General features: G+C 43.9%; 2 protein-coding genes across 3 annotated transcripts; both read right to left on the bottom strand.

Annotated features, from left to right (window-relative positions):
• Positions 1-8,094: 8,094 nt before the first annotated feature.
• LOC127321934 (uncharacterized) lies at positions 8,095-10,678 on the bottom strand. The gene is made up of 3 exons (XM_051350889.2): positions 10,248-10,678; positions 9,409-10,115; positions 8,095-8,409 (listed from the first exon to the last, which is right to left on the bottom strand). The coding sequence occupies exon 2, from the start codon at positions 10,108-10,110 to the stop codon at positions 9,409-9,411; it is 702 nt and encodes a 233-aa protein (XP_051206849.1). The 5' UTR covers positions 10,111-10,115; positions 10,248-10,678; the 3' UTR covers positions 8,095-8,409.
• Positions 10,679-22,678: 12,000 nt separating this feature from the next.
• On the bottom strand, positions 22,679-53,129 carry LOC127321891 (uncharacterized). Of its 2 annotated transcripts, XM_051350851.1 has the most exons (4): positions 53,125-53,129; positions 27,885-27,960; positions 27,677-27,790; positions 22,679-23,153 (listed from the first exon to the last, which is right to left on the bottom strand). In XM_051350851.1, exon 4 carries the CDS (start codon positions 23,140-23,142, stop codon positions 22,963-22,965), a length of 180 nt encoding a protein of 59 aa, XP_051206811.1. In that variant the 5' UTR covers positions 23,143-23,153; positions 27,677-27,790; positions 27,885-27,960; positions 53,125-53,129; the 3' UTR covers positions 22,679-22,962. The 2 variants fall into 2 exon arrangements, with proteins under 2 accessions (XP_051206811.1, XP_051206810.1); XM_051350850.2 differs by lacking the exon at positions 53,125-53,129 and having other exon boundaries at positions 27,885-28,029.
• Positions 53,130-72,089: the final 18,960 nt, after the last annotated feature.

The following is a 72,089-nucleotide window of genomic DNA, read 5'->3' as shown; positions in this document are numbered from 1 at the left end:
AACCACGTAAAATATGCAAACCAAATTAGAGAACGTCTAACTTGTTTTTGCAGGGTTTGGTGATGTGATATGGCCATAATGTGATGATGAATATGTATGAGATGATCCTTATTGTATTGTGGCAACCGGCAGGAGCCTTATGGTTGTCTTTAAATTTCATGTTGAGTAGTATTTCAAAGAAGTTGTAATAGTTGCTACATGGGAGAACAATCATGAAGACGGCGCCATTGACCTTGACGCTACGCCGACGATGATGGAGATCATGCCCGTTGATGATGGAGATCATGTCCGTGCTTTGGAGATGAAGATCAAAGGCGCAAAGACAAAGGGGCCATATCATATCACATATGAACTGCATGTGATGTTAATCCTATTATGCATCTTATTTTGCTTAGATCGCGACGGTAGCATTATAAGATGATCCCTCTCACTAAAATATCAAGATAATAAAGTGTTCATCCTTAGTAGCACCGTTGCCAAGACTTGTCGTTTCGAAGCATCTCGTGATGATCGGGTGTGACAGACTCAACAAGTGCATACAATGGGTGCAAGCCAGTTTTGCACATGCGGATACTAAGGTGGCCTTGACGAGCCTAGCATGTACATACATGGTCTCGGAACACGTGATACCGAAAGGTAGAGCATGAATCATATGATTGATATGATGAACACTTTGAGTGTTCGCCATTGAAGTTACATCTTGTCTCGTGATGATCGGACTTGGTGTGGTGGATTTGGTTCGTGTGATCACTAAGACAATTCGAGGGATATTGTTTTGAGTGGGAGTTCACCTAGTTTTTTAATTTTGTTGAATTAAAATTTGAACTCAATTTGTCATAAACTTAGTCTAAACTATTGCAAATATATGTTGTAGATATGGCGTCCCCAATCAATTTTAACCAGTTCCTAGAGAAAGAAAAGCTTAAGAGCAACGGTAGCAACTTCACCGACTGGTTCCGTCATGTGAGGATTTTCCTCGCTGGCGGAAATCTGCAATATGTACTTGATGCACCGTTAGGTGACCCTCCTGCAGAAACTGAAACCGATGAAGTAAAGAATGTTTACGAGACTCGGAAAACTCGGTACTCTCAAGTTCAGTGTGCCATCCTATGCAGTCTGGAAGCCGATCTTCAAAAACGTTTTGAGCACCACGATCCTCATGAGTTGGTCAATGAGCTGAAAGCTATCTTTGAAACTCATGCGGCCGTGGAATGCTATGAAGCATCGAAACACTTCTTCAGCTGCATGATGGAAGAAGGCAGCTCCGTTAGTGAGCACATGCTCGCCATGACTGGGCATGCGAAGAAACTCAGTGACTTGGGAATAGTGATTCCTAACCGACTGGGGATTAATCGTGTCCTTCAATCACTGCCACCTAGTTACAAGAACTTTGTGATGAACTACAATATGCAGAACATGAACAAAGAGTTACCTGAACTCTTCGCCATGCTAAAATCTGCTGAGATTGAGATCAAGAAAGAACACCAAGTGTTGATGGTCAATAAGACCACCAGTTTCAAGAAACAGGGCAAGTCTAAGGGGAAATTCAAGAAGGGTGGCAAGAAAGCTGCCACGCCTCCTGTGAAACCTAAGACTGGCCCTAAGCCTGATGCTGAGTGCTATTACTGCAAGGAGAAGGGACACTGGAAGCGTAATTGCTCCAAGTATTTGGCGGATCTGAAGAGCGGCCTTGTCAAGAAGAAGAAAGAAGGTATATATGATATACATGTTATAGATGTTTATCTTCTTGGTTCTCGTACTAGTACCTGGGTATTTGATCTTTGGTTCGGTTGCTCATATTTGTAACTCGAAACAGGAACTAAAGAATAAACGAAGACTATTGAAGGATGAAGTGACGATGCGCGTTGGAAATGGATCCAAAGTCGATGTGATCGCTGTCGGCACACTTCCTCTACATCTACCTTCGGGATTAGTTTTAAACCTCAATAATTGTTATTTTGTACCCGCGTTGAGCATGAACATTATATCTGGATCTTGTTTAATGCAAGACGGTTATTCATTCAAGTCTGAGAATAATGGTTGTTCTATTTTTATGAATAATATCTTTTATGGTTGAGCACCTGAAAAGAATGGTTTATTTCTGTTAGATCTCGATAGTAGTGATACACATATTCATAACATTGATGCTAAGTGAATTAAATTGAATGATAATTCTACTTATATGTGGCACTGTCCTCTTGGTCATATTGGAGTGAAACGCATGAAGAAACTCCATACCGATGGATTACTTGAATCACTTGACTTTGAGTCACTTGATAGATGCGAAGCATGTCTAATGGGAAAAATGACTAAGACTCCATTCTCTGGTATTATGGAGCGAGCTACAGACTTATTGGAAATCATACATACCGATGTGTGCGGACCAATGAGTGTAGCCTCGCGCGGTGGTTATCGTTATGTTCTAACCTTCACTGATGATTTGAGTAGATATGGGTATATCTATTTCATGAAACATAAATCCGAAACTTTCGAGAAGTTTAAGGAATTCCAAAGTGAAGTAGAAAATCAACGTAACAAGAAGATTAAATTTCTACGATCTGATCGCGGAGGTGAATATCTGAGTTATGAGTTTGGCATGCATTTAAAGAAATGCGGAATACTTTCACAATTGACACCGCCGGGAACACCACAACGAAACGGTGTGTCCGAACATCGTAATCGAACTCTCTTAGATATGGTTCGTTCTATGATGTCTTTTACTGATTTGTCGTTATCATTTTGGAGTTATGCATTAGAGACAGCCGCATTCACTTTAAATAGAGCACCATCAAAATCCGTTGAAACGACGCCGTATGAATTATGGTTTAATAAGAAACCTAAGCTGTCATTCCTTAAAGTTTGGGGTTGCGAAGCCTATGTAAAAAAGTTACAACCGGACAAGCTAGAACCCAAAGCGGAAAAATGCGTCTTCATAGGATACCCTAAGGAAACTATAAGGTACACTTTCTATCACAGATCCGAAAGCAAGATCTTTGTTGCTAAGAACGGAACCTTTCTTGAGAAAGAATTTCTCACTAAAGAAGTGACTGGAAGAAAAGTAGAACTCGATGAGATTGATGAATCTTCACTCGTTGATCAGAGTAGCGCAGTACCGGAAGATGTTCCTGTGCCGCCTACACCGACAATAGAGGAAGCTAATGATAATGATCATGAAACTTCAAACGAGATAGCTACTGAACCTCGCAGATCGACAAGGGAACGTACCACTCCTGATTGGTATGATCCTTGTCTAAATGTCATGATTGTGGACAACAATGATGAAGACCCTGCGACGTATGAAGAAGCGATGATGAGCCCAGATTCCAACAAATGGCAAGAAGCCATGAAATCCGAAATGGGATACATGTATGATAACAAAGTGTGGACTTTGGTAGACTTACCTGATAGCCGCAAGACTGTCGAGAATAAATGGATCTTCAAGAGAAAATCAGATGCTGATGGTAATATTACTGTCTATAAAGCTCAACTTGTCGCAAAGGGTTTCCGACAAATTCAAGGTGTTGACTACGATGAGACTTTCTCACCTGTAGCGAAGCTAAAATCTGTAAGGATTTTGTTAGCAATAGCTGCATTTTTCGATTATGAGATTTGGCAGATGGATGTCAAAACGGCGTTCCTTAATGGAGACATTGAGGAAGAGTTGTATATGGTACAACCCAAAGGTTTTGTCGATCCTAAAAATGCTGACAAAGTATGCAAACTTCAGCGTTCAATTTATGGACTGAAGCAAGCATCGAGAAGTTGGAACCGACGCTTTGATAAGTTGATCAAAGACTTCGGGTTTATACAGTGTCATGGAGAGGCCTGTATTTACAAGAAAGTGAGTGGGAGCTCTGTAGCGTTCCTGATATTATATGTAGATGACATATTATTGATTGGGAATGATATAGAACCATTAAGCAGTGTAAAAGGTTATTTGAATAATAGTTTTTCAATGAAAGACCTTGGTGAAGCATCGTATATATTAGGCATCAAGATTTATAGAGATAGATCAAGACGTCTAATAGGGCTATCACCGAGTACATACCTGGACAAGATTCTAAAGAAGTTTAGAATGGACAAAAGTAAGAAAGGATTCTTACCTATGTTACCAGGCAAGGTCTTGAGTAAGACTCAAGGTCCGGCTACGGCAGAAGAAAGAGAAAGGATGAGTCAGATCCCCTATGCCTCGGCAGTATGCTCTATCATGTATGTCATGCTATGTACTAGACCGGATATAGCACATGCTGTTAGTTTGACTAGCGGATATCAAAGTGATCCAGGAATGGAACACTGGACAGCGGTCAAGAATATCCTGAAGTACTTGAAAAGAACTAAGGATATGTTTCTTTGTTATGGAGGTGACCAAGATCTCGTTGTAACAAGTTACACCGATGCAAGTTGAAACACTGATCCTGATGACTCTAAGTCACAGTCTGGGTACGTATTTATATTGAATGGTGCTGCAGTAAGCTGGGCAAGCTCGAAGCAGTGCACGGTGGTGAAGTCTTCAACAGAATCGGAGTACATAGCGGCTTCAGAGGCTTCATCAGAAGCGGTATGGATGAAGAGGTTCATTGTAGAGTTCGGTGTGGTTCCTAGTGCATTGGACCCACTTGTCATCTACTGTGATAACATGGGTGCCATCGCCAATGCACAAGAACCAAGGTCACACAAGAGGCTGAAGCATATCAAGCTGCGTTATCATTTGATTCGCGAATACATCGAAGATGGATAAGTAAAGATTTGCAAAGTACACACTGATCTGAATGTAGCAGATCCGTTGACTAAAGCTCTCCCTAGGGCAAAACATGACCAACACCAGAATGCCATGGGTGTTAGGTACCTTACAATGTAATCTAGATTATTGACTCTAGTGCAAGTGGGAGACTGTTGGAGATATACCCAAGAGGCAATAATAAAAGTGGTTATTATATATCTTTATGTTTATGATAAAAGTTTATATACCATGCTATAATTGTATTAACCGAAACATTGATACATGTGTGTTATGTAAACAACAATGAGTCCTTAGTAAGCCTCTTAACTAGCTTGTTGATTAATAGATGATTAGTTTCATAATCATGAACATTGGATGTTATTAATAACAAGGTTATATCATTATATGAATGATGTAATGGACACACCCAATTAAGCGTAGCATTAGATCACGTCATTAATTTATTTGCTATAAGCTTTCGATACATAGTTACCTAGTCCTTTCGACCATGAGATCATGTAAATCACTTATACCGGAAAGGTACTTTGATTACATCAAACGCCACTGCGTAAATGGGTGGTTATAAAGGTGGGATTAAGTATCCGGAAAGTATGAGTTGAGGCATATGGATCAACAGTGGGATTTGTCCATCCCGATGACGGATAGATATACTCTGGGCCCTCTCGGTGGAATGTCGTCTAATTAGCTTGCAAGCATATGAATAAGTTCATAAGAGACTACATACCACGGTACGAGTAAAGAGTACTTATCAAGAGACGAGGTTGAACAAGGTATAGAGAGATACCGATGATCAAACCTCGGACAAGTAAAATATCGCGTGACAAAGGGAATTGGTATCGTATGTGAATGGTTCATTCGATCACTAAGTCATCGTTGAATATGTGGGAGCCATTATGGATCTCCAGATCCCGCTATTGGTTATTGGTCGGAGAGAGTTCTCAACCATGTCTACATAGTTCGCGAACCGTAGGGTGACACACTTAAGGTTTGATGTCGTATTAGTAGAACTTGAATATGGAATGGAGTTTGAAGTTTTGTTCGAAGTCTCGGATGGGATCCCGGACATCACGAGGAGTTCCGGAATGGTCCGGAGAATAAGATTCATATATAGGAAGTCATTTTATAAGTTTGAAAATGATCCGGTGCATTTATGGAAGGTTCTAGAAGGTTCTAGAAAAGTCCGGAAGAAATCACTTTGGAAGGCGGAGTCCCGAAGGGACTCCACCACCCATGGCTGGCCAATCCTAGAGGGGTGGAGTCCCAAGTGGACTCCACCAAGGGGGCCGGCCACCCCCCCTCATGGAAGGGTGGGAGTCCCACTTGAGGTGGGAATCCCACCTTGGGTAGGTTTCCCTACACATGGAAGGTTTTGGGTTGGGGTCTTATTCGAAGACTTGTAGTCCAACACTTGGGGGTTCCACCTATATAAAGAGGGGCCAAGGGGAGGGGGCCGACCACCAAAAAGCCATAGCTTGGCCGCACCCATTAGTGGCCGGCCACCCCCTCTCCCAAACCCTAGCCGCCCCACCTCCTCCACCTCTCCCGCAACGCTTAGCGAAGCTCCGCCGGAGATCTCCATCGCCACCGCCACCACGCCGTCGTGCTGCCGGATTCAAGGAGGAGATACTACTTCCGCTGCCCGCTGGAACGGGGAGAAGGACGTCGTCTTCATCAACACCGAACGTGTGACCGAGTACGGAGGTGCTGCCCGATTGTGGCACCGTCAAGATCTTCTACGCGCTTTTGAAAGCGGCAAGTGATCGTCTACCGCAGCAACAAGAGCCTCATCTTGTAGGCTTTGAAATCTTCAAGGGTGAGTCTCGTTCATCCCCTCGTTGCTCCCGTCTTCTAGATTGCATCTTGGCTTGGATTGCGTTCTCACGGTAGGAAATTTTTTGTTTTCTATGCACAACACAAGGCTCCACAAACTTCACTAAGGCATCACTGTGTTATTCTCGAGCCTAGCTTCCCACCAAAAGGGAAGTCCTCGATCCACTATGGAACCTTGAGGGTGGTCACCGAACCTGTGCAAGCTTGGGGCAAACTCCACAACTGAATTGGAGAGTGCCGACAAATTGCCACGGAGGTCTAAAACTTGAGGAATCTTGACAACTTAATTGGAGGTCCCAAGTAATCTCCACGAAGTCCTCACGCTTAAGGAATCTCCTAAACTTAATTGGAGGCCCCAAGTATGCCACTAAGCCAAAAATCCGCCTAGGGTTCCAATAACCCAACATTAATAAGCTTATCACTTTCACTTCCACGAATCACCGTGGAGAACTCACACTGATGCACCTAATGCAATGGCAAGTCCTTCTCTCCTAAATTCCACCAAAGCTACAAAAACTTATGGGGGAATAAGAGATGGATAACAAAGAAGGAGAACACCAAATTTGTCTAAGATATAGATCTCGCGGGGTCCCCTCACAAAAAGAGAGATTTGATTGGTGAAGATGTAGATCTAGATCTCATCGAGTGATCAATCATCTCGATCTCTGATCATATTGTCATCTTGTGCTTCTTTTCGAACCAAGCCCTTGCAATTCAGTCCATGATGCTCAGTTCAGTTGTCATAATTCGAGAGTAGCTTTAGATCTATTTTCTTATGCTTGATTTCTACTTCGTTGGCTTTTGACCGGGCATTGACCTCATCAATTTCAAGTATTGTTTGTACTTAGCGTTTTATGTGTTCATGTTTCTCCTAGATTCCCCTCTCTTTTCTATTCTCACTTGATGGCTACCAACTATTCCATTGTCTCTTGCAAGGCAAGTGTCAAAGAATCACTCTTTGCATCTACTACCTCTGATTGTCTGTAATCGACGTGGAGGGTAGCCAGGCGAGCATGCACTTAGGCATCGTTCTGCGTCGATTAAACATGATATGAGGGAGTAGTTTGGAATTGGTCCTCCTTCTTTGCCAAACTGCATTTTTAAACCTGAATAGTGGGTTTTCCCACTGCATTTTTATTATTTTAATAATAAAGGAGTTTGTACAAAGTTGCTAGAGAGTAGCAACTAGGAAAGAAGAAAACCTATAAAGTTCCAACTATCTCAAGCTTTCCACCCAGTTCCGAAGGCCTGAATAAGATGGAGGGAATATTTCTCTCCCTTCCTGGTCCTATGCGCCCAAAGCTTGCAGGTCTCTATGCATTGTTTGGCTACAATGTGGACTAGAACTTCCAAACCATCAAAGGTATAATTTTCACCTTATTTTAGTTGTCGCCAAGTGGCTCTTTGAAATTACGATTGTTAGCATCGACGGATGTGCATAGATGTTCGCATAGTTCTTGCCAGAGGTATAATTTTTCAGTGGACAGTGGCATCTCTATCCTTAACTGAAGAAAGAAGAACAATGAAACAAGAACAATTCTCAGCACATGACGGGGAGCTGAGCTTAGCATTACTCGAGGTTTTTCTACTACAGCAAAAATAGGGCCAAACCCAGGCTAACTTCGATTGCACCGACCAATAATCGTGCATTCATTTGGATCAAAACAAATCAATGCAATAATGGTCTGAAGACACAATGCAGACTTCTGCCAAAATCAGGCTGAAAATGTTCAGGGTTTCAGTTTTTCGGTGACGTGTCTCTGGTGAGTCGCCGATCTTTCACCCCAATACCACCTCCCGGTAGCTGCATTTGCTGCTGCAGAATGAGTTTCTCGTCTCTGAAACATAAACAAGGATGAATTAGCAAAAATTTGTTGCGGTACAAGGTACAACAAAATTTCAAACCGAGTGTGATAAGATAACCAATATCATCCTGCATATTACCATATCACTTGTAGTAGTAAGACAACATAGGACACAGGAATGTACTGAATGGAGATTACAGTTTCGGTGAAAATTGCTACCCTCCGAGGCACCCTTATACCAAGACACGAGATTTTGTGTAGACAAACATTTAAACAAACCCAATACATCCAGGTCAAGGAGCTCAATAATTAGCACATAGCCGTGGTGGCAATATGCCAATACCTATGGTGCATCTCATTCTTCACCTGGGAGCCTGAATCCAGGGTACGGAAGCGTCACCGTCATGGAAAAAATCCAGGCCGGCAACAAATGACTGACAAAGATTGGGGGACCCCAGATCTAGTATCTGTCTACCATTTCTTGCCTTAGGGCCACACAAAAAAAAAATCAGTATTTCATCGAATTTTGGCAACCTGAAATCAACCGATGTCACCCACAGGCTCATAATGAATTGACAGCAATGCCGCATCAAATACTTTACAGGCTAGTTGCTAGTTGCTAGTACAAGCTGTGCCTAAACTATCCAGAGAGTCCATGTTGCTTTCAGTTTCAGGCAATTGAAAATGAAATCCTATTGGTCTATTGGAGTGGCTGACGGTAGACTGTAAACAATGCGATTGCAGCCAAAGATGTCGCTTTGCGCTAAGTAGGTTCGCAATAAAGTATGACCATGATCTTATCTTGTATGCTTAAAAAGTGCTCCCATTATCTATCTCTGAACAATGGTTAGCTGGAACTAATCGGGACACCGAAACCGCTAGTCGGAAACGGCGACTTACTATGTGCTGACGAAGTGAACGAAGTTGATCAAACTGATCATCTGAGCAATGATCTACACTACTCCTAAGTCATGACAAAATATATTAAACATTTGCAATGTCAAGTGAATTCAGAATCTTTTTCATTATTACCTATGCTGCAAGATGAGAGCATGGTTGCCTGGCCCCAATCCCTTTCTTCCACCCATAGCAGGCATGGCTCAGCTGACAGCAATCATCGCCGGCGCAGCTCTCGACGACGCGGTCATCGAATATGTGGGTCATCTTGGGGTTGGGCCCCCGGGCTATGACGCAGGTGTAGTCCTCCTCCGCCAGCTCCTCCACCTCCATCCGCGCCGCCCTCGCTGCCGCCGACGACAGCGGCGACCGCTGCACCGGGGAGAGCAGCGCGAGCTGGGAGTCCCTGTTCTTTACGCCGAACTCGATCGGCGAGCTCGGCAGGTCGCAGCCGATGCCACCGAGCCCCTTCATGGGAGGCAGCTGCACCCTCAGGCGCATCCCGAGCAGCACCCTGCCGCTCGAGCGGTGCTCTCGCTCTGCCTCTCCGGTGACGAGCACGGCGGCGAGGCCGGCGCCGTGAGAATGACCGTTTGGGGGGTTTCTTGGGCTGGACCGGGGCTGGTTCTTGGACTCATGGAGCATGGAGGTGGGGCTCGTGGGGGCGTCCGGGGAGAAGAGGCTTGTGAGTGACCTTGGAGAGAGCGGCAGAAGGGAGGAAGGCCTGCTGCCATTGCTGTGGCTGGCGAGCTCATGCCTCATTAGTCCTGGTCCTGGAGAAGGCGGACTGCTCCCAACTGCTCCTCCTCCTGCCTTACCAGATGTCTTGTTCAACATTGCAGCTGATTAACAATCCAAATGAAACTTAAGAGTATGACTGACACAATCTCTTGCAAATTTATTGCTTGATTCATATATGAGGAGAACTGAAAAAAAATTTGAGGAGAACTGCAGGTTGAAATGAATGGACTCACCAAAATAATGCTACTGCTGCTCCTGCTCTCACGGTGGTCAAAGAACTCGCTAGTAGATAGTCCCGTCAAAAGAGGCAAACAGGGCCGATGGGACAAGAGACTGAATCCTTCTTGCCATCAGAACGATGAGTACTCGGAACACAAGCTAGTCCAAGTTGTTCAAGAAGAAAACACAAGCTAGTTTGATCGCGAGTTTTAAAATTTCGTTTGTCCTTGTTCCGATGGGGAAATTTTTTAGCAAGAGAGATTGCATAAACCAAAAGAGCAAGAACGAGGTAGCGTGATCCAGCGAATCGATGAAAGATATCGCTGTCTGTTCGTCTCTCTCTCCCTGTCTGTCTTCACAGGCGAGCTGAGCTCTGGTGTGAAGTGATGGTACGCAGCGCAGAGCTGGAGCCTATAGGGACACCGCTCCCCGAGGAACGTCAGAATCCGGAGTTTTCTAAAGATGTCCCCTCTAGTTTTAGGCCCTCCACACATCCCTCATTCATATCCATGCCCAAAAAAACAGACTATTTTGCCCTTTGTGCAGAAATATGGCCACACTCACACCACACGGTCGTACCGTCGCACACGCTGCACGCTGACAGTGAGGGTTTTCTTTACTTTAAGAGACAATGGCCAGAATACCACTAGTTAAAACTAAAAGTTTCTAAATACCACTAGTCTCACTTAGTCTCGTAGAGAGCATCAATGTCTTTCTGGTACTCATGTTACTCAGTTAGAGCATCTCCAGCCGCGTCCGCCAAACCGCGCCGGATTGAGCGTTTGGGGGACGTGTTTCATTCGTGTCGCGTTTGGGGGACGGCGCTCCCCAGTCGCGTTTCCCAAACGAAATTTCGGAAATTTTAAACTTAAGCGAGATTCGATTAGATTCGTCCAAACTTGGCATATATTACATAGATTCGAACAAAATTTGACTAAATTTAAACTAAACCTAATCTAGAACCACTTGCGGCGGCCGGAAGCGTCGTAGTACTGCTGGAAGTTGTACATGTCGTCGGTGACGACCTCCTGCTTGACGCGCTCGTCGACGGGCTCGTCCTTCACCAAGCCGCTTGGTCCTGCCTCGCCGTCGTCGGTGAGGTCCACCAGCGGCTTGCTGGAGTCGAGGATGGACATGGCGACCGCCGCGTCCAGGTCGCCCCTCCAGGCGTCCTTGTCGTTCATGGACGCCAAGAACGCCGCCCGCAGCCCTCGGCAGTCCTCGGGGTCGTCGCTGCTGGCGATGAGCCGCTGCTGCCGCTCGTACTCCGCCTGCAGCACCGCCTGCGATGCGTCCTCTGGCTCCTCCTTCCCCTCCGGCTTCGGGATGAGGAGGGCGCCGCCGCGCCTCCCTTGATACCGCCGGCTCCCGCTGCCGCCACGCCACGTGTTGACGGGGGTCGCCGGCTCCTCCTTGACCTCCCGTTTGGGGACGGTGTAGGGCGCCCGGCCGTGCGACGAGGACGGCGTCGATCGCGCCGGTCCCGAGGAAGAAGAGTGCGAGGAGGACGAGTACGTCGTCCTCCTCGGCTGCCATTGAGGAGACGGCGGCGGCGACGACGGCATCTCCAACCTTGGAGCGCCGTTGCGGATGCCGCGGATGACGTTGTCGAGGGTGCGCCCCAGAACAGGGCGCGGCCGTCCTTGTTCCAGCTGTTTGGGCCGCCGACGAGGTTGTCGGTGCTGTACATCTCGACGTCGTACTTCGCCTTGAAGTACGTCGTCCACCAGGCGTCGTTGTTGTCGGCCGCCCACGTCGGATCCAACCGCTCCTCGGCGGTGAGTTGAGCCCGCCGGGCCTTGATGGCGTCCCTCCATTGGTCCGTGCGCGGCTTCGGCGGCGGCGGAACGCCAATGCCGTTCACGGCCATCTTCCAGCCGCCGCTGGCAGCGGCCGCATGTCCGGCGGGGCTGGATACGGGCGTGGTACGGCGCCCACGCCTCCGGCACGGTGAGGCTGCCTTGGCCGGCCGTTCGCCGCGGCGATCTTGCGGGAGGACGCGCTCGACATTTTTGGAGCGGCGAGGAGAAGATCTGGGAGGGGGGAGGCGGCGGCGACGAGAAGGATTGTGAGCGGCGAGAACTGCAGGGCGTCTTAAAACAGCAGCGGCAGCGGGTGGTTGCACGCAATAACTCCGGCGCGGACGGCCATGCGGCCATGCAGGACGAGACGCGTCCCTGCGTCGCCTGGGAAAACAGGGACGCCATTAACGTCGCTTGACCAAAGGTAGGCGACGGGGTTTTAGCCTTCCGTGCCGCTGACGGGTCGGGCCCGCGTCGGTTCGCCTCGCTTTTCGGTGTGTCCGGCGTCCCCGGTGCGTCCCCTGTGGGACGGGGACGGGCTCGGGGCGCCGGACACCGTATCGAGCCGCTCCGGACAAAAATGGGCTTTGGGGGACGCGGCTGGAACGCATTTTTTGTCCGGCGCGCCCCAAATCCCTTTGGGGGACGCGACTGGAGATGCTCTTAGTCTCAGTTTGAACACAATGATATTTGGGAATGAAGTTTTCAAAAAGAATAGTATTTTGACACTTTGGTTTTTACTGGTATGCTGAAACTCTTAGTTTTGACTAGTGATAATTTGAAACGCATATGGATGTTTTTTAGTGTATAGGTTCACTCATTTTGTTTCATATCTAGTCTATAATATCCTTAAAGAGGAGAAGACCTTGGCCGTTCCCCTCTCTCCTTCTACAGTAAAAGAGGGCGATTTCTTGGAACCGCCTGGTCGCCCCACCTTGCTCGTCGGGGATCTGTGGGGTTCCTCCCTCTCCGTCGGTGCCTCGGCGCCGGGAGGGTGGGGAAGCCCCAGATCGTGGCTTGTATATAGAGTAGGGACGTCTAGGGTTCTGGCTGGCGGCGTGGAGGAGGTGGCGATGCTGCGGGTCAGTGTTTTGGTGATGGCGCTTTTCCCCTTCGGCGGCGTGGTTCCTCGGAGCTTTACCGTCCAGCGTTCATCGTCATCGTGCTCGGTGGTCCTCGGATTCGTCGAGTTCGGTAAGTCCCCGCCAGATCTGGGTAGTCGGCAGATCTGGGCTTGTGCTGTAGTTGAAGGTGCTGGCGATGTTGTCCATGGCGTCGGAGTGGACGGAGCAAGGTGGAGGCTCTGCGGAGTTCGAGGATCGATGACTTCCCGTCCGCTGGGGGATGCTTCCGTTCCAAGGTTCAAGGAAGTTGCAGCGGAGGCGCGCCGTCGGCACGTCTTGCTCGCCGTCGACGAAGATGGGATCCATGAGGGCTTTCTTGTATTTTTCCTTTTTGTGTTGGATCTTTCTGTAAGAACCATGGGTTGATATTGCCAGTTCCTTTTCGCAAAAAAATAAATAATATCCTTAAAGAGCACTAAGCTCCCAGGGTTGGACGCGTCTCTGGGCTATCTGCACGTCGTTTTCGCGGGTCCCACCCAGCCTGCTTGGGTGTCGCGTTTCAGCATTTGCGGAGGATATGTGCGACGTGTAAGCGAGGAGAGGCCTGTCGGGGTCGCGTTCTTCGGTCTTTCTCTTCATTTCCTTGGCGGCAGGTGCGGCAGAGCCACCCGCAACCATGGGCGGGGAGGCTGCTCGCAGATGCGGTGGCGCTTCGAATTAGGCACGGCGGCGAGGAGAATCAAGAAGCAGATCCCTATCCACTTTGTCCCTTGATCCCACCGTCGCCACCGCTTGGAGTCGCGCGTCACCACCTGGATTCGCTCTCTAGATCTGCTGCCTGGAGTCGCCTCCGCCACCTCCTGTCGCTGGCAAGGAAACTCTCTCCAACCTTCTCAATGTTTGCAGTCCGCACTTCTCTCATCCTCCAGTCCTCGACCTGTGCTTGTTGCTGGTGCCTTACTGCTGCCTGTCATGGAATCGTTTGGTTTATTTGGGACCGAATCCTAAAGGATTCTAGGATTTGTGGTGCATATGTGGATGGCGGTCGTCTTTCCCCTTTGTTCGCCCACCGGCTGTCACCTCTGCAAGGTTTTCCGCCGCTAACGTCAAACAGCAGTCTGGATACCAACCTGCTGCCGAGTTACCCAAAAAAACCACCTGAGGATCTGTATGGTGCCGGCATCTCTCTCTTTCTTTGATTCTTTTGGACTTCTCCTTCTTCCCTCCTGCGAAGTCCAGTCAAATACGACCTTGATTTTCCTAAAACGAGTCCCTCTATCCAGAAATCCTCCGTCAATTTCTCCCCTCCTTCCTCAAATTCCATCTACTTCTTAAAGGCATGTGGTGGCTGAGGAGGCATGGAAAATCTGTACATGAAAGGATGGCCTGATATTTGGGGGGTATACTACCAGTAATCGAAAGAGAAAAGTATGGAAAATCTGAAAGTTTGTTGCCTTTTTGTGTCCCTTCTGCCGTTATTCAAGAAAATCGTTGCATCGTCAAGGTAAAATACAGTAACCAGTTTCACATATATAGTTTTGCAGATTAAACCATATGATCGTCTAGAGAGCTCTTTGTTCATAGCTAACAATGGTTGTGATGGACTGATTTTTTGTCCATGATGTGTGACCCTGCCTCAGATCTTAGTTAAGACATGTGAAAATATGTGTTGCAGTACTGAAGAGTAAATTAGATCTATAGGGTGCTTGCATTAGATATGTGTGATCAAACATTAGATACCAGTAGGTACTCAACTGGTGTGTTGCCTATAGTAGTATATACTGTCAGGATAGGCTAAATTTTACTTTTTATTGGGTTCTGTATAGTTAATGTTTTTGTTTAACAGAAACTCATACGTCATGATAAAATGGAGTACCTTGTTCACAAGGTAGACGCAATCATGAAGCTGGATGATTCTAGAAAGATATATATTGGCTGTCTTTTATTGTTTAGCCATTCCCTGTTCTAAAGTAAAATATTTAACTAAAAAAAGTAATATGTTGGCGCCATTGGTCAATGATAACGTAGGTTGACTGCAGTTCAGTCCCTTAATCTTTGACAGTATTGAAAATGATGCAACATTTACATCTTCCAGATTGCAACAGATTGGCGGTTATCTGTGGCAAAGATTCAGGGCTGGTTCATTCTTTGCACCTGTAGCTGTTATATTGACATGTTTATTATAGGAACATGATTTAAAACATTGATTCAGTCTTCTTAAGAACTCAATCTTGTTTACCTTCTTACTAAATCAGTTTGTCTTATGTGCTCAGCTGTTGTAATATCGAGTATGTCTCCTCTTAGGCTCTTAGTTTACAACAGCACATCGATTTAGGTTCTTAGAATAGTTCTCCCTATTTACAAGTTTCATTAATGACTCCTAATAGTATAATACTTGAATTAGACTGTCATGTGGGTTAAAAACTTCGTATTTAGTTTTCCCATCCTAAAGGGACAAAATGGAATATTGCATGTTCATTGTCACATTGATCATATCGGCACCAAAGTTCTTTTACTTTTTTTTGTTGTTTTTTCATTGTTAGTGGGGGCCTTCAACCAAAGGAGAAGAAAATGTTACTGTCTTCATTATAAAATTGGTTCTTGACTTGAAGAGATATTAATCCATTGTTTCTTGTACCTGAGCATTAGCAAATATAGAAGATCTGTACTGGGTGTAGTTCTTTGTTCAGTCAACAATATTAGGTTGAATTACCTGAGCATTTTCAAATATTGAAGACACATTTTAGTAGAGAGAAACAAATACATTGGTGAGTAATGGAGGAGAAAACGGATATCAGACGGTTGTCCTGGACTCTTGGACGCAGGCCATGACCACTTATGCAAAATTGTGTGACCAGTGAAAACTTTGTTATGGAGGGGAATGATGAGGAATGCCAGTAATGGACAACGACGCATCTATTACTAGCATTTTGATCCTAAGTAATTCTGAAAGCACGCTCATGATTTATCAAATGTATTTTTTATGGTATTGCTCTTGTTGGTGTGTTCAAAGTGTGGAGATAAAAGCAAACGACTAGACCAGATGTCATTTTCTTCATGAAAAAATAGTACTCCTCATATACTGCAATGATTGATGGTTTGTCAAAAAAAAAAATTAATCTACTATCTGATGTTTGCTTTGCTAGCAACACACGAGAAGTAATCATTTGAGCATTCTACCTTACCTTTCAAAAATGTGTTTTAGCAATCTAGCATAGTCAAATTCCACAAGTACCGTGAACTTTGATTTTTTTTTTTTTTTTGCATTTGTTGTAAGACGTACCATATCCACATATATATATACATGACAGCTGAGAATACTCTACTGTGGCGGTTCACCTTGCATACCACATTCGCTGCAGCTTGACTGATCACCTAAATTGCCATCACTCTGGTGGTCGGTCTTGGTTAAAAAAGAACTTTGCTGGTCGGTGGCTCATATTGTTTCTTGCACATTGGATTCATCCATTTCGAGTGCAGTCGGTCTTCTCCAATTCATGTGGCTTATTGCGGATACTCACCATGTCTTTGTGGTTTTTTCTGTTGCAGTTATGGAGATTTACAATGAGATCTACGACAATGATAAAATGCCCTTCAAATGAGATGCATTAGATATACATAAACTTCATTCTCATATTTGATGCGCCCCATTCCACTGTAGAATCCCTTGTACTTGGTGCAGGTGGTTTTGCTTTGAAGGAAAGGATTATGCATTATTCCGTGGATTCAAAGGAAATAGAGTGATTGTCAGTAGACATGGTGTTTTGGTTTATAGGTCCAGATGCAACTATGAAGAAAAATGCATTTTAAATCTATTTCAAAATGTCAAAATATCTCGCACAAAAAATCCCGGATGTACATCCAGATATTATATGTTTTGATACATCAGATTTGGGGCCGTGGGTGCACCCACTGACCTGTTATCATTTATCTTGCTAAATGGTAGTTCATTGCTGACTAATGGTTTATGCTGAAATTTCCGTAGGAGTATTTGGTTTCATGTACATCACAAGATTGGGTGATTACACGGGGTTTCATAGCATTGACCAAGTTTACCATTTTATCTGATGTACAACCAACAACTTATGCATCTTTTGATATATGGGAATGAGATATTATTTTTGGTGGGAGACATCAGATGAGATGTTAAACAAGCGAAATGGTAACGAATATACTGGACATGACATGTTAGATTCATTTGAGCTACGAACCGGAGCTTGTTGGTCGTAATTACAAGTAATGGAGATAGAACCACTTGACGCCAAGATATACTGAGGCGATCATATTTGCCAACGTTTTCTGAAAACAAAAAATTGCCAACAGGAACCTCTATTAGTTGGGAATGTGAGCAGGGAATATGCCCTAATGCATCCTAATTCTTCCGAGGCATGGTACCACTAGGGCGCTCTGAGTAAGCCCAAATGAACCAAGGTGGGTATAAATGACACAAAAAAAATCAAATGACAGCAGCAAAGAACGGCGCCGCAAGACGCGCTAGGTCCATCTAGTCTATATCTATTTCTTTAGCGATAAAAAAACTAACGTTTTCCACGGTTTAATCCGTCACTCTATGTTTTCATCCATCTTATTTTATGCTAGGTCGTCCGTTTGCTCCGGTTCGCTGGCGATCTGGGGACACCGATAGGTGCGATCAGATTGTAGTTCAGCGCGTCTCCACATACGTGTCCATGTCGGTTTATTACCTACCAGAGACCATTCCCCTCACAAAGCCACCGACACATACGCATGCGGCGAGCCTGACCGAATCTCGTCCTCGTCGCAGCCACCCCTCTACGTATACAGGCACCGGGCCTTGTGGATCTACCTTGCTTTGCCACGATGGCATCCTTCTGTGGCCGCACCTTCAGAAAATGGCAGAATGATTCCGGTGAGGGCACAAAATCGGTGAAGACGAGGTCCCTTCGATTTGGTAGGGGCAAGGTTGATTGCATTAAGAAAAAAAAGCGGCTGCATCGCTAGATCCACGAGGAACGAAGTAGCGGCCGGTCTGCAAGGCATGATCGGCTAGGGCGACGCCCATGCATGATGCTTCGCAGGCGAAGGCCATGGGACGACATCGTCCCATGCCTGATACATCGCAGACGGAGGCCATGGGACGGCTAGCCATGGTGATTCCCGGTCATAGCTCACTCGATTTGAGCGGTAGGGATGAAGAGATGACATATAGCTAGGATATCGAGTTGAGAGACGGATAGGAGAACCGTCTAAGGTCTATAGACGATAACCAGCTCAAGTGTCGGTTCAGTACTAGTGTAAGTGAGGTTGAAAGTGTTCTAAACCCGGCAGTTCAAAATTTGGCGTTGGTCACAAGTCTGATATAATCCAAGTTGGTAGTATGAACTATCATGGTATGAAGTTCTGCACTTTGGAACTTCTAAAAATTATGAGTTGGAATTTCATACATACAAATTTTGACGAAGTTATGACACTTTCGGTAGGGACAGAGGGAGTATATATGAACGTTTAATTCTAACAGACTACTACTACTCCCTCCGGCCCGAATTAATGGGCGTGTCCGTGTTTTAAGTTAAGTTTACAATAACCCCCTCAACAGTTTAAATTTATTTAAAAGTCGGTTCAAACCAAAGGGCCATCTTCTTCCTCGTGCCGGGCGACCGCACGCTGCTGCCGGCAGCTCCGGCGAGACGGAGTCCGCGCGGCGCGGATCCGCTCGTAGTTGGGAGGCTCCCGAGGAAGAAGAAGAACATGTTCCGCAGAGGCACCGTACAAATGTACCAGAGGGTCATAAATTCGTAGCATATATTACGTTGAAAGCTCTCAGCAAATATAAAACAATTGAGAAGGCATATAAAGAACTTGTGGCTCAACTTTTAAAAACAAGTCTTAGAACCGTCGAGAAGGCATGGAAGAAGGCACTCGTTCAAGAGGAAGAAAATGAAGAACCTGATTTTTCAAACAAGCGAAAGGGCAGATGTGGTCGAAAGAGGAAAGCGCTTAATCTCTCTGAAAGGGTGCCTCAGGTTGCACTCAACAAAAGGGGTACATTGAGAGCGTTGGCAAGATCCCTGGATATCCCTTATTCTACACTACAAAGACTGTTAACATGGGGCGAGTTAAGGCGCCACACCAGCAGCCTCAAGCCATTTCAATCTGAGGAAAACAAGATCAAATGGCTCAAGTTCTGCATTTCAATGGTTGATGAAACAACGACAACAACAACAACAACAACAAATGCAATGCCTTTGTTCAAAAAGATGGAGAACATAATTCACATAGACGAAAAATGGTTTGATATGACCAAAAGAAATCGAACGTACTACCTCCTTCCAGAAGAAGAAGATCATGTGCGCACTATTCAAAACAAGAACAGTATTGGCAAAGTCATGTTCTTAACTGCGGTTGCGAAACCCAGACATGATGGGCAAAGAAATGTAACCTTTGATGGAAAGGTAGGAATATGGGCCTTTGTCACTGAAAGTGCAGCTAAATACAACTCCAAGAATAGGAAAAAAGGCACCATGGAACTAAAGACAATCAATGTTACTAGAGATGTCATGCGGGAATATCTATGTGAAAAATTAATTCCAGCAATCGCAGAACTATGGCCCGGCGATGGTCATGGGGAAACAATCTGGATACAACAAGACAATGCTAGAATGCATGTTCTGCCAGATGATCCCGCTTTTTTGGCTGCCGTTAAAGAATCAGGACTGGATATCAAGTTGACTTACCAACCTCCAAATTCACCTGACTTGAATGTCCTAGATCTTTGCTTTTTCAGTTCAATTCAGTCCCTAGCATTTGAGAGTGCACCTAACACTCTGATAGAATCTGTTGAACAAGCTTACGATGCTTACAAGGTGGATACATTTGAGAAAGTGTTTATAACCTTGCAAACTGTCTTGCTGGAGGTTATGAAAGATGAAGGTGGAAACAAATACAAGCCACCCCACATGGGCAAGGACAAACTCAAAAAGGAGGGAAAGTTGTCTGACACACTAGAAGTTGACGACAAACTCTATACAAAAACCTTGGAGCTGATAGCCAAATATGAGCAACAATGCACACTACAAAACCGTGTGGCGGCATTGGCTCAACAAGAGGAGAAAGAGGAGAAGAAGATCAAAGGAAAACAACCAGCCAAAGCATCAAAGAGAAAATCCCCCCAAGTAATTGTCGATGATCACATAATTATCCCAGGAAACACATATGAGACATGGTTGAATGACCCATCAAGCCTTATCCGTCAATGGCGTCGAGTCGAGACACGGACAATTAACCTCATCCGGGAAACAAAAATAGCCGAATTCCAAGCTTCAATACAGGAGAAGCTCGGATAAGGAGGGCGCAAACAAATGTAAAGTACAAGCATGGTATATTGCAAAAAAATGTAAAGGTGAAAGATGGTTGTAATTGTGTTGGCTGTAAAGTATAAAGTAGAAGCATGGAGTATATAATTGGTCGACCAAGGATAAGCTTGGCTAAGGATGGCACAAACAAACAGCTAGTCCTCCTAAAATAGCTGGCATGTAGTACTGTAAGAGCTTGTTTAGTACATTGAACAAGGTGAAAGATGGCTGAAACAAGGTGGAGTATATAATTATGTTCGCTATAATTGTTTGAACATTATGCAATGTAAAGGTGAAAGATGGTTGTATATTATTGATGGCATATACTGGCAAGATCTTACACATAGTGCTGTAAGAGCTTGTTTAGTACATTGAACAAGGTGAAAGATGGCTGAAACAAGGTGGAGTATATAATTATGTTCGCTATAATTGTTTGAACATTATGCAATGTAAAGGTGAAAGATGGTTGTATATTATTGATGGCATATACTGGCAAGATCTTACACATAGTGCTTATAATTATCCCAGATTTACACTAATTAAGCAAGATCTTACACATAGTGCTTATAATTATCCCAGATTTACACTAATTAAGCTTTACAGGGAAACCACTACTGCAAATATAGAACTAAACAAGCTTTTACAGTACTCAAGAAAACCCAACGTTCATGTCCTAAAGCACGAACAACGTCCATGACAGGAGTTGGTATGCAACAATAACACATCCCAATATATCAAATCAAGACCAGCGTCAAAGGCGAAACAAGCTCTTACAATGCTCATGCAAGGTTACACAAGGAAGCAGGCTACTTACCCATTGCACTTTGAGCAGAGCACATTGCGTGAAAGAGAAAGCCTCTGCTGCCTGAGCTATCTCCTTGAACTGCAATGGAGCAACAACTGTCAGTTTTCCAACCAAAACAGAAAGCAAAACAGGGAGTACATGTAAACTAGCTCCGATCCTCTACAAGGCCAGCTGTTCTGAATCTAACACCACAGAGCGTTCTGGCCCAGCAGCAAACACAAATAAACTGGATACCTGGATACCCTGCTTAACCATCTTCTAGTGCTGGTACTTGGAGGCCGGATCACTAGGGTACATACATACAGTGATCAGGCAGCCATGTTCTGAATCTAGCACTGCAGAGCGTTCTGGACCCAGCAGTTTCGATGCCAGTTTACTAATTTACCATCATTGAAAATATTAACGCATGCAAACAATGTGTGAAGCATCAACCATGCATTCATGAGTTACAGCAGATACAGCTACTCCGATTCTCGCTTAACAAATTAACACAGACATCTAAAAAACATCAGATCCGATCACAACAATGTAAGATGCTATCAATCCGATCACAACATCAGATGCCAGCAAGCTAATTCCTCAGTTCAGAAGATACAGAATCAACTACTCCCGCCGCGAACCATGGCATGTCCGTTCATCCGGGACCAGAACCAACAGGTTAGAGGAGCCCGATCCGTGGCGAAATCGAAAGACAAATCGCAGGAAATGAGGGAGACGGGCGGGCGGGGCTGGCTCACCAGGTTGAGCGGCGGAGGAGGTCGTCGGGGAGCACCGACAGGCAGTCGGCCAATCGTATCGCACCTCGGCGGGTGGCGGCGCAAGAGGATGCGAGGCAATCCTCTAGATTCGCCCCGCCGGCCACGAGCACCGCCACCTAAGCCGGCAAAATCAGACGCTTGGGGGGAAAAGGGATCCCTTTCATCTTTGCTTCCTCCTCGTTGGGTTCGGATTGGTGGAAGGCAGAGGAAGGAAGGCGGGGAGATGATGAGGAAGGAAGGCGGCCGGCCAGGGAGGGGCGGAGCAGGCCGCGCAAGCGAGAGCGTGGTGGCCGGCGGGGGAGCAGCGGGGAGGGGCAGGGATAGAGACGACGCAGAGAAGTCGGTTGTTTGTCGGGAAAATTACAAGGGGCGATTTGTAAGAAGAGCATCACGCCCAATAATTCGGACCGGAGGGAGTACTACATCTGTCCCATGATATACGATGCTATTATGACCAATATCCTATGTTGTTCTAATAACATCTTATATACTGTATTATGAGACGGAGGGACTAGTAGATTGTTTATCTTCCAAGCAGTCAATTTGAAACCCAGATTGTTTATGTTCCAAGCAGTCTATTTGAAACCAAAAAATCAAGTAGGAGGCTTAACGTTGAGTACAATTCCTATGTGAAGAAAATCCTCTAATTCAGGCCTTATGGAACATATCAGCGAGCAGTTGAGAATTGAGCTACCTGGCAATTCATAGAAATGATAAGAACAAAAAATATTCAGCTCAATATTTCGGAAATCGAGAATTGGAAAATGAACAACCGGGAGTGTTCATCTAGGCAACAATGAGCATAATATGCGTGTCTTAACGGTCCACAAACAGCGCCATCGACAAATTTCACAGCTAGCCACTAGTATGAGCAAATCGGAGTTCGCAGCTCTTGAAGATCAAAACTGCTTAACCATATACGAAGATCACGTTTCTGTTATGTCAGTGTATACTTCACTTTGCTAGGGCCTAGGGGGTGTGACCATCGTCATCCTTCTTTGGCTTACGGTATGTTTCCTCAAGGTGCTTTGCCAGGAAAACATACGTGTTGAACAGCTTCTTCACATTTGGAACGTTGTAGTTCTGAGCTACATAGACACCACATCCCATTCCCATTAAAAATTTGAAGCTGCCAGTGATTAAACCCATTGCGAGAAGACCTGAATACAATGATAAAAGAGTTATGTATATGCAAATAAATCCATTTCGACATGGGACATTAATGAACATGTCAATGAAAATTGATACAAAATGGTTTTTGCCATGTGGCATGAATACTCACGTCTGCTACATGTTAAGAGGTTTCATAATATTGCTGCCTTAATATATTTTATCTTTTCTAGCATGTAATAAACTATGTACTCCCTCTGTCCATCAAAGAATGTCGAAAGTTTGATTAAATTTGAATGTATCTTGACACTCTTTGTAAGCTACCAACTAACTGTGTTCATAAACAAACAACCACTCTATCCACACATAGAGCTAAATAACACATTCACACTGTTTGGTAGCAAAGTATTTCGAGACTACCAAAGTTTAAAATAAGTTGACGTGTTAAAGTGTGGTATTAATACTGCAGTATTCCCCCAACTGTGGCATGTTTGAAGGAGTATTAGAAACAACAACACCAAACTTCTTTTCTGAACCGGAGAAAGCTAGAAGAACTAAACGCACGCCTGGCTCTATTCGAAGCCACCCCCGCTGTCCTATCATCTCAGCGGCCATGGACAAACCAAGGATGAGCTCATGAGTTACATATTATTGCAGCACATGGAGCACCCCTAGCAAACCACAGTCTGTACCTTCTTCGCTTTCACAACATGAGCCGCACACGACGTCAGGATTGGTCAGGTCGCAAGTCTGGACAACTGGTGGCCTGGCCGGGCATGCAGAGAAGAACTCCAGCTGCCCCAGGGAGAGCCACGCATCCCAGACCACCATCCCTACTGAGGCAGCAGCCACCCTATCCATAAGCTGATGATCCCCGGGCATCTGCAGCCTGTGCGCCTCGGTGCACGCAGCCACCACACATGCCCAAGTCCCATGAGCTGCAATGGCAGGCGGCTGGCATCACGATTCGTAGGCCGTGATGCAAGCTCAGGCAACAGCGCACACCGTGTGGACGGACGTCAGCGCCGGGGCCAGGATCATAGAGTCCGTCTGGTGGTCCTGCTGCACGAACGTGATCTGCACGCCTGCAGATTGGCGATGAAGTACAGAGCCGAGGTGAGCCCGATAGGGATCAGCTGCAGCTGCATCTTGAGCTCCTCCACCGGCGTCACCGTGCATAGCACCATGGCCAGTTGCCACCCTGATCAAGTTCTTTATGCATAAAAATGTCAGCCTTGTCCAAGAACCTGGCGCATAGATGTCACTCGGGGAGCACAACTGCTAGTCTGAATAAGATACCTGCATTACTCTCAGGCTGCAGGATCCGGTACATGCCTACATGGGTGTTGTGGAGGCAAGGCTGACGATAACCAACACGAACAACGCGCAGATGCCGTACCCAAATCCCCAGCTCACCTTGTCCTCAAACCAAACCAGCAGCATCCCTGCAGTCAGGATGGCCATGTTGGCCACCATTTAGTACCAGCTGAAGTAGAACGCCTTAGCCTCCTGTTCCGGGCTTCCGGCACGTTTTCAGCCTTGTCGTCAAACTGCTTCGCCTCACTCCAGAAAACGGCCGCACGGAAAAATATATCGTCCCTAGTACCTTCACTCCAAAACAGTCCCAATTCCCCAATTCTCTCACCAGGCCATGGCGCCTCCCCGCTCACCCATCTCTCCCCAAGCCAGCATGGGGAGTGGGATCATTCCCTGGTGGTGTGGCTCGGTCTTCACGGACGCGGAGGGGGCGAAGTAACCGGAGGGAAGGAGTCCGACTCATCGCCACTGCTGTCGTGGCCACTCCACGTTCGAGTCGACCCAGACCTCAGTGCCGTCGTGCTGCTGCTTCGTACCTCATCGCGGATATGGCAAAACTATGGTATTTTGTGCCTAAAGGCTAAAATGTTGTACTTTTCCAATATTTTGGTTCTTTGATATACTTTACTGCCAAACATATCTTCAGTTTGAAAGTGCTTGCAGAAAAAAGTAGACGGACTATGTTCACTGGCATTTTGGAATAATGCTTCATGTCTTAAGGTTCTACCACCCACACACATGTTTGGTGAATAGGATCTAATTCCCAAGGTCAGGATGCTGCCGCTCAGTTGCTTCATAGATTATAGGGTGCTCAATAGAGGCCACAGCCTATGGTAACAACTAGTCACGGCGACTGGCATAGTATTTGAAGGAGGTGACATATAGAAAAATTATAAGGGTTGAGGTAAGTGTTGGGAAAGAGAGATTTTCTCATTAATTGATTGTGACGACCAAGACCTGGTAGGATCCGGAGTCTAGGTGCAACCATTGTATCTAATCCCAAGGATTTGCTAGTACGAACATTAACAAGACGAATATCATATCCATATCATTAGTACAACGTTTCAAATGTTGAATACACAGTCATTACTAGATTAATTATCCATAGACAAAATAACAGAGAAACAAAATAAAGGTGGTGGCTCCAGCAAATATGCAACAGGCAATCAACTGGAGTATCGTAAATCTAGGCATAAATCTCCAGAGCAAGTATTATCCGTGAAGTTACACTAAAATGATTAACGGATATGCATATGCTTAGGTGTTGACAAAAGAGTAGGCTTCATGATTTTAGATTTTAGCGTGAAGCAAACTTTACTTTTCAAAATTTTACGGATATGCATATGCTTAGGTGTTGAGGAAGCTGCTCGTGAAGCTATTCGCCATCTAATGGGACTCTACGAGCCAATGTTCAAGGGAAGACTCTGTTTATGTGACCCTCATAGGTGTCTTCAGCTAGGATAGTTCAGACTATGTGACATGCTAACCCTAACCGTTTACCAAATGTTTAAATGAAACCTTAGTTTGAGCTAAATTTTTGGAAAAAGTTTTGGGAAATAAAACATGATTTATGTTAAAAATTAAACCATTAAGCCTACTCTTTTGTCACCACCTAAGCATAACCCACCTAATCACAGTATCGCATGTCTGTTCATAATTTGTGTAACTTGAGAGTACATTCAATATACTCATTTGCTACTTGTCATGTGCAAAGGACAATACTTGCGCTGGAGAATGATGCCTAGGTTAACAATAATTGGAAACTGTAATCTAGCATGTCTAAAAGCTAGATATCAAACAGGGCATGAATCAGCAACCGGAGAACCCAGTCAACAACAACTGTAAATAAGGTTCCACGTTTTTACAGAAAAAAATAAGTTTGCACAAAAGAATCAGAGCCATTCTTTATCAAACTGTTCTATCCCTTTTCCATTCCACCTAATCTATGTACTGCTACCTAATCCCCTAGGCCCTGTCGTCCAACCATCCTGGTTGCGATAGACGGTTAGTTACCTAGTTTGTTCCACAAGAACACTAAACATTCAGTAGCACGGTATAAGCTTTGTAATGAATAATTAAGACTAGGGAATACGCAAAATTTCAGCATTTTTAAGTACAGATTATAACAGGTACCATACTGGAACAGAGGAATTTCGTATTACCAAACCGACTAACATTGTCAAGTTTCATAATTCAAAGCAATGCTCACAACATTCTGATTACTAGGCAATCTGATCCCTTCCTAGTTAAAAGTTAATGCTGCTGTGGAGACATGTGAGTAAAAGTCTGGTCATTCTTTTCAGATGCTATCGGTTACAAATTACTATTCCAAATGCAACTTAAACGCCCCAATAAATCTCAGTAACTTATCCAGAAATACTCCGCCCACCTTTATTTACTTGGCATTCTAGGTTTAGTTAAAGTCAAACTTTGTAAAAATTGATCAAGAATGTAGGAACAAATATCAACATCCATAATTCCATACTTTATAACGATTCTAATACCATAGATTTTATATTGTAGATGTTGACATTTTTTCCTAAATATTTGATCAAACTTTACAACGTTTGACAAGCGCGAAGTAAATAAAAACAGAGGGGGTAGTAAATATGACAAGCGCGAAGTAAATAAAAACAGAGGGAGTAGTAAATATGACAAGCGCGAAGTAAATAAAAACAGAGGGAGTAGTAAATATGAACACCCCAAAAACGTATATTACATTAAACTTAGTAAATTGTAAACATGTAAACTGATGAAACATGGAGAAATCTACAACAACACAGCGCTGAATCTGCTCTGAAGAGCGGTCTAGAGGAAAATGAGAAACAAAAGGCCTGACAGTCCTGCTACAGATTTTGTGGGTTACCGATGGGAATCATCAATTAGCAAACTATTGGCCATGTATGACCTGGGGAATTTGGGTATCAAAGGTCGGGATCCTACACGATTAAGAAATAAGAAGAGCTATATGAACTTTGAAGAATACAGTTTCATTGCCTGCCTATTTCCACTCGGTCACAATCCATATATATATTAGAGGGGAATCTGTAAATAGTAGCTGAAGAAAGACCAAAGGATGTCTCTGATTGCCCATTAATCTGAACATGACACGCCATCTACTACGCTGCTACGCCTTCCTCTGTACGCAGTCAATTTTATCACGAAATCTAGATGTTGAATCCGCTTAACCGTGCAGTGTGAAGAGATGCAAACTGAAATCGGATGAAACAGCAGAGCGAGGAAAAGCGGAGCTTACTTGTTTCTTCTTCCCCTGACCTTCGTACAGGATGCGCCGCCGCCGATTCCGCTGACCTTCGCTTCGCCGCAGCAGCCCGCGCCGCTCGCCCGCCGCGTGCGTGCGTGCCGAACCCTAGAATCCGATGATCGAGAGATTAGTTCAAAGAAGGAAGCAGTTGGCGGCGGCGGACGAGGAGTGGAGAGGCCAACACCGCCTGAGTCGTTACCGGAGCGGGGGGTGGGGAGCAGGAGAGGGCCTTGGCTTCGCCGGAGCCCGGAGGTTGTCGGCCGCGAGAGCGAGAGGAGGGGCGGGCGGGACGATTTCGTGGGGGAAGGGTAGGTCGGTACATACATGGGATCGTATCCGGCACTAGAAGGAATCCCGGTGCCCGTATTAGGGCATCTCTAGTACAAAACAAAAAAATTCGGTCTCTCGAATTGTTCAGTTTAGTTGAATTTTATCACGGCGCCAGATTAGAATGAAAACCGTAAACTGAAAAGCTAAAATCAAACGACGCAGGGAAATGTGATGCAGGGAAATGTGATGCGACGATTTTGCGAGATTGAACCCGTTTTGCTCCGATCGAGCTACATTCGTCAATAATTTACATTAAATTTACCAAAATACGTAGCAGTTCTAGCTACATTCGATAATTTGAGACCTAAACTACTAGATTAGGCCCCGGATTGTCACCGGGGCAGTTCTTGCGGCGGCGGAGGGTTTTCCGCGCCGGCGACTCCTACGCGACGATGAGCGCGACCACCTCGAACACCGCCGCCTTCGTCGAGCTCCCGCATGCTAGAGGCGGCCCGGCTGTGTCGTCGTCGTCGTTGCCGTCGCCGCATGGGGGAAGCGCCGGCAACGGCGGGCTGCACGAGCCGGCGGGACGCCTCCTCGGCTTCTCCTCGCGCGCTGCCCGACGCGCGAAAGCACGCGGCCACTTACGTGCCTCCCGCTTCCAAGCGCCGTCGGAGCGCACCCGCCTCGCTCGCTCCGCCTCCGACCGTACCCCCGGCGGACGCGGAGCTGGCTTCCCGCCGCCGATTCGGCCCCCTCCCCTACCTACGTGTCTGTTGGAGATATGCCCAAGAGGCAATAACAAAAGTGGTTATTATATATCTTTATGTTTATGATAAATGTTTATATACCATGCTATAATTGTATTAACCAAAACATTGATACATGTGTGATATGTAAACAACAAAGAGTCCCTAGTATGCCTCTTAACTAGCTTGTTGATTAATAGATGATTAGTTTCATAATCATAAACATTGGATGTTATTAATAACAAGGTTATATCATTGTATGAATGATGTAATGGACACACCCAATTAAGCGTAGCATAAGATCACGTCATTAAGTTATTTGCTATAAGCTTTCGATACATAGTTACCTAGTCCTTATGACCATGAGATCATGTAAATCACTTATACCAGAAAGGTAATTTGATTACATCAAACGCCACTGCGTAAATGGGTGGTTATAAAGGTGGGATTAAGTATCCGGAAAATATGAGTTGAGACATATGGATCAACAGTGGGATTTGTCCATCCCGATGACGGATAGATATACTCTGGGCTCTCTCGGTGGAATGTCGTCTAATGTCTTGCAAGCATATGAATAAGTTAATAAGAGACCACATACCACGGTACGAGTAAAGAGTACTTGTCAGGAGACGAGGTTGAACAAGGTATAGAGTGATACCGATGATCAAACCTCGGACAAGTAAAATATCGCGTGACAGAGGGAATTGGTATCGTATGTGAATGGTTCATTCGATCACTAAGTCATCGTTGAATATGTGGGAGCCATTATGGATCTCCAGATCCCGCTATTGGTTATTGGTCGGAGAGAGTACTCAACCATGTCCACATAGTTCGCGAACCGTAGGGTGACACACTTAAGGTTTTGTAATATCCCAGGTAATGGGGTTACAAAAATAGAGGAAACAAATGTGTGCATTGCATTCATGCATAGAAAATCTGGGGAATTTTCGCGCTTTAAAGTAAAAGCAGTCCACGAATCGAAGTTTCACTTGACCTTGGTGGAATTGAAGTAGCTCATCAAGTCAAGCGTTATAAACCTCAATGTGACTTTGCTAAAACCTTGTTTTGGGTAGAGATAATTTGATCTAAGGGGTTAGATCAAATGGAATTAAAACCAACACAAGAACATATGAATCAAGGATCAACTACTTGATCTTATTAAACATCACAACATGGTATTCCTTGCCATAACATATGAACAACCATCTAATTGGAAATCAAGTAACAATAAATGAAGAAACTATTCTTCACTTATCTTTTCCATGTCTTAAACTAATCTATGCTCTTATCATAAACCCTATGATATCCATTCTACTTTAATCTTGGAAACAAGACAAGGAGATCCAACTGAGAAATATAATTCTTCTCTATTCCAAATTATTATGCATCAAACCTAGAGAGGTGAGAGTTCTATTATACTTATTAGAGAAGCAATAACAAACCTTGAGGCAAACCTTGGATATAAATATCCATATGATCAAAACATTATCTTCAAGAGGAACCCTAGAGTATTATTCAAGACATTCCTTAGGGAGAGAAACCATATATGTTAAACATAGATATTGATGATCACATCAACCTCTATGGAGCCTAACCTTAGGTTAGTATTAAGGAACTTCCCAAATGATAGAGACCAATCATACTAATTATAGCTTGACCTATTTAAGAATCAAGGACAACCTTTGAACTAAAGTATTAGGAACAACCATTTCATCTTGGAGTGGTGAGATACCCTATTATCACATGGAATAATACCATATCCATGAATTTATAAGGTGAGGAGGAGACTAACCCAATTAAGCTACACAAATGGAACCTGAGCCTAGATACCTAAGGAGATATTAGGAGTACACCATAAAACCTTGAATAAACTATTCCTATGAGAGAGAGCTCAAGCTAAGGTGTTACTGATGACCCACAAGTATAGGGGGTGTATCGTAGTATTTTTGATAAGTAAGAATGTCGATCCCAACGAGGAGCAGAAGGTTTTGACAAGCAGTTTCGATGAAGGATTCACTGTAAATGCTCACATACAAGTATTCAGGGGGTTTTGATGTAACAGGTGAATAAAGTACGAGTAAGTAAAGTGCGAGAGTAACAATTGCAGCGAGTGGCCCAATCCTTTTTAGCACAAAGGACAAGCCGGTTTGTTTACTTATAATGACCAAACGTTCTCGAGAACACACGGGATTTTAGTCTAGTGCTTTCGCTACATACGGCTAAATAATCTTCATTGTTATGATAAGTGCTGTGTGGGTGAACCTATGCTAATGTACCGCCCTTCCTAGGACTAATATATACTTGTGATTATACCCCTTGCAAGCATCCGCAACTACAAGAAAGTAATTAAGAATAAATCTAACCACAGCCTTAAACTCTGAGATCCTGCTATCCCTCCTGCATCGGTATACCAACGGGGGTTTAGGTTTCTGTCACTCCGGCAACCCCGCAATTGGCAAACGAGTACAAGATGCATTCCCCTAGGCCCATAAAGGTGAAGTGTCATGTAGTCGACGTTCACATGACACCACTAGAAGAATAACACCACAACTTAAATATCATAGCATTGAATATTACTCAACCATAGTTCACTACTAACAGTTAGACTTCACCCATGTCCTCAAGAACTAAACGAACTACTCACGAGACATCATATGGAACATGATCAGAGGTGATATGATGATGAATAACAATCTGAACATAAACCTTGGTTCAATGGTTTCACTCAATAGCATCAACAACAAGTAGAAATCGATACCGGGAGAGTTTCCCCTATCAAACAATCAAGATCAAACCCAAATTGCTACGGCGGTGACGATGTCCAGCGGTGGAGACGGCGGTGATGATGGTGGAGATGATGATGATGGTGATGGAGATGATGTCCAGCTCGATGACGGTGACGATGGCGCCGATTTCCCCCTCCCGGAGGGAATTTCCCCGGCGGATCTCAGCCCGCCGGAGAGCTCTTTTCTCTCTGGTGTTCTCCGCCCCGCAGAGGCGGCTGTAACTCTTCGTGAGGTATCCTCTGTGGCTTAGGTCTTCGGGACGAAGGGTTTCGCGAAGAAAAGGAGGCGAAAGGGGCTGTGGGGCCCCCAAACCACAGGGTGGCGCGGCCAGGCCATGGGCCGCGCCGGCCTGTGGTCTGGCCCCACCTTGGGTCTTCTCAGCTCCCCCTTCTGGCTTCCTTCGTCATCTGGAAAAATAGGATTTTTGGTATAATTTCCTTCCACAGTTGATCTTCCGAAATATTGCGTTCTGACGGTGCTTTTTCCAGCAGAATCCTGGCTCCGGTGCTTGATCCTCCAATAATGATGAAACATGCAAAATAGATGAAATAACATAAGTATTGTGTCCAAATATGAAATATATCAATGAATAACAGCAAATTATGATATAAAATAGTGATGCAAATTGGACGTATCAACTCCTCCCAAGCTTAGACTTCGCTTGTCCCCAAGCGAAACTGAACTCAGTAAACAGGACCACATGTTTATGGAGTGAAGAGTCGATAAATAAAATACGGACAAGAAGCATCATATTCATTCACACAAGACATTCTAGTAAACAACTTCCTCATATAACTCAACTTGAAACAAGTATAAAGTAATCACAAATAAAGGTGCATAAGAAATCATAGTTGGTGATGGCAAACTTCGTTCTTGGTCAGAGAACAATTAACAGGTTATACTTATCTATCGAGCAATGCTCTCATGTTAAAGTTTATATTGCACAACTTGCATACTCAATCATAATAGTCTCCTCATAATCATTGATAACTTGCAAAGCTATATTCATTCAGATAAAACTTGTACTAAACAAGGAAGAATAAAGACATGATGAAGCAAATCACAATATAATGGTTTGATCACAACTACTCAAATGCTTGCTTGAGATGGAGAGAAATAGGTTTACTGACTCAACATAAAGTAAAAGACAGGCCCTTCGCAGAGGGAAGCAGGGATTAAATCATGTGCTAGAGCTTTTCAGTTTTGAAATCATATAGAGATAATAAAAGTAACATTTTGAGAGGTGTTTGTTGTTGTCAACGACTGGTAGCGGGTACTCTAACCCCCTTGCCAGACAACCTTCAAAGAGCGGCTCCCTTTTTATTTTTATTTTGTGTGGCACTCCTTCCAACCTTTCTTTCACAAACCATGGCTAACCGAATCCTTCGGGTGCCTGCCAACAATCCCATACCATGAAGGAGTGCCTTTTTATTTTGGTTTTATTATGATGATGACACTCCCCCCAACCTTTGCTTACACAAGCCATGGCTAACCGAATCCTTCGGGTGCCGTCCATCAATCACATACCATGGAGGAGTGTCTATTTAGTTTAATTAATTTGGGACTGGGAATCCCATTGCCAGCTCTTTTTGCAAAATTATTGGATAAGCGGATGAAGCCACTAGTCCATTGGTGAATGTTGCCCAACAAGATTGAAAGATAAAACACCACATACTTCCTCATGAGCTATAAAACATTGACACAAATAAGAGATAGTATATTTTGAATTATTTAAAGGTAGCACATGGAGTATTTACTTGGAATGGCAGAAAGTACCATGTAGTAGGTAGGTATGGTGGACACAAATGGCATAGGTTTGGGTTAAGGTTTGGATGCATGAGAAGTATTCCCTCTCAGTACAGGTCTTTGGCTAGCAAGGTTAATTAGCAAGCATAAGAGTCGAAGGAAACAAACAAATATACATATGATAGAAACAATCATGCATCTTCCTTATAAGCACAAACAATTTTAACTTCAGAATAATAAGCTATGAGCTAACAAGAAAGAAAGACAATGAAACAACTACATGTATTTCTCTTTTCTACTTAAACCTCAAAGTGTTGTTGCTATTGACCAATGCTAAGTTTGCCAAAACCAAATAGATTTATTCAATGCTCCCAAAGTGATACCAATACTAACAACAAGGTAAATCATATAATAGAGATTGCAAACTAAAATAAGATGTGCAATATGTAAATGATAAGACTTCTCATTAATATTCCATAACGATAACTCACACCAAGGGATACATAGACAACCAACTAAAGGAGAGATACTTCCAAACTGCAACCCATCTTATATGATAACTCCCCTACTCATGATATGACACTACTTGATAGTAAAAAGTAAAAGATAGTGATGATGTGATACCGCGGCACTCCCCCAAGCTTGGAATAAACCAAGGGGATGCCAATACCGATGATGAATTACTCCTTCGGCGATGGTGGTGAAGAACTCCTTCCGCGCTTCTTACAAATCTCCTTCAGCTTCAGTTTCTCAGCTTGGCAATTCTGCACTAAGACTCGAAAAGATTCATTGTTATCTGAAGTTGGCGATGATGACCTTGTGATGTGAATCGAGTGGTATTCCAGCATTCTACGGAGACGGCAATTCTCCTCCTGGAGTATCTCCACTTCTCTTCTTAGAGCCCGATATTGATCACAAAACTCATCGGTAGTCCGTAGAGCTTCTTCCAACACAGGGAAGGAGTCGAGGCTAAGAGCGGGTGGTAAGGGTCCCTGCAAGTTATGAGAAAAAGAACGTCGAGTGTCAACAGATCCCACCAAGATTTGCTTGCTCCCAACGGCTTGCTGCTCTTGTTTTGATGGCACCCTCTTCACTTCTTCCTCCGAAAGCCCCTTGCCCTTGTTGTTGGAGGCCATGGTGCTTCTAAACTGAAAACAGATCCTGGCAGAAACAGCTCGAAACAAAACACGTCGAGAAAACGATATACGGACCTCCAGGGGCCCGGGGGATTATATAGCAAAAAATTTCACGATAAAAGGAAAGTACCAGATCGAACCAGAGTCGGAAAGGGGCGACGAGGCGGCCAGACCATAGGTCGGCGCGGGCCCAGGCCAGGCCGCGCCGGCCTATGGTGGCACGCCCTCGTGCGTCTTTTCCACTCCGTTTCAATCTCGTAATTTTTAATATTTTCCAAAAATAGCAAAAATATTGTTCGGAAAGTAAATTGCGAACTTTTCATTACCAGTACTGTTACCTATTCAAAGTCGAGTTCTGGCGGACTGTCAACTTGTCCTTTGATGAAAGCCTCCAGTGTTTCCACTCAAATAATATCAACATCAACATTATAAGAATCACCTGAGATATAATGCTTGAGTCTTTGTCCATTCACCACTTGCATAGCATTGCCTTGGAGAGAGCTAATTTTGATTGCTCCTGAACGATACACCTCCTCGACAACATACGGTCCTTCCCATTTCGAGAGTAATTTCCCTGCAAAGAATCTGAGACGAGACCGATACAATAGGACTTTATCTCCAATGTTAAATTCTCTTTTGATAATCCTTCTATGAGAGTGAATTTGCTACACACATGGGTAGCTACGCATGGGTTCATCGTCGTTTAATCTGTGCTGAGATTCGTACTGATTCGGCTTGGCCTTTGACCGTGTCCCACGCCGTGCACAGTAAACCGAGTATCTAATTCGCTAATCCACAGTGACGCTCGAGCTCTTGACCGCGAGTCGACCTGCATACCATCGTGGCCAGAGCCTTCAATCCTCCCCGCCGACATGGCCTCACTGTCGCCCGACGCCGCATGTAGCCCCAACGCCGCCAAGCCCTAGTGACCGCCACCTACTCCAACGCCATCCAAGCTTCCGAGTGTCGCTTGCCGCTAAACGCCACCGCCCTGGATCCTAAATGGCGTTGTCGCCCCTTTTGATTCGCACGGGCCAGATTCTTCATTGCCGGCGTGGAGAAATAGAAAGGCAGAGTTAGGTTGCGGAGGAGCTGGAGGTAGGAGAAGCTGCCATGGCCGAGAAAAGAGAAGCCGCCCAAATATCTCGATTTGGAGATGGCCGCGTTGTTAAGCTCGTATGGCGACCTGCACAAGGCGATACAGGGGATCTCGGGAGTTTGGGGGCGAATCGAAAGGCTCAAGCAACATCAATTAGTGCTGTCCAACCAGGAGAGAGGGCACGAAGACAGATGTGAAGGAGCTCGCTCAGTCGATTTGCATATATAGCGGCCCAAATCGATTCAACTCGCGGTAAGTACTTAGTAGCAAAGCGTGTCCAGCGAGAGCTGAATGCAATCGCGTCGTCCCTACCTCGAGCGCCACCCCAACTAGCATGGTGGCCTCCCCTACCTCGAGCTCCTCTGCAGCTGCTCCGAATCCGGCCGAGATTGCCCGTTCTCGATCGACGGAGTGGCACTTCACCTGTACTAAATCGAACCAGGCCGCATCAGCTAGCTTGGGCGCGATTGAATCAGGTCCCGTGCCCTCCGGCCATGCGCAATCGAGCAGATTTTGGGGAAGGCGGCGTGCGGCGAACGATTTTGGGGAAGGTGGCGTGCGGCGGACGATTTTGGGGAAGGCTGGGCGGGGCAGCGGGCCCGCGGCACGGATGCTCGCAGATAGGCTACTGTATGCCGACATGCTCTCGCGGGCGGTGCCGCCGGACTGACGGCATCGATTTGGGCGGAAGAGAAACATCCAAGATTCGCTCGTGGAGCAGGTCGGACCGCGTCGCCTCACTTGCCCTAAACGCTGCTATTCCACTGGCCAAGCATAAGCGCGCCACCTCCCTGGGACCTCCTCGCCTCGGCTGGCGAGGGAGCTCCGCCACGATTTGTGCCGCTCCGGCGTTGGTCCGGCAGCAGCAGAGGAGGCCAGGTTGGAGCGGGCAATCCGACTATGGGAGGCACCCTACTCGAGCGCACATGCGTGGACTGCTCTCCAATTGACAACGACGGTCTATGGCGAGTTCGATTTCGGAATCAGCCGGGCACCACCTCGCTTCTTCTGTTTTTGATTTGGGGGGAGGCGACTCAGGCGAGTTCGATGGAGGGGGAGCGCTAATCTTAATCCACTCTTAAGTACGGACACAGTAAGAGGTGGGAGTGGATAATGAGGTTTGACCGAAGGGACACATGTTGGCTCGGGAAGGGGTGCGTAGCTACCCACGTGAGTACCGGGTTTCATCCGATCCTTCTATCATGCCATTTTTTAACTTTCTCTTTAAAGAGTTTAGCATTTTCGTAAGCTTCACTTCTCCATTCATCTAGAGAACTCAATTGCAACAACCTCTTATTACCGGCAAGTTTAGAATCTTTATTTAATTCTCTAACAGCCCAATAAGCTTTGTGCTCTAGTTCTAAAGGTAAATGACAAGCTTTCCCATAAACCATTTTATAAGGTGACATTCCCATGGGATTTTTATAAGCAGTTCTATAAGCCCAAAGTGCATCCTTCAATTTACTAGCCCAATTCTTTCTAGTTTTATTAACAGTCTTTTGCAAGATAGATTTAATTTCTCTATTTGATAATTCTACTTGCCCACTAGTTTGAGGATGATAAGCGGAAGCAATTCTATGATTAATACCATATCTAGCAAGAGTCTTTCTAAAACCACCATGAATAAAATGAGAACCTCCATCAGTTATAATATATCTAGGAACTCCAAATCTAGGAAAAATAATATCTAAAAGCATTCTTAAAGAGGTCTCACCATCAGCACTTTTTGTAGGTATGGCTTCCACCCATTTAGTAACATAATCAACAGCAACAAGTATATGAGTGTTACCTTCTGAGGAGGGAAAAGGTCCCATGAAGTCAAATCCCCAACAATCGAACGGTTCAATAACAAGAGTATAATTCATCGGCATTTCATTGCGTCTAGAGATATTACCAACCCTTTGGCATTCATCACAAGATAAAATAAACTTCCTTGCATCTTTGAAGAGAGTTGGCCAATAAAAACCTGATTGTAGAACCTTTTGCGAGGTTCTTTCTCTGGCGTGATGTCCTCCATAAGCACTACCATGGCATTTACTCAATATCTCTTGTTGTTCATATTCGGGAACACATCTTCGCAGAATACCATCCACTCCTTCTTTATATAAGTGTGGGTCATCCCAGAAATAATGCCTCAAGTCATAAAAGAATTTCCTCCTTTGCTGAGCTGAAAAGGTTGGAGGCAAGTACTTGGAAACAATAAAGTTAGCATAATCAGCATACCAAGGACTGTCTCGCGAACTTACCTTTATTGCAGCCAATTGTTCATTTGGAAAACTATCATTAACAGGAACAGGATGATAAGCAATATTTTCCAATCTAGACAAATTATCAGCAACAGGATTATCAGCACCTTTCCTATCTACAATATGTAAATCAAATTCTTGCAACAGAAGTACCCATCTAATAAGCCTAGGCTTAGCATCTTTCTTTTGCATAAGGTATCTGATTGCAGCATGATCAGTATGAATAGTAACTTTTGAATCAACAATATAAGATCTAAACTTATCACAAGCAAAGACTACAGCTAACAATTCCTTTTCAGTAGTAGCATAATTTCTTTGAGCAGCATCAAGAGTTTTACTAGCATAATGAATAACATTTAGTTTTTTATTTACTCGCTGTCCAAGAACAGCGCCTACAGCAAAATCACTAGCATCACACATAATTTCAAATGGTAAGTTCCAATCAGGAGGTTCAACTATAGGAGCAGTTGTTAAGGCTTTCTTAAGAGTTTCAAAAGCTTCCTTACAATCATCATCAAAAACAAAAGGTACATCTTTTTGAAGAAGATTAGTAAGAGGCTTTGAAATCTTGGAGAAGTCTTTAATAAACCTCCTATAAAACCCAGCATGACCAAGAACACTACGAATACCTTTAACATCCCTGGGATAGGGCATCTTCTCAATTGCTTCAACTTTAGCTCTATCAACTTCAATACCTCTCTCGGAAATTTTATGTCCCAATACAATTCCTTCATTAACCATAAAGTGGCATTTCTCCCAATTAAGAACAAGGTTAGTTTCTTCACATCTCTGCAAAACTTTATCGAGGTTCCGCAAGCAATTATCAAAAGAATTCCCATAGACAGAAAAATCATCCATGAATACCTCTACAATACTCTCGCAAAAACCATGAAAAATAGCAGACATGCATCTTTGAAAAGTAGCAGGAGCATTACATAAACCAAAAGGCATACGTCTATAAGCATAAGTTCCATAGGGACAAGTGAAAGTGGTCTTCTCTTGATCCTTAGTTTTAACAGCAATTTGTGAAAATCCAGAATAACCATCAAGAAAACAAAAATGAGTATTTTTAGATAACCTTTCTAACATTTGATCAATAAAAGGCAAAGGGTAATGATCTTTTTTAGTAACTTTATTAACTTTTCGATAATCAATACACATTCTATACCCTACAACCACTCTTTGAGGTATGAGCTCATCATTATCATTAGGCACAACAGTCATTCCTCCTTTCTTAGGAACACAATGCACAGGACTAACCCATCTACTATCAGCAATAGGATATATAATACCAGCTTCAAGAAGTCGTAATACCTCATTTCTTACCACATCCTTCATTTTAGGAATTAGACGACGCTGAGGTTCAACAACAGGCTTCGCATCTTCTTCCATATTGATGGCGTGTTGGCAAATAGAGGGAGAAATCCCCTTCAAATCATCAAGAGTATAGCCAATAGCACCTCGGTGTTTCTTCAATATTTCCAATAGCCTTTCTTCTTCAAACTCTGTAAGCTTAGAACTAATAATAACAGGATATATTTTCTTATCATCAATATGAGCATATTTAAGATTATCAGGCAATGGTTTTAAATCAAAGACAGGATCTTCCTTTGGTGGCGGTGTTGTACCCAGATCTTCCACCGGTAAATCATGCTTGAGAATAGGTTGGCGAAGAAATATTTCCTCAAGCTCATCTCTTTCTTTCCTGAAAACATCACTCTCGCTATTCTCCAAATGTTGCTGCAAAGGATTATTAGGAACAAGAACAATAGATGCACACTGTTCCATTTTAAAATCATTATTAGGCAAATCAGCTTTATAAGGAGTTTTGGTAAATTTGGAGAAGTTAAACTCATAAGATTCACCAGCAAATTTAGTCAAAATTTTCTCTTTCTTGCAATCTATAATAGCTCCACAAGTATTTAGAAAAGGTCTACCAAAAATAATAGGACAATAATCACTAGCAGCAGAACCAAGTACCAAAAAGTCAGCAGGATATTTAATCTTACCACATAGAACTTCCACATCTCGAACAATACCAATTGGAGAAATAGTTTCTCTATTAGCCAGCTGAATAACCACATCAATATCTTCAAGTTCACAAGAACCAATTTCGTGCATAATCTCCGTATAAAGCTCATAAGGAATAGCACTAATACTTGCACCAATATCACATAAACCATAATAGCAATGATCACCAATTCTAACAGATAGCATAGGAACACTAGCTTGCTTGGGTTTATTAGGATGTGAAACAATATTAGAAGCATCTTCACAGAAAATAATATGACCTTCCTCCAAATTTTCAGTTACAAGATCTTTAACTATTGCAACAGCAGGTTCAACTTTTATTTGTTCTTCAGGTTCTATAGGTTTCTTTTCACTTTTATGAACCGCACTATTTATAACAGAGTACTCTTTCATTTTAGCAGGGAAAGGAGTTTTTTCAATATAGGCTTCAGGAATAACATGATCAACAGTTTCAACTACAACGCATTTATTAATAGATGAATCAATTTTATCTTTATACGGTTCATGATACTTATCAAAATTCTTCTTAGGCAATTCATAATGAGAGGCAAAAGCTTTATAAAGATTTGCAGCAACTTGAGAATCAAGACCATAAGTAGCACTCATATTACGAAATTTATCAGTATCCATAAAAGCTTCAATGCATTTGTAATCATAATTTATACCTGATTCTCGATCTTTGTCGATCTCCCATCCTTCAGTATTTTCCTGGATCCGATTAAGAAGGTCTCTTTTAAACTCTTCCTTATTACGCGTGAATGATCCAGAACAAGAAGTATCCAGCAAGGTCTTGTCTTCAAAAGAAAGTCTTGCATAGAAATTATCAATAATAATATTACCAGGAAGCTCATGAATGGGGCATTTGAGCATTAAAGACTTCAATCTCCCCCAAGCTTGGGCAATACTCTCTCCATCATGAGGCCAAAAATTATATATGCGATTCTGATCCTTGTGAATTTCACTTGGAGGATAGAACTTAGAATAAAACCGGGGCACAATATCATTCCATTCAAGAGAATCCCCATTATCCAGTAATTTATACCAATGCGCTGCTTTACCAGACAGCGATATAGAGAATAGTTTCTTCCTCACTTCATCCATAGCAATTCCTGCACACTTGAATAAACCGCATAATTCATGCAAGAACAATAAATGATCTCCAGGGTGGACAGTTCCATCCCCTGTATAACGGTTATTCACTACGCGTTCAATAATTTTCATAGGTATTTTGTATGGTATCTCTTCTTTACCTGGCGCCTCATCCACTACCTTTGCAGTAGTAGCAGATTTTCCAAATAAACATTCGAGAGAAGATCTCTCCATAATGAATTATGGCAGCAGGCAGAAATAAAATCAGCACAAACAGTAGATATTTCCCTTACCAATTCCACTTACCAATAGCGCTTCACTCCCCGGCAACGGCGCCAGAAAATAGTCTTGATGACCCACAAGTATAGGGGGTGTATCGTAGTATTTTCGATAAGTAAGAATGTCGATCCCAACGAGGAGCAGAAGGTGTTGACAAGCAGTTTCGATGAAGGATTATTGTAAATGCTCACAGACAAGTATTCAGGGGGTTTTGATGTAACAGGTGAATAAAGTACGAGTAAGTAAAGTGCGAGAGTAACAATTGCAGCGAGTGGCCCAATCCTTTTTAGCACAAAGGACAAGCCGGTTTGTTTACTTATAATGACCAAACGTTCTCGAGGACACACGGGATTTTAGTCTAGTGCTTTCGCTACATACGGCTAAATAATCTTCATTGTTATGATAAGTGCTGTGTAGGTGAACCTATGCTAATGTACCGCCCTTCCTAGGACTAATACATACTTGTGATTATACCCCTTGCAAGCATCCGCAACTACAAGAAAGTAATTAAGAATAAATCTAACCACAGCCTTAAACTCTGAGATCCTGCTATCCCTCCTGCATCGGTATACCAACGGGGGTTTAGGTTTCTGTCACTCCGGCAACCCCGCAATTGGCAAACGAGTACAAGATGCATTCCCCTAGGCCCATAAAGGTGAAGTGTCATGTAGTCGACGTTCACATGACACCACTAGAAGAATAACACCACAACTTAAATATCATAGCATTGAATATTACTCAACCATTGTTCACTACTAACAGTTAGACTTCACCCATGTCCTCAAGAACTAAACGAACTACTCACGAGACATCATATGGAACATGATCAGAGGTGATATGATGATGAATAACAATCTGAACATAAACCTTGGTTCAATGGTTTCACTCAATAGCATCAACAACAAGTAGAAATCGATACCGGGAGAGTTTCCCCTATCAAACAATCAAGATCAAACCCAAATTGCTATGGCGGTGACGATGTCCAGCGGTGGAGACGGCGGTGATGATGGTGGAGATGATGATGATGGTGATGGAGATGATGTCCAGCTCGATGACGGTGACGATGGCGTCGATTTCCCCCTCCCGGAGGGAATTTCCCCGGCGGATCTCAGCCCGCCGGAGAGCTCTTTTCTCTCTGGTGTTCTCCGCCCCGCAGAGGCGACTGTAACTCTTCGTGAGGTATCCTCTGTGGCTTAGGTCTTCGGGACGAAGGGTTTCGCGAAGAATAGGAGGCGAAAGGGGCTGTGGGGCCCCCAAACCACAGGGTGGCGCGGCCAGGCCATGGGCCGCGCCGGCCTGTGGTCTGGCCCCACCTTGGGTCTTCTCAGCTCCCCCTTCTGGCTTCCTTCGTCATCTGGAAAAATAGGATTTTTGGTATAATTTCCTTCCACAGTTGATCTTCCGAAATATTGCGTTCTGACGGTGCTTTTTCCAGCAGAATCCTGGCTCCGGTGCTTGATCCTCCAATAATGATGAAACATGCAAAACAGATGAAATAACATAAGTATTGTGTCCAAATATGAAATATATCAATGAATAACAGCAAATTATGATATAAAATAGTGATGCAAATTGGACGTATCAGTTACACTCAAGAAAGTTAAGCCAACACTTGAATGTGAGTGAGAGAACTATCCATATACCCAGATGATTATATCATCATTCCCTGGAAAGAACCCTAAGTAATATCTCAGGCATTCTCCTAGGATATAAATGAAGGAGATATGCCCTAGAGGCAATAATAAAGTGGTTATTATTTATATCTTTATGTTTATGATAAATGTTTATATATCATGCTATAATTGTATTAACCGAAACATTAGTACATGTGTGATATGTAGACAAACAAAGAAGTCCCTAGTATGCCTCTTAAACTAGCTTGTTGATTAATGGATGATTAGTTTCATAATCATGAACATTGGATGTTATTAATAACAAGGTTATGTCATTGTATGAATGATGTAATGGACACACCCAATTAAGCGTAGCATAAGATCTCATCATTAAGTTATTTGCTATAAGCTTTCGATACATAGTTACCTAGTCCTTATGACCATGAGATCATGTAAATCACTTATACCGGAAAGGTACTTTGATTACACCAAACGCCACTGCGTAAATGGGTGGTTATAAAGGTGGGATTAAGTATCCGGAAAGTATGAGTTGAGGCATATGGATCAACAGTGGGATTTGTCCATCCCGATGATGGATAGATATACTCTCGGCCCTCTCGGTGGAATGTCATCTAATGTCTTGCAAGCATATGAATAAGTTCATAAGAGACCACATACCACGGTACGAGTAAAGAGTACTTGTCAGGGGACGAGGTTGAACAAGGTATAGAGTGATACCGAAGATCAAACCTCGGACAAGTAAAATATCGCGTGACAAAGGGAATTGGTATTGTATGTGAATGGTTCATTCGATCACTAAAAGTCATCGTTGAATATGTGGGAGCCATTATGGATCTCCAGATCCCGCTATTGGTTATTGGTCGGAGTGAGTACTCAACCATGTCCGCATAGTTCACGAACCGTAGGGTGACACACTTAAAGTTGGATGTTGAAATGGTAGAACTTGAATATGGAATGGAGTTCGAATATTTGTTCGGAGTCCCGGATGAGATCCCGGACATCACGAGGAGTTCCGGAATGGTCCGGAGAATAAGATTCATATATAGGATGTCATTTTATGTGAATTAAAATGATGCGGAAGGTTCTATGGAAGGTTCTAAAGGTTCTAGAAAAGTCCGGAAGAAACCACCAAGGAAGGTGGAGTCCCGGTGGGACTCCACCTCCATGGCCGGCCAACCCTAGTGGGGGAGGAGTCCCAAGTGGACTCCCCCTTAGGGGGCCGGCCACCCCCCCATATGGAAGGTGGAACTCCCACCTCTAGTGGGAGTCCTAGCTTGGGTAGGTTTCCCCACCATATGGAAGGTTTTTGGTTCGGGTCTTATTCGAAGACTTGGAGACCAACACTTGGGGTTCCACCTATATAATGAGGGGACAAGGGGAGGGGGCCGGCCACCCAAGAACCACAAGGTGGCCGCACCCCTATAGTGGCCGGCGCCCCCTCTCCCCAAACCCTAGCGGCCTCTCTCCTCCACTAAATCCCGCACGCTTAGCGAAGCTCCGCCGGACTTCTCCACCACCACCGACACCACGCCGTCGTGCTGTCGGATTCAAGAGGAGCTACTACTTCCGCTGCCCGCTGGAACGGGGAGGTGGACGTCGTCTTCATCAACAACCGAACGTGTGACCGAGTACGGAGGTGCTGCCCGTTCGTGGCGCCGGAAGCGATCGTGATCAAGATCTTCTACGCGCTTTTGCAAGCGGTAAGTGAACGTCTACCGCAGCAACAAGAGCCTCATCTTGTAGGCTTTGGAATCTCTTCAAGGGTGAGACTCGATAAACCCCTCGTTGCTACCGTCTTCTAGATTGCATCTTGGCTTGGATTGCGTGTTCGCGGTAGGAAATTTTTTGTTTTCTATGCAACGTTATCCTACAGTGGTATCAGAGCCGTGTCTATGCATAGATGGTTGCACGAGTAGAACACAATGGTTTTGTGGGCGTTGATGCTCTTGTTATCTTTAGTTTGAGTACTTTGCATCTTTGTGGCATAGTGGGATGAAGCGGCTCGGACTAACTTTACATGACCGCGTTCATGAGACTTGTTCCTCGTTCGACATGCAACTTGTATTGCATAAGAGGCTTTGCGGGTGTCTGTCTCTCCTACTATAGTGAAGATTCAATTTACTCTTCTATTGAAAACATTAGTATCAACGTTGTGGTTCATGTTCGTAGGTAGATTAGATCTCTCTCGAAAACCCTAAACCACGTAAAGTATGCAAACCAAATTAGAGACGTCTAACTTGTTTTTGCAGGGTTTGGTGATGTGATATGGCCATAATGTGATGATGAATATGTATGAGATGATCATTATTGTATTGTGGCAACCGGCAGGAGCCTTATGGTTGTCTTTAAATTTCATGTTGAGTAGTATTTCAAAGTAGTTGTAATAGTTGCTACATGGAGGACAATCATGAAGACGGCGCCATTGACCTTGACGCTACGCCGACGATGATGGAGATCATGCCCGAAGATGATGGAGATCATGTCCGTGCTTTGGAGATGAAGATCAAAGGCGCAAAGACAAAAGGGCCATATCATATCACATATGAACTGCATGTGATGTTAATCCTTTTATGCATCTTATTTTGCTTAGATCGCGACGGTAGCATTATAAGATGATCCCTCACTAAAATCTCAAGATAATAAAGTGTTCATCCTTAGTAGCACCGTTACCATGACTTGTCGTTTCGAAGCATCTCGTGATGATCGGGTGTGTTAGAATCAACAAGTACATACAACGGGTGCAAGACCGATTTGCACATGCGGATACTAAGGTGGCCTTGACGAGCCTAGCATGTACAGACATGGTCTCGGAACACGTGATACCGAAAGGTAGAGCATGAATCATATGGTTGATATGATGAACACTTTGAGTGTTCGCCACTGAAATCACACCTTGTCTCGTGATGATCGGACTTAGGTGCGGTGGATTTGGTTCGTGTGATCACTAAGACAATGCGAGGGATATTGTTTTGAGTGGGAGTTCACCTAGATTTTTAATTATGTTGAATTAAAATTTGAACTCATTTTGTCATAAACTTAGTCTAAACTTTTGCAAATATATGTTGTAGAGATGGCGTCCCCAATCAATTTTAACCAGTTCCTAGAGAAAGAAAAACTTAAGAGCAACGGTAGCAACTTCACCGACTGGTTCCGTCATGTGAGGATCTTCCTCTCTGGCGGAAATCTGCAATATGTGCTTGATGCACCGCTAGGTGACCCTCCTGCAGAAACTGAAACCGATGAAGTAAAAGTTGTTTACGAGACTCGGAAAATTCGGTACTCTCAAGTTCAGTGTGCCATCCTGTGCAGTCTGGAATCCGATCTTCAAAAACGTTTTGAGCACCACGATCCTCATGAGTTGATGAAAGAGCTGAAAGCTATTTTTGAGACTCATGCGGCCGTGGAATGCTATGAAGCATCGAAACAATTCTTCAGTTGTATGATGGAAGAAGGTAGCTCCGTTAGTGAGCACATGCTCGCCATGACCGGGCATGCGAAGAAACTCAGTGACTTGGGAATAGTGATTCCTAACAGACTGGGGATTAATCGTGTCCTTCAATCACTGCCACCAAGTTACAAGAACTTTGTGATGAACTACAATATGCAGAACATGAACAAGGAGTTACCTGAACTCTTTGGCATGCTAAAAGCTGCTGAAATTGAGATCAAGAAAGAGCACCAAGTGTTGATGGTCAACAAGACCACCAGTTTCAAGAAACAGGGCAAGTCTAAGGGAAAATTCAAGAAGGGTGGCAAGAAAGCTGCCACGCCTCCTATGAAACCTAAGAACGGCCCTAAGCCTGATGCTGAGTGCTATTACTGCAAGGAGAAGGGACACTGGAAGTGTAATTGCTCCAAGTATCTGGCTGATCTGAAGAGCGGCCTTGTCAAGAAGAAGAAAGAAGGTATATCTGATATACATGTTATAGATGTTTATCTCACTGGTCCTCGTTCTAGTACCTGGGTATTTGATACTGGTTCGGTTGCTCATATTTGTAACTCGACACAGGAACTAAAGAATAAACGGAGACTAATGAAAGATGAAGTGACGATGCACGTTGGAAACGGATCCAAGGTCAATGTGATCGCAGTCGGCACACTTCCTCTACATCTACCTTCGGGATTAGTTTTAAGCCTAAATAATTGTTATTTTGTACCTGCGTTGAGCATGAACATTATATCTGGATCTTGTTTAATGCAAGACGGTTATTCATTCAAGTCTGAGAATAATGGTTGTTCTATTTTTATGAATAATATCTTTTATGGTCGAGCACCACAAAAGAATGGCTTATTTTTGTTAGATCTCGATAGTAGTGATACGCATATACATAACGTTGATGCTAAGCGAATTAAATTAAATGATAATTCTACTTATATGTGGCACTGTCGTCTTGGTCATATTGGAGTGAAACGCATGAAGAAACTCCATAAAGATGGATTACTTGAATCACTTGACTTTGAGTCACTTGATAGATGCGAAGCATGTCTAATGGGTAAAATGACTAAGACTCCATTTTCTGGTATGATGGAGCGAGCTACTGACTTATTGGAAATCATACATACCGATGTGTGCGGACCAATGAGCGTAGCATCACGCGGTGGTTATCGGTATGTTCTAACCTTCACAGATGATCTGAGTAGATATGGGTATATCTATTTCATGAAACATAAATCCGAAACTTTCGAGAAGTTTAAGGAATTTCAAAGTGAAGTAGAAAATCAACGTAACAAGAAGATTAAATTTCTACGATCTGATCATGGAGGTGAATATCTGAGTTATGAGTTTGGCATGCATTTAAAGAAATGCGGAATACTTTCACAATTGACACCGCCGGGAACACCTCAACGAAACGGTGTGTCCGAACGTCGTAATCGAACTCTCTTAGATATGGTTCGTTCTATGATGTCTCTTACTGATTTGCCGTTATCATTTTGGAGTTATGCATTAGAGACAGCTGCATTCACTTTAAATAGAGCACCATCAAAATCCGTTGAAATGACACCGTATGAATTATGGTTTAATAAGAAACCTAAGCTGTCGTTCCTGAAAGTTTGGGGTTGCGAAGCCAATGTAAAGAAGTTACAACCGGACAAGCTAGAACCCAAAGCGGAGAAATGCGTCTTCATAGGATACCCTAAGGAAACTATAGGGTACACTTTCTATCACAGATCCGAAGGCAAAATCTTTGTTGCTAAGAACGGAACCTTTCTTGAGAAAGAATTTCTCACTAAAGAAGTGACTGGAAGAAAAGTAGAACTCGATGAGATTGATGAATCTATACTCGTTGATCAGAGTAGCACAGTACCGGAAGTTGTACCTGTACCACCTACACCGGCAAGAGAGGAAGCTAATGATAATGATCATGAAACTTCGAACGAGGAAACTACTGAACCTCGCAGATCGACAAGGGAATGTGCCACTCCTGATTGGTATGATCCTTGTCTAAATGTCATGATTGTGGATAACAATGATGAGGACCCTGCGACATATGAAGAAGCGATGATGAGCCCAGATTCCAACAAATGGCAAGAAGCCATGAAATCCGAAATGGGATCCATGTATGATAACAAAGTAAGGACTTTGGTAGACTTACCTGATAGCCGAAAGGCTGTCGAGAATAAATGGATCTTCAAGAGAAAAACAGATGCTGATGGTAATATTACTGTCTATAAAGCTCGACTTGTCGCAAAGGGTTTCCGACAAATTCAAGGAGTTGACTACGATGAGACTTTCTCACCTGTAGCGAAGCTAAAATCTGTGAGGATTTTGTTAGCAATTGCTACATTTTTCGATTATGAGATTTGGCAGATGGATGTCAAAACGGTGTTCCTTAATGGAGACATTGAGGAAGAGTTGTATATGGTACAACCCAAAGGTTTTGTCGATCCTAAAAATGCTGACAAAGTATGCAAACTTCAGCGTTCAATCTATGGACTGAAGCAAGCATCAAGAAGTTGGAACCGACGCTTTGATAAGGTGATCAAAGACTTCGGGTTTATACAGTGTCATGGAGAGGCCTGTATTTACAAGAAAGTGAGTGGGAGCTCTGTAGCATTCCTGATATTATATGTAGATGACATATTATTGATCGGGAATGATATAAAACTATTAAGCAGTGTTAAAGGTTATTTGAATAATAGTTTTTCAATGAAAGACCTTGGTGAAGCATCGTATATATTAGGCATCAAGATTTATAGGGATAGATCAAGACGCCTAATAGGGCTATCACAGAGTACATATCTGGACAAGATTCTAAAGAAGTTTAGAATGGACGAAAGTAAGAAAGGGTTCTTACCTATGTTACCAGGAAAGGTCTTGAGTAAGACTCAAGGACCGGCTACGACAGAAGAAAGAGAAAGGATGAGTAATATCCCCTATGCTTCGGCAGTAGGATCTATCATGTATGCCATGCTATGTACTAGACCGGATATAGCACATGCTGTTAGTTTGACTAGCAGATATCAAAGTGATCCAGGAATGGAACACTGGACAGCGGTCAAAAATATCCTGAAGTACTTGAAAAGAACTAAGGATATGTTTCTTTGTTATGGAGGTGACCAAGAGCTCGTTGTAAACGGTTACACCGATGCAAGTTGGAACAACGATCCCGATGACTCTAAGTCACGATGCAGGTACGTGTTTATATTGAATGGTGCTTTGCGAAGTTGGGCAAGCTCGAAGCAGTGCACGGTGGCGAAGTCTTCAACAGAATCAGAGTACATAGCGGCTTCAGAGGCTTCATCAGAAGCGGTATGGATGAAGAGGTTCATTGTAGAGCTCGGTGTGGTTCCTAGTGCATTGGACCCATTAATCATTCTTGTGATAACATGGGTGCCATCGCCAATGCACAAGAGCCAAGGTCACACAAGAGGCTGAAGCATATCAAGCTGCGTTACCACTCGATTCGCGAGTACATCGAAGATGGAGAAGTAAAGATTTGCAAAGTACACACTGATCTGAATGTAGCAGATCCGTTGACTAAAGCTCTCCCTAGGGCAAAGCATGACCAACACCAGAATGCCATGGGTGTTAGGTATATTACAATGTAATCTAGATTATTGACTCTAGTGCAAGTGGGAGACTGAAGGAGATATGCCCTAGAGGCAATAATAAAGTGGTTATTATTTATATCTTTATGTTTCTGATAAATGTTTATATATCATGCTATAATTGTATTAACCGAAACATTAGTACATGTGTGATATGTAGACAAACAAAGAAGTCCCTAGTATGCCTCTTAAACTAGCTTGTTTATTAATGGATGATTAGTTTCATAATCATGAACATTGGATGTTATTAATAACAAGGTTATGTCATTGTATGAATGATGTAATGAACACACCCAATTAAGCGTAGCATAAGATCTCGTAATTAAGTTATTTGCTATAAGCTTTCGATACATAGTTACCTAGTCCTTATGACCATGAGATCATGTAAATCACTTATACCGGAAAGGTACTTTGATTACACCAAACGCCACTGCGTAAATGGGTGGTTATAAAGGTGGGATTAAGTATCCGGAAAGTATGAGTTGAGGCATATGGATCAACAGTGGGATTTGTCCATCCCGATGACGGATAGATATACTCTGGGCCCTCTCGGTGGAATGTCGTCTAATGTCTTGCAAGCATATGAATAAGTTCATAAGAGACCACATACCACGGTACGAGTAAAGAGTACTTGTCAGGAGACGAGGTTGAACAAGGTATAGAGTGATACCGAAGATCAAACCTCGGACAAGTAAAATATCGCGTGACAAAGGGAATTGGTATTGTATGTGAATGGTTCATTCGATCACTAAAAGTCATCGTTGAATATGTGGGAGCCATTATGGATCTCCAGATCCCGCTATTGGTTATTGGTCGGAGTGAGTACTCAACCATGTCCGCATAGTTCACGAACCGTAGGGTGACACACTTAAAGTTGGATGTTGAAATGGTAGAACTTGAATATGGAATGGAGTTCGAATATTTGTTCGGAGTCCCGGATGAGATCCCGGACATCACGAGGAGTTCCGGAATGGTCCGGAGAATAAGATTCATATATAGGATGTCATTTTATGTGAATTAAAATGATGCGGAAGGTTCTATGGAAGGTTCTAGAAAAGTCCGGAAGAAACCACCAAGGAAGGTGGAGTCCCGGTGGGACTCCACCTCCATGGCCGGCCAACCCTAGTGGGGGAGGAGTCCCAAGTGGACTCCCCCTTAGGGGGCCGGCCACCCCCCATATGGAAGGTGGAACTCCCACCTCTAGTGGGAGTCCTAGCTTAGGTAGGTTTCCCCACCATATGGAAGGTTTTTGGTTCGGGTCTTATTCGAAGACTTGGAGACCAACACTTGGGGTTCCACCTATATAATGAGGGGCCAAGGGGAGGGGGCCGGCCACCCAAGAACCACAAGGTGGCCGCACCCTTATAGTGGCCGGCGCCCCCTCTCCCCAAACCCTAGCGGCCTCTCTCCTCCACTAAATCCCGCACGCTTAGCGAAGCTCCGCCGGACTTCTCCACCACCACCGACACCACGCCGTCGTGCTGTCGGATTCAAGAGGAGCTACTACTTCTGCTGCCCGCTGGAACGGGGAGGTGGACGTCGTCTTCATCAACAACCGAACGTGTGACCGAGTACGGAGGTGCTGCCCGTTCGTGGCGCCGGAAGCGATCGTGATCAAGATCTTCTACGTGCTTTTGCAAGCGGCAAGTGAACGTCTACCGCAGCAACAAGAGCCTCATCTTGTAGGCTTTGGAATCTCTTCAAGGGTGAGACTCGATAAACCCCTCGTTGCTACCGTCTTCTAGATTGCATCTTGGCTTGGATTGCGTGTTCGCGGTAGGAAAATTTTTGTTTTCTATGCAACGTTATCCTACAATAAACTAATGAGGCAACCATAGTAGTCCCATTCAAGAAGGTAAATTAGAAGTACTATACCTTAGTTGATCAAAACAATGCTTGATCATGGAAGTGAGAACCCTAGTTAATGAGAGATCCTTAGGAAGCCAAACCTTGATCATTATAAATTGAGCGATGATCATAAACCCTAAGAACTTGAGGTAAAGATATCAAGAACAAGTTGATCATGTCTAACCATGATCATGCTCTTGAGTTATGTAAGGATAAGTTAAATACTAATAGGATAAGTAGATATCATTAACCACATGAAATTATAAGGAGATCAATAGTAAGCAACCCTAGGCTTATATCCCAACCTTAACTTGTGAACCACTTGGTGATCATAAGTAGAATTCTACCACATCTACATTCCACTTATTCTTCACCTAAGAAACATAAGAAAACTTTAGAGTAAAACTCCATACTTAATATGGTGAGAAACCATCCATCCATATGACCAAAGTTAACTATATATAAAAAGAACTATAACAACTTTAGTTACTTCAACAATAGATTAAGTATATAATAGAAATCTATTGGTATAAGATAAAACCAATTCTCAAGTCCTTAATAATTAAAGGAGAATAGAAACAATTAAGAAGTAACCATATTCCCTTGGTTAGGCGAGACTAAACCCTACCAAATATAATATAGTGCCATCTCATTCCTACAACCTAGAATTATATCTCAACCCTAGTTTGTGCATCACATGGGGATCACAAGTATGAACCTAAAACCATGCCTAAGCTAAAATAGTAATAAGGGGATTGTTTAGCCAACCCTGAAATGAATCAAGATATCAACTTAAACTATTCTTCAAGCCATGCTATATAGGTGCAACTAACTACTGTTTCCAAATAAATAGAAGTCTAATGAAAGGAATAAGATCCATCTTAACCATTTTAAAAGAAAAGGTTTAGAAGATGAGATTAATACTTGAAAATAACCTAAACAATTTTCCAAATCCTTAACATCCACGATCACATGAAATAATGTCATGAGATCATATTCTTAAATAAGAATCTAAATAATGAGCTATGCCTTGAAAATTGTTTCTTGCAAGGTAACACAAACTTAACTTTCAATAGGTACTTAGAAGGGCCTATTTGAAAATAGTCCGGATCACCCTAAATTGATATTGGAAATTATGACTATATATGCCCAATCCCAAACTCTAATAACCTTTAATAAACAAGGGGTATCATTATACATATAGAATATTTTTAAGATCTCATATGAAGTTATATTAGTATCCTTATAAACTCCCAAAAGGATCCACACATTCAAAACCCTGCAAAACAGATTGGAATTAAAACAGAATTCAAAATAGAAAATTGAAAACAGAAAATAAAAATAGAAAAGAAAAAGAGAGAAAAGAGGGGCTTACCTAGCAGATCAGAGCAGTCCAGGAGGAGCCCAATTCGCAGCCCACCAGCAGCCATCAGCACCAGCCCAACATCAGCCCAAAACCCTTCGTTGAAATATCAACGAGAGGAGGGATCGTCCTCATCCTCTCCTCCCGCATGCCGGCCACCACGACGCCGTGCTCTTCCTCCTCTCTCTCGCTGTCGATTTCCCAGAGCTCCAATTCGTGACGAGGCTCGTCTCTGGAGCCCTATACATACCTAGACGAAGACCGAGCTCCGTTCTCTTTTCTCTCTCTGCTCCAAATTTCATCAATACCGAAAACTCGCCGCCCGGTTGATTCTCGTCGCCGGCGTTTGGAGACCTCCCGAGCACCGCCGTGAAGCCCTGGAGCTCCGCCTCGTCCCCAGCAACCTCCTCGCCGACGTGCGCTTGCCAGGAAGTCTCGAGGTCGTCGAATCGTGACATCAACTCCTCGCCGACAACCACCAGTCGACGCCGTTCACCGTCGACGGAGATCTTCCCGAGCTTCGCTGACCACACCAACGCGCTCCTGGTGAGCTCGCGGTCCTCACAGCACCCCCGCCTTCCCTAATTGCGTCATGCATCGTCACCGCATAGTGCGTCTGCGAGTGCCGTCGCTCAACATCGCTGGCGAGCACGCTCCGGTGACCTATCCGTAGCGGCGCCACCATCTAATTGCTCACCAAGCCGCCCCGCTTTGAACCCGTCTAGTTTCCCGTCCACGCGAAACCCGAATCACCGCCGTCGTCGGCAACTGGCCGCCGGCCAGAACCTCCCCTAGCCATGACATTGATTTGGACCAGTCAACGCCACCGTGGCTGCTGGCGTGGACACTGGCCCACTGGTCAGTGTCAGGTGGGTAAGATAGCCGGGTACATCTAGTTATGTTTCGTTTTAAATTCAAATCCATAAATTCCAGAGATTTCAAATGAATTTATAAAATTCAATTTAAGTCAGAAAAATGTAAATAAGATATTAAAATTCTTAGAAAAGAAAACTCTATCCAATAAAAATATAAAATGAAATTTTTATTTTTAATAAAAATTCAATTATTTAATACTTGTTATTTAAGCCTTTTATTTTAATTCTAAATGCTATACAAATTCAATAATTAGAAAAACTTTCTAAATTAAATAAAAACCAGTAAATAAATAAAGAAAACATTGAAACTAATTTTATTTATTTCTTAATTTGATAAATCCTTATTAGAAAGATTTACACCCTGATTAATAATTACCCTAAATTATTAATTGTTCAAAAATAACAAAATGGCAAGTTCAATATTATTTTTATTTGCAAAGTTATTAATAACTTCATCCATAATGAAGTTATTAATCCAAGAACTAATTGACAATTAGGAAACCCTAAGTTCCATATTAAATTAAGAACACAAACCCATAATTTTATGTGGGATACTAAAACCCTAATCCAAATAGGAACCCTAGCTCCACTATTTCATTTGAACCCTAATTTACTTCTAAAACCTAAACCCTAGATCCTCACATGTAATCATGGTGTTCTATTTTCATACATAGAATCATAATAGCAATTAAATACCTGCCATGTGATACGTCTCCAACGTATCGATAATTTGTTATGTTCCATGCTTGTTTTATGACAATACCTACATGTTTTATACACACTTTATGTCATATTTATGCATTTTCCGGCACTAATCTATTAACAAGATGCCAAAGAGCCAGTTGCTGTTTTTTGCTGTTTTTGGTTTCAGAAATCCTAGTAAGGAAATATTCTCGGAATTGGACGAAATCAACGCCCAGGGGCTTATTTTTCAACGAAGCTTCCAGAACACCGAAAGGGAAACGAAGTGGGGCGATGAGGTGCCGCCACACTAGGGCGGCGCGGCCCAAGGGGGGCCCGCGCGGCCCTAGCGTGTGGGTCCCTCGCGTCGCCCCCTGACCTACCCTTCCGCCTACTTAAGCCTTCGTCGATAATAACTCCATTACCGAGAGCCACGATACGGAAAACCTTCCAGAGACGCCGCCGCCGCCAATCCCATCTCGGGGGATTCAGGAGATCGCCTCCGGCACCCTGCCGGAGAGGGGAATCATCTCCCGGAGGACTCTTCACCGCCATGGTCGCCTCCGGAGTGATGTGTGAGTAGTTCACCCCTGGACTATGGGTCCATAGCAGTAGCTAGATGGTCGTCTTCTCCTAATTGTGCTATCATTGTTGGATCTTGTGAGCTACCTAACATGATCAAGATCATCTATCTGTAATGCTACATGTTGTGTTTGTTGGGATCCGATGAATAATGAATGCTATGTTATGTTGATTATCAATCTATCATCTATGTGTTGTTTATGATCTTGCATGCTCTCCGTTATTAGTAGGGGCTCTGGCCAAGTCGTTACTTGTAACTCCAAGAGGGAGTATTTATGCTCGATAGTGGGTTCATGCCTCCATTAAATGCAGGACGATGTGAGAAAGTTCTAAAGTTGTGGATGTGTTGTTGCCACTAGGGATAAAACATCAATGCTATGTCTAAGGATGTATTTGTTGATTACATTACGCACCATACTTAATGCAATTGTCTGTTGTTTGCAACTTAATACTGGAAGGGGTTCGGATGATAACCTGAAGGTGGACTTTTTAGGCATAGATGCATGCTGGATAGCGGTCTATGTACTTTGTCGTAATGCCCAATTGAATTTCACACTACTCATCATAACATGTATGGGCATGGTCATGCCCTCTTTATTTGTCAATTGCCCAACTGTAATTTGTTCACCCAACATGCTATTTATCTTATGGGAGAGACACCACTAGTGAACTATGGACCCCGGTCCATTCTTTTACATCGAATACAATCTACTGCAATACTTGTTCTACTGTTTTCTGCAAACATCATCATCCACACTATATATCTAATCCTTTGTTACAGCAAGCCGGTGAGATTGACAACCTCACTGTCACGTTGGGGCAAAGTAATTTGGTTGTGTTGTGCAGGTTCCACGTTGGCGCCGGAATCCCTGGTGTTGCGCCGCACTACACTCCGCCGCCATCAACCTTCAACGTGCTTCTTGGCTCCTACTGGTTCGATAAACCTTGGTGACAAGGTATCAACTTGTCAATGCCTACAGGTTCTAGACTAGGGTTTAGTTGGAAGTAGAGGGCAAGTAGATCTCGAAGGTTTCAGCCGAAAAGTACTCGATGATTATGAAAACTAGGGTTTGAGAGACAATGATTCGATGCTTTCTTTGTCCCTCGACTCCCCCTTATATAGGAGGCGGAGCCGAGGGATTCGTATTGTACAAGTTACAGAGTCCGGGACGGTTTCTAACTCATCCCGCAAGATTACAAATAATGCTTCCTATTACAACTCTAGCTTTCCTTAATAATATCTTGGGCTTCCGAATCTTCTTATTCTTCGGGTAGTGGGCCTTCAGTAAACCCCAGGTACTATCTTCGGCAGGCCCATTGGGGATGCCTATGTCAGTAGCCCCCGAGATTTTGCTTGAATCGTAGAGTCAGGGAAAATCTCGACTGTTTATTTTTACTCAACAACTTAAAACTTCTCTATATTTCTTCACATAAATTTCTATATTGTACAGGGATAATGGTAGTTGGGGCTAGTTCATCTGACGGATCAGGTACTAGTTAACTGCTCTAGTGGCAATCCGCAAAAACCTACTTCAAGATCACGTCCCTGGACATGATCTCGGGATACTGGTGTAAACTTCGACAGGTGCCGCTTAAGGTCTTACCATTCTGTCGAGTCCCAGTCATATTTATCGGGTACCTAACGCGTCCGTTAGGATTTTTCTTCGTATCTGTTGATATGGATAAAAGTAGCAAACCGACGTCAGAGACGGCGCCACGCCTCACAGAACGGATCTGGGGTCTTACCTTCGCAAAGTTTTGCGGCATTCAGAAATTGATCGCAACTTTGGCGTTCTGAGAATATATTGTCGAGTGCTTATTCGGCTGTTGGAATGGCACATTTTATTGAGTCAAAGATGACTTATATTGCTCTCCCGATGGGAGTATATGAAGAGTTATTTATAACTCGAAATATACTCTTTTGCTCTTCTATCTTTCTTCTTTTCATTCTTTCTTTCTTTTTTATAATTTCATCGGGCACGCGAACAGCGTTCCCGATGGGAGTAGCCCCCGAGGCTACAGCCAAGGACTTGTGCTTGGGTGTAGGCTCCACGTCTTATGCCGATATATTTTCTTTCTCTCCCGAAGTTTTACAATTTTCTCGGGTGCGCGAACAGCGCTCCCGATGGGAGTAACCCCCGAGGCTATGAACAAATATTTGTATTTGATCATAGGCTCACGCCATTTCTATTTTGTCTTTCTTGATCTTTTCATTTTTCCAAAGTAGCCCCCGAGCATTTGATCAAAAACTTGTATTTGATCAAAGGCTCACCAATATTTTTCCATGTCGCCTTTTTATGAAACTGTTGAGGCGAATTTTTTTCCTGCAAAGGTGACGTTATTGCTGACGATAGCCACGATTTCGAGTCCGAAAATCGCGAGAAGTTTTCTCCCGCTGCCTTGCGGGCCCAAAGTAACCATTATCTTGACACATCGTGCAGGTGGGGGACACACGTCCTCCGCTTTTCCTGGCGCACGTACCGTAACTTCTCAATGTTAAAATACTTTTTTACCCCCGTCTCCACGTGGTTATCATCTGCCGCACACTTTTTCCATCCAACGGTCCGCCGCTTCACCGCACCTCTATATAAGATCCCCTTCTTCTTCCTCGAGCACTCCCGCTCGCGCCGTTCCTCTGCTTTCATCTGCAAAACTTCCTCCTGCGCCCCACAACTCCCAGAGCTCATCCTCTCCTAGCTGCATTCCCGCGCCATTGTTGATGCCACCTCGTCGGTTGATCAGACACAGCACACCGGAGTCGTCAATGGCTGCCGTAGATCTGGGAAGCGCGGAGTGGGAAAGGTCCAAAATTTCCACCCAGGACATCAATCTCTTGAAGAAGCTGGGGATCAGCAAGAAGCCGAAGGCGCTGTGCTTCCCTAGTGAAGAAAGCTACCCAACCCCTCCAATGGGGTATCGGGTAAGTTTCATCGACCATCTCATCCGCGGTCTCTCCGCCCCCATTCATCCTTTCCTCCGCGGACTGCTTTTCGTTTATGGTCTGCAACTTCACCACCTCACGCCAAATTCTATCCTTCACATCTCCATTTTCATCACCCTTTGCGAGGCCTTCCTTGGCGTCCAACCTAATTGGGCGCTATGGAAGCGCATTTTCTTTTGTCGCCGTAATGGCTCTCCCAATGTCTCCTATAATATAGGCGGCGTTGTTATTTCCGTTCGCCCCACAGTCGACTACTTCGACGTCAAACTCCCTGACTCAGTTCAGGGGTGGCGCAAGAAGTGGTTGTACATTCGGGAAGAAAACCATGGATGTGCTGAAGACAACATCCCTCCCTTCGATGGTGCCGAGAAAATCCTTCGCCGCCGCTCCTGGGATGCAGAGGCTACCGAAGAAGAAAAAATGTCGACAGAGGCCCTGATGACTCGTATCCATGAGTTGCAAAATACTCGCGACAAGGAGCTGTCAGGTATTCAGATCACAGCGTATTTTCTTAGAACTAGGGTGCAGCCTCTTCAAGCTCGCAAATACCCTCTCTGGAAGTATGCTGGCGACAAGGACGTAGATCGGTTGTCGGCGGATTTAGAGGTCAAGGACTTAGAAAAACTTGTCCGAAAAATCTCCTCCCTCAGCAAAAAAGATCCTGTCCCTTCTTCCTGTCGTGTAAAACCGTACAGCGCCACCAATGTGCTTCCCAAGGTAAACTTTGTCGATTGATTTGTTATTGCCTTGCTATCTTTTTTTGTAACTCCTTTCTTGACATCTTCCCCTGTTTTTTATATAGAACCATCCAAATCTTGTCTCGCTTCCTCCCCTTCCTGAAGGTGGAGAAGTCGAGGAAAAGGCTGTTATCACCGACGACAACCAAGATGCCCCCTCTTTTGTCAATGAACCCGTAGATTCTCAAAAATCTGCGGGATCTTCTGAAGGTACTGCATCGGCACAATCTCCTCCTCCTGCTGTTTCTCCAAAGAACAAAAGGAAAAGGGACGATGTCGAAGATTCCGGCACCTCCAAAGCCGAAGAAGTTGCTCCTTCACGCCAGAAGGCAGCTTACGACCCATACCTTGAGTCCCTCATCAGCTCGTAAGTCACCCTTTTTTTTATTTGCCTGTATTTTTGTACTCGAGGATTTTTGTCTATCTTGCTCTTTATGCTGCCGATATTTAATCGCAGTGATGATGAGGAAGAAATACCAGCTGTTGATGTGGCTGCTCGAACGAGTACATCACATACTCTGGTTGTTTCGGAGACGCCAGTTGAAGGAGAGGAATCCTCGCCTCCTCAACAAAACGTCGGCGCTCCTACTCCCCCTTCAAGCCCTCATGTCCCTTCACCAAAAAGGACAAGGGTTGAAACAATCCCGGAGCCTACCCTCCAAGTGGGTAGCTCCTCTAACCCTCTCTTGGATGATGTAAGTTCTTTATTTTTCTTGTCATTGTCTATATTTCCTCTGTTTGCTTTTTTATGCCATCATATTTTTCCCATACCGACAGTTTCTTTCTTTGTCCTTCTTTGATAGCCTATGATCAAAGAGCTTGTGCGCATCAATGCCCAATTCATTGGGTACCGTGAGTATGCTAGCAAGACTGAAGGTAATAACTCTTTGCTGATCCTTGTTTATAACTTCTTGCTTCTGTTTTGTCGCAATTTTGACGATTCTTAACTATCTTGGCAGAAAAACTTGCGGAGGCCAACAAGCTTGTCGACACGCTTGCTCAGAAGTTAGAGCAAAGTGAAGCGGCTCACAAGAAGGCTGAACTTGATGCTAGTAAAGCTAAAGCGGAGGCTGATAAAGCCAAGGCAGAAGCTGCTGGTGTCAAAGATCTGCAGAAAAGACTTGATGATGCCGAAACTGCTTTGAACGAGCACAAAGCCACCCAGGCTACTCGTGAAAAGGCGATCATCAAGCGCTTGGACACGCAGAATCAGCGCTTTGTCAGTAAGTTTGTCCATCCACTCTATTTTTCTTAGACTTGCTTTTCTTTTTTTTATTGTCGATCAACATATATTTTCTGCGACAGGTAAAACAAACCAAGAATTCGAGCTTGAAGATCCTGACAACGATCCTCTTCTTGACGCGCTCTCTATGCTTGAGTTTCATGGAACAGAAGCTCGCGAAGGCATTGGACATGCTGATTCAGGATTGTTGCGGCTGTTCCCCTACTTCTTCCCGAAGAAAGCGAAACCCAAGACTTTCCTTGCTCTTGCCAAAGACTTCAACCCACCAGAGGATCTTGGACTGAAGATGCGCCAGGAGAACATGAAGATTGCTATCGAAAACACTGTTGCCTTGGTTGCTGATAGCCAACAAACTATCGACTGGGCGAAAGTAGGCGACACGGAGCAGATAGAGCAAACAAAGTGGCGATCGCTGATTAAGGCGGCAAAGCCCAACACGAAGAAAATCCTGGCCTATCTCGGAATCAAGCCATCTTCAACTCCTAGCTCATCAAAGCCGGAGGTCTAGTTGAATGCCCCTTCTTTTTATTTTTCTGTTTCTTTAGTTACTGTCACCATATTAGCTTTGGCGACAATTACCTTAGTAGTCCTTTTGAAGAACTCCTTCTGTAACATCTATGTAAATTTCCTGAAGATCAATGGAATTCTGTCTTGCGCGATCATTTGATATTGAAATTTTCTTTTCCAGTTGATTTTTGATAACTACTCTGCCAGTCCTCGTGCTGCCGATACTTCTCCTGCTTCCTCCTTCTCGAAGAAAACACTAGTCGATGATAATCTCATCGAAGGTTCTTCAAGCAAACATTTGTCGCAAGATTTGCAAGAACTTCGACAGCAACTTCAATCCATGAAAAAACAAACTCTGGCAATGATGGAACAATGTCGAAAAGCATCCGAGAGAGAGAAAATCGCTCTTCAACAAGCCAAAGAGGCCATAGCTGCCAAGGATGCTGCTGTGTCGGAAGCTGAGAAAGCCACTACTCGAGAAAATAGCATGCTCGAGCTAATGATTGAAGCTAGCGCGGATATGCTAGGTATGTTTTTCCAACCTCACACTGCTTCTTTCTTTTTGTTACTGTGCCTCCCCTTAGATTTCTTGCTTTGTCGCTTAATAGGCTCGGTTCTCGATGCTGCCGCTGAAGACGAAAGAGTGAATGTCAGGACGAATCTCCTCGTCAATCTTTCTCTTAACCATGGCTGTCTTTTCTGGGCCACTCCTGAGCGAACCCCAAATTGTCAGGTTCCAAGATCGCGCTTGTCAGGTGCGCGAATTTCTCAATTTCTGCACGAGAACCTTAACCCTTGTTTACAAGACTTTATTTCCTCGAGATGAGGCTCCCGAAACTCTTCTTGGACTGATGGAGAAATTTAGAGATGCTCCTCGTATTCATAACTTTGTGCGAGCTCAATTGACTGCTGGCGCAAGGTTTGCCATGATTATGATACACATTTGTCATCCCAAGTTGGACCTGACGAAGATTGTTGCTGATTGCTTGGCCAAGAAATCGCGGCGGAAAAATAACATTAACTCAATCAATGAGATGGTTACTCCTGTGGCTGAGGCGATGATGGATGAACTTCTTCGCATGGATTCAGAATTCTTCGTCAAGGGGACCTATGCTGAGCACAAAACAACCAGAGGTTTATCCATAGATAGTATATTAGGCTTGAACTGAACTGTACTATATTGCGAGAAATTATGTCTATATCTTGTCGATCTCTTTGGTTCCGAAGAATTTGTTTATATTGTAAAGCAGCTTATATTGTTGGAGCCCCCGAGCCTCTGGCTAGAGTTTATACTATTTTGCTTTCTCAAAGATTCCTCTTCTTGTTGCAAGAAGATATATTTATTTTGCCATCGATGGGTTACGAGCCTCCGAGTGTCTTGGTGGCGAAGTTCTATATTTTTGTTGCGAGGTTTTCAAACCAAAGCAGTAAAATTTTGACGAGTACACTATATTTATGATTATTAGCTTCCGACGTTCTATTTGGCGAGGTATTCTTGTACCAAGGCGAAATATTTCGGTAAGTCTAGTTTATCTATATTGTGTATATTTTGTAATTTGAAGGAGTTGAGCCCCCGAGCGTGTCGAAGAATAAGAAGTATATCTCCACTATCTTTATTATATTGTAGCACCGCGAGCCCGCCTCATTAAAAACCTTTCCGGCCCCACTCGGTGCCCCGAAAAGGAAAAGAGTGCGTCTGAAAACTCTCTGGCATTTCAGTACATTGTATTTTTACAAAGGAGGACTATATTTCGACTCTAGGCGTAGAACCGCCTGAGCTGCGCCACGTTCCAGGGGTTTTTCTCGGGAACCCCTGTCTTCTTGTCCTTGATCCTGTATGCACCTCCTTCGATTACTTCTGTGACGATGTAAGGGCCTAGCCATGGCGATTCGAGCTTTTCAGTACTTTTTTGATTTAACCGTAAGACCAAATCTCCGACCTGGAAAGATCTTGGTCTTAATCGTCGACTGTGGTAGTTTTTGAGGTCCTGCTGGTATTTGGTGACTCGTGAAAGTACTGCATCTCGAGCTTCGTCGAGTGCGTCTACATCGTCCTCCAAAGCTTTTCTTGAAGTTTCCTCGTCATACTCTGTCACTCTTGGGGAATCATGCTCTATCTCAATTGGCAGTACTGCCTCAGTTCCGTGGACGAGGTAGAACGGAGTTTCTTGTGTCGCCGTATTTGGTGTTGTTCGGATGCTCCATAAAACACTTGGCAATTCTTCTGGCCAGGTATGTCGAGCCTTTTCAAGCGGTCCTAGCAAGCGCTTTTTGATACCGTTGCAGATGATGCCATTGGCTTTCTCGACTTGGCCATTGGTTTGCGGGTGCCCAACTGACGCAAAGTGCAATTTAATGCCTACTTCTGCACAGTACTCCTTGAATTCCTTGGATGTAAAGTTTGTACCGTTGTCTGTGACAATGCTATGAGGCACTCCGAACCGAAAAACGAGGCCTTTCACAAACTTTATTGCTGATGCTGCATCTGGTGAATTTATTGGCTTCGCTTCTACCCACTTTGTGAATTTGTCGACAGCAACCAACAGGTACTCATAGCCTCCTGGCGAAGCTTTGTGCAACTTGCCCACCATATCGAGTCCCCATTGGGCAAAAGGCCACGACAATGGTATTGGCATCAGCTCTGCCGCCGGAGAGTGAGGTTTTGCGGCGAATCTCTGGCACGCGTCGCAGGTTCTTACTATCTCTTTCGCATCCTCGATTGCTGTCAACCAGTAAAATCCTGCCCGAAAAACCTTAGCTGCAATAGCTCGACTGCTCGCATGGTGACCACATATTCCTTCATGCACATCCTTTAGGATTATCCTTCCTTCTTCGGGTGTGACACACCTTTGCAGGACGCCTGAAATACTTCGCTTGTATAACTCCCCTTTGATCACTGTGAAAGCTTTGGACCGTCGAATAATTCGCCTTGCCACAACTGGATCATCGGGTATTTCTTTCCTAAGGATATACAATATGTACGCTTGCATCCAAGGGACTTCTACCATCATCACAAGCTCCTGGTCTTCTTCGTCCTCCACGGCCTCTTTGAGGGGCACCGAAGTTTTTTCTTCTTTTGCTTTTTTCTGCGCCTTCTTCGGCTTTGTGGATCTCTCCGCTATTTCTTCCCAAAATACACCTGGCGGGATTGGGAGGCACTGCGACCCGATGTTTGCGAGAACGTCGGCTTCATCATTGCTCAACCTACTGATGTGATTTACCTCGCATCCATCAAACAGCTTCTCAAGCTCATTGTACACCTCCTTGTATGCTATCATGCTATCATTGACTGCATCACATTGGTTCATAACTTGCTGAGCTACCAATTGTGAGTCGCCAAAGATTTTTAGTCGAGTTGCGCCGCAAGCTTTCGCCATCTTCATCTCGTGTATGAGGGCTTCGTATTCTGCTTCATTGTTGGATGCGTTTGGGAACGTCATCCGTAGGACATACTTTAACTTGTCGCCTTCAGGTGATATAAGTATCACTCCTGCGCCAGCTCCTTCTACTCTCTTGGATCCATCAAAGTTCATAGTCCAAGTTCTCGACAAATCTGGGGGTCCCGTGTTTTGCAGCTCCATCCACTCTGCAATGAAATCTGGCAAAACTTGCGACTTGATTGCCTTTCTTTTTTCATACGTGATGTCCCGAGGGGAAAGTTCTATTCCCCAAAGGGAGACACGCCCTGTAGCTTCTGGATTGTTCAATATATTTGAGAGAGGTGCTTCATTGACTACTATTATCGGGTGTGCCGAAAAATAGTGGCGCAACTTTCTTGCCGTTGTAATCACTCCATATGCTAGCTTCTGGTACTGCGGGTACCGCTGTTTGGAAGGCGATAAAACTTCACTGATGAAATATACCGGCCTTTGCACTCCATGGAGTTTCCCTTCTTCTTCTCTTTCAACGACTAACACCGTGCTAACCACCTGGGGTGTGGCTGCAGTGTACAGCAGGAGAGGTTCCTTTTCCTTCGGTGCCACCAAGATTGGTGGTGTCGACATTGTGCGTTTCAAATCCTCGAAAGCTCTATCGGCTTCTTCATTCCACTGGAATTTCTCCCCTTGCTTTATTAAAGCATAAAATGGTAACGCTTTTTCTCCCAGCCTGGCGACGAATCTGCTTAAAGTTGCGACTCGCCCAGTTAATTGCTGTATTTCTTTTAACTTTGTTGGCTTCCTCATTGTTACGATAGCTTGTATTTTGTCGGGATTTGCTTCAATCCCTCTTGCTGAAACTAGGAACCCAAGAAGTTCTCCTGCTGGGACGCCGAAGGAGCACTTCGTTGGGTTCAGCTTGAGGCAAAATTTGTCGAGGTTGTCAAAGGTTTCCTTGAGATCCTCGATCAGCGTCGCCCCCTTTTTTGACGTTATGACGACATCGTCGATGTATACTTGCACATTTTTTCCAATCTGTGTCGCCAAACACTTCTGCATCATCCTCTGATATGTTGCTCCCGCGTTTTTCAGACCAAAGGGCATTGTTCTGTAGCAAAACACGCCGTAAGGTGTGATGAACGTTGTTTTTACTTCATCTTCTTCTTTTAACCTGATCTGGTTATAACCAGAATATGCGTCCAAAAAGGAAAGACGTTTACATCCTGCCGTGGAGTCGATAATTTGGTCGATCCTCGGGAGGGGAAAGTGATCCTTTGGATAATGTTTATTGAGACACGTAAAGTCGACGCACATGCGAAGGACCTTAGTGTTTTTCTTCGGCACCAACAGTGGATTTGCTACCCATGTGGCTGTAGGATAACGTTGCATAGAAAACAAAAATTTTCCTACGGCGAACACGCAATCCAAGCCAAGATGCAATCTAGAAGACGGTAGCAACGAGGGGGTATCGAGTCTCACCCTTGAAGAGATTCCAAAGCCTACAAGATGAGGCTCTTGTTGCTGCGGTAGACGATCACTTGCCGCTTGCAAAAGCGCGTAGAAGATCTTGATCACGATCGGTTCCGGCGCCACGAACGGGCAGCACCTCCGTACTCGGTCACACGTTCGGTTGTTGATGAAGACGACGTCCACCTCCCCGTTCCAGCGGGCAGCGGAAGTAGTAGCTCCTCTTGAATCCGACAGCACGACGGCGTGGTGTCGGTGGCGGTGTAGAAGTCCGGCGGAGCTTCGCTAAGCTACGCGGGCAATATGAAGTGGAGGAGCAAAGCTAGGGTTTGGGAGGGGGTGGCCGGCCACTCAAGGGGGGCGGCCAAGCTATGGTCTTGGGGGTCGCCGGCCCCCTCCCTTGGCCCCTCATTATATAGGTGGATCCCAAGTGTTGGTGTCCAAGTCTTCGAATAAGACCCGAAACCAAAACCTTCCATAGGAGGGGGAAACCTAGCCCAACTAGGACTCCCACCCAAAGGTGGGATTCCCACCTCCCATGTGGGGGGTGGCCGGCCCCCTATGGTGGAGTCCACTTGGGACTCCACCCCATCTAGGGCTGGCCGGCCATGGAGGTGGAGTCCCTTGTGGACTCCACCTTCCTTGGTGGTTTCTTCCGGACTTTTCTAGAACCTTCTAGAACCTTCCATAGAACCTTCCGCGACATTTTATTTCACATAAAATGACATCCTATATATGAATCTTATTCTCCGGACCATTCCGGAACTCCTCGTGATGTCCGGGATCTCATCCGGGACTCCGAACAAATATTCGAACTCCATTCCATAATTCAAGTGCTACCATTTCAACATCCAACTTTAAGTGTGTCACCCTACGGTTCGAGAACTATGCGGACATGGTTGAGTACTCACTCCGACCAATAACCAACAGCGGGAACTGGAGATCCATAAGGGCTCCCACATATTCAACGATGACGTTAGTGATCGAATGAACCATACACATATATTACCAATTCCCTTTGTCTCGCGATATTTTACTTGTCCGAGGTTTGATCTTCGGTATCACTCTATACCTTGTTCAACCTCGTCTCGACAAGTACTCTTTACTCGTACCGTGGTATGTGGTCTCTTATGAACTCATTCATATGCTTGCAAGACATTAGACGACATTCCACCGAGAGGGCCCAGAGTATATCTATCCGTCATCGGGATGGACAAATCCCACTTTGTTGATCCATATGCCTCAACTCATACTGTCCGGATACTTAATCCCACCTTTATAGCCACCCATTTACGCAGTGGTGTTTGGTGTAATCAAAGTACCTTTCCGGTATAAGTGATTTACATGATCTCATGGTCATAAGGACTAGGTAACTATGTATCGAAAGCTTATAGCAAATAACTTAATGACGAGATCTTATGCTACGCTTAATTGGGTGTGTCCATTATATCATTCACACAATGACATAACCTTGTTATTAATAACATCCAATGTTCATGATTATGAAACTAATCATCCATTAATCAACAAGCTAGTTTAAGAGGCATACTAGGGACTTCTTGTTTGTCTACATATCACACATGTACTAATGTTTCGGTTAATACAATTCTAGCATGATATATAAACATTTATCATAAACATAAAGATATAAATAATAACCACTTTATTATTGCCTCTAGGGCATATCTCCTTCAGTCTCCCACTTGCACTAGAGTCAATAATCTAGATTACATTGTAATATACCTAACACCCATGGCATTCGGTGTTGGTCATGCTTTGCCCTAGGGAGAGCTTTAGTCAACGGATCTGCTACATTCAGATCGGTGTGTACTTTGCAAATCTTTACTTCTCCATCTTCGATGTACTCGCGAATCGAGTGGTAACGCAGCTTGATATGCTTCAGCCTCTTGTGTGACCTTGGCTCTTGTGCATTGGCGATGGCACCCATGTTATCACAAGAAATGATTAATGGGTCCAATGCACTAGGAACCACACCGAGCTCTACAATGAACCTCTTCATCCATACCGCTTCGATGAAGCCTCCGAAGCCGCTATGTACTCGATTCTGTTGAAGACTTCGCCACCGTGCACTTTGCTTCGAGCTTGCCCAGCTTACTGCAGCACCATTCAATATAAACACGTACCCAGACTGTGACTTAGAGTCATCAGGATCCGTGTTCCAACTTGCATCGGTGTACCCGTTTACAACGAGCTCTTGGTCACCTCCATAACAAAGAAACATATCGTTAGTTCTTTTCAAGTACTTCAGGATATTCTTGACCGCTGTCCAGTGTTCCATTCTGGATCACTTTGATATCTGCTAGTCAAACTAACAGCATGTGCTATATCCGGTCTAGTACATAGCATGGCATACATGATAGATCCTACTTTGCCGAGGCATTGTGGATGTTACACATGCTGTCTCTTTCTTCTGCCGTAGCCGGTCCTTGAGTTTTACTCAATACCTTGCTCGGTAACATTGGTAAGAACCCTTTCTTACTTTCGTCCATTCTAAACTTCTTTAGAATCTTGTCCAGATATGTACTCTGTGATAGCCCTATTAGGCGTCTTGATCTATCTCTATAAATCTTGATGCCTAATATATATGATGCTTCACCAAGGTCTTTCATTGAAAAACTATTATTCAAATAACCCTTAACACTGCTTAATAGTTCTATATCATTCCCGATCAATAATATGTCATCTACATATAATATCAGGAATGCTACAGAGCTCCCACTCACTTTCTTGTAAATACAGGCCTCTCCATGACACTGTATAAACCCGAAGTCTTTGATCACCTTATCAAAGCGTCGGTTCCAACTTCTTGATGCTTGCTTCAGTCCATAAATTGAACGCTGAAGTTTGCATACTTTGTCAGCATTTTTAGGATCGACAAAACCTTTGGGTTGTACCATATACAACTCTTCCTCAATGTCTCCATTAAGGAACGCCGTTTTGACATCCATCTCGCCAAATCTCATAATCGAAAAATGCAGCTATTGCTAACAAAATCCTCACAGATTTTAGCTTCGCTACAGGTGAGAAAGTCTCATCGTAGTCAACTCCTTGAATTTGTCGGAAACCCTTTGCGACAAGTCGAGCTTTATAGACAATAATATTACCATCAGCATCTGTTTTTCTCTTGAAGATCCATTTATTCTCGACAGCCTTTCGGCTATCAGGTAAGTCTACCAAAGTCCATACTTTGTTATCATACATGGATCCCATTTCGGATTTCATGGCTTCTTGCCATTTGTTGGAATCTGGGCTCATCATCGCTTCTTCATACGTCGCAGGGTCCTCATCATTGTTATCTACAATCATGACATTTAGACAAGGATCATACCAATCAGGAGTGGCACGTTCCCTTGTCGATCTGCGAGGTTCAGTAGTTTCCTCGTTCGAAGTTTCATGATCATTATCATTAGCTTCCTCTGTTGCCGGTGTAGGCGGTACAGGTACAACTTCCGGTACTGCGCTACTCTGATCAACGAGTATAGATTCATCAATCTCATCGAGTTCTACTTTTCTTCCAGTCACTTCTTTAGTGAGAAATTCTTTCTCAAGAAAGGTTCCGTTCTTAGCAACAAAGATTTTGCCTTCGGATTTGTGATAGAAAGTGTACCCTATAGTTTCCTTAGGGTATCCTATGAAGACGCATTTCTCCGCTTTGGGTTCTAGCTTGTCGGTTGTAACTTCTTTACATAGGCTTCGCAACCCCAAACTTTCAGGAACGACAGACTTAGGTTTCTTATTAAACCATAATTCATACGGTGTCGTTTCTACGGATTTTGATGGTGCTCTATTTAAAGTGAATGCGGCTGTCTCTAATGCATAACTCCAAAATGATAACGGCAAATCTGTAAGAGACATCATACTACGAACCATATCTAAGAGAGTTCGATTACGACGTTCGGACACACCGTTTCGTTGAGGTGTTCACGGCGGTGTCAATTGTGAAAGTATTCCGCATTTCTTTAAATGCATGCCAAACTCATAACTCAGATATTCACCTCCACGATCAGATCGTAGAAATTTGATCTTCTTGTTACGTTGATTTTCTACTTCACTTTGAAATTCCTTAAACTTCTCGAAAGTTTCGGATTTATGTTTCATGAAATAGATATACCCATATCTACTCAGATCATCTGTGAAGGTTAGAACATAACGATAACCACCGCGCGATGCTACGCTCATTGGTCCACATACATCTGTATGTATGATTTCCAATAAGTCAGTAGCTCGCTCCATCATACCAGAAAATGGAGTCTTTGTCATTTTACCCATTAGACATGCTTCGCATCTATCAAGTGACTCAAAGTCAAGTGATTCAAGTAATCCATCAGTATGGAGTTTCTTCATGCGTTTCACTCCAATATGACCAAGACGACAGTGCCACATATAAGTAGAATTATCATTAAGTTTAATTCGCTTAGCATCAATGTTATGTATATGCGTATCACTACTATCGAGATCTAATAGAAATAAGCCATTCTTTTGTGGTGCTCGACCATAAAAGATATTATTCATAAAAATAGAACAACCATTATTCTCAGACTTGAATGAATAACCGTCTTGCATTAAACAAGATCCAGATATAATGTTCATGCTCAACGCAGGTACATAATAGCAATTATTTAGGCTTAAAACTAATCCCGAAGGTAGATGTAGAGGAAGTGTGCCGACTGCGATCACATTGACCTTGGATCCGTTTCAATCGCGCATCGTCACTTCTTCTTTCAGCAGTTGTCGTTTATTCTTTAGTTCCTGTTTCGAGTTACAAATATGAGCAACCGAACCAGTATCAAATACCAGGTACTAGAACGAGAACCAGTGAAATGAACATCTATAAAATGTAAATAAAATATACCTTCTTTCTTCTTCTTGACAAGGCCGCTCTTCAGATCCGCGAGCTACTTGGTGCAAGGACGCTTCCCGTGTCCCTTCTCCTTGCAGTAATAGCACTCGGCATCAGGCTTCGGGCCGTTCTAAGGGTTCATAGGTGGCGGGGCTGCTTTCTTGCCACCCTTCGTGAAGTTTCGCTTGGACTTGGCGTGTTTCTTGAAACTGGTGGTCTTGTTGACCATCAACACTTGATGCTCTTTCTTGATCTCAATCTCGGCAGCTTTTAGCATGCCAAAAAGTTCAGGTAACTCCTTGTTCATGTTATGCATATTGTAGTTCATCACAAAGTTCTTGTAACTTGGTGGCAGTGATTGAAGGACACGATTAATCCCCAGTCTGTTAGGAATCACTATTCCCAAGTCACTGAGTTTCTTCGCATGCCCGGTCATGGCGAGCATGTGCTCACTAACGGAGCTGCCTTCTTCCATCATACAAATTTGAAGAAATGTTTCGATGCTTCATAGCATTCCACTGCCGCATGAGTCTCGAATATAGCTTTCAGCTCATTCATCAACTCATGAGGATCATGGTGCTCAAAACGTTTTTGAAGATCGGATTCCAGATCGCACAGGATGGCACACCGAACTTGAGAGTACCGAGTTTTCCGAGTCGCGTAAACAGATTTTACTTCATCGGATTCATTTTCTTCAGGATGGTCACCTAGCGGTGCATCAAGCACAAATTGCAGATTTCCGACAGAGAGGAAGATCCTCACATGACGGAACCAGTCGGTGAAGTTGCTACCGTTGCTCTTAAGTTTCTCTTTCTCTAGGAACTGATTAAAATTGATTGGGGACGCCATCTCTACAACATATATTTGCAATAGTTTAGACTAAGTTTATGACAAATTGAGTTCAAATTTTAATTCAACATAATTAAAAACCTAAGTGAACTCCCACTCAAAACAATATCCCTCGCATTGTCTTAGTGATCACACGAACCAAATCCACCGCACCTAAACCCGATCATCACGAGAAAAGGTGTGATTTCAATGGCGAACACTCAAAGTGTTCATCATATCAACCATATGATTCATGCTCTACCTTTCGGTATCACGTGTTCGAGACCATGTCCGTACATGCTAGGCTCGTCAAGGCCACCTTAGTATCCGCATGTGCAAAACTGTCTTGCACCCGTTATATGTACTTATTGAATCTATCACACCCGATCATAACGAGGTTCTTCGAAACGACAAGACTTGGCAACGGTGCTACTAAGGATGAACACTTTATTATCTTGATATTTTAGTGAGGGATCATCTTATAATGCTACCGTCGCGATCTAAGCAAAATAAGATGCATAAAAAGGATTAACATCACATGCAGTTCATATGTGATATGATATGGCCCTTTTGTTCTTGCGCCTTTGATCTTCATCTCCAAAGCACGGATATGATCTCCATCATCTTCGGGCATGATCTCCATCATCGTCGGCGTAGCGTCAAGGTCAATGGCGCCGTCTTCATGATTGTCCTCCATGTAGCAACTATTACAACTACTTTGAAATACTACTCAACATGAAATTTAAAGACAACCATAAGGCTTTCGCCGGTTGCCACAATACAATAATGATCATCTCATACATATTCATCATCACATTATGGCCATATCACATCACCAAACCCTGCAAAAACAAGTTAGACGTCTCTAATTTGGTTTGCATATTTTACGTGGTTTAGGGTTTTCGAGAGAGATCTAATCTACCTACGAACATGAACCACAACGTTGATACTAATGTTTTCAATAGAAGAGTAAATTGAA

Source organism: Lolium perenne, chromosome 2 (genome assembly GCF_019359855.2).
Source record: "Lolium perenne isolate Kyuss_39 chromosome 2, Kyuss_2.0, whole genome shotgun sequence".
Taxonomy (NCBI): domain Eukaryota; kingdom Viridiplantae; phylum Streptophyta; class Magnoliopsida; order Poales; family Poaceae; genus Lolium; species Lolium perenne.
This window is presented reverse-complemented; position numbering and strand designations above follow the sequence as displayed.

Excerpts from the sequence above, each read along its gene's own strand:
- LOC127321891 (XM_051350850.2), bottom strand. The coding sequence starts at position 28,011 with ATGTATGTACCGACCTACCCTTCCCCCACGAAATCGTCCCGCCCGCCC. Across the intron at positions 27,791-27,884 it reads GCTCCCCACCCCCCGCTCCG|GGTTCGGCACGCACGCACGC; the intron begins GTAACGACTCAG and ends ATCGGATTCTAG. Across the intron at positions 23,154-27,676 it reads GTCAGGGGAAGAAGAAACAA|GTCTTCTCGCAATGGGTTTA; the intron begins GTAAGCTCCGCT and ends CATTGTATTCAG.
- LOC127321934 (XM_051350889.2), bottom strand. The coding sequence starts at position 10,110 with ATGTTGAACAAGACATCTGGTAAGGCAGGAGGAGGAGCAGTTGGGAGC.